Here is a 72,089-nt window from a genome sequence, read left to right on the forward strand (position 1 = left end):
TTTCAACCTACCCTAAGTGTCTTGAACATTTGAGGTTAAAAAGTATATAAATTGCACTTTTTTTTCCAGTTTACATGCAGCTTGAAAGGGCTCTAAATGATCAAATCCGAGAAAGAAGGGTTAAGACATAATTTCTTTATGACTGAAGAAAGAAAGACATTGAAATCTTGAATGACAAGGTGTTAATTATCTGCAAATCTTTGTTCTAGAAGTGAACTTCTTTAAGTTTCAGCATATGTGGAACATGCGAATAGTTTGTGCAGACCTCATCCTTTGATCAATTTAGCCTATTTAAAGGGATAGTTCACCAAATGAAAATTACCCCATGATGTACTTACCCTCAAGCCAAGAGCGACTTTCTTCTTCCAGGCAAATAAAATTAGATTTACATTAAAAATGTCCTGTCTCTTCCAATCTTTATAAAGGCCATTGTGGTCAAGATTTTGAAGCAAAATAAAGTGCATCCATCCATCATAAAAATCGCTCCAGAGGCTTAATAAAGGCCTTCTGTAGTGAGTCTAAGCATTTGTGTAAGAAAATATCCTTATTTAAAACTTTATGAACTGTAACGCCACTCTCTTGTGAATGTGTGTACGACAGTTAGCGGAAGAGAGAGATTACAGTTTATAAAGTTTTAAATATGGAAATATTTCTTACCCAAACTCATCGATTCACTTCAGAAGGCCCTCATTAACCCCCTAGAGCTGTGTGGAGTACTTTTTATGATGGATGGATGCTCCTAGACCACCATTCACTGCCATTATAAAGCTCGGAGGAGCCAGGACATTGAAAGAAGAAAGTCATATACAGTGGGGCAAAAACTTATTTGATCCCCTGCTGATCAGTCTATAATTTTAATGGTAGGTTTATTTTAACAGCGAGAGACAGAATAACAACAGAAAAATCCATAAAAACCCATTTAAAAAAAAAAAAAAATATATATATATATATATATATATAAATTGATTAGCATTTTAATGAGTGAAATAAGTATTTGATCCCCTATCGATCATCAAGATTTCTGGCTCCCAGGTGTCTTTTATACAGGTACTGAGCTTGTTACCTGACATTTGTCCACAGAAGCAATTAATCAATCAGATTCTAAACTCTTCACCATAGCCAAGAACGAAGAGCTGTCCAAGGATGTCAAGAACAAGATTGTAGACCTACACAAGGCTGGAATGAGCTACAAGACCATCACCGAACAGCTTGGCAAGAAGGTGTCAACAGTTGGTGCGATTATTTGCAAATGAAAGAAACACAAAATAACTGTCGATCTCCCTCAGTCTGGGGCTCCATGCAAAATCTCACCTAGTGGAGTTTCAATGATCATGAGACTGGTGAGGAATCAGCCCAGAACTACACGGGAGGATCTTGTCAATGATCTCAAGGCAGCTGGGACCATAATCACCAAGAAAACATTTGGTAACACACTATGCCGTGAAGGACTGAAATCCTGCAGCGCCCTGCAAGGTTCCTCTGCTCAAGAAAGCACATGTACAGGCCCGTCTGAAATTCGCCAGTGAACATCTGAATAATTCAAAGGAGCACTGGGTGAAGGTGCTGTGGTCAGATGAGACCAAAATCAAGCTCTTTGACATCAACTCAACTCATCATGTTCTTCGGAGGAGAAGGAATGCTGCCTGTGACCCCAAGAACACCATCCCCACCGTCAAACAAGGAGGTGGAAACATTATGCTTTGGGGCTGTTTTTCTGCTAAGGGGACAGGACAACTGCACTGCATCAAAGGGACGATGGACGGGGCCATGTACCATCAAATCTTGGGTGAGAACCTTCTTCACTCATTGAAAATGGGTCATGGATGGGTATTCCAGCATGACAATGAGCCAAAACACTCGGCCAAGGCAACAAAGGACAAGAAGCAGCACAGTAAAGGAGAAGTCCACTTCCAGAACAACAATTTACAAATAATTTACTCACCCCCTTGTCATCCAAGATGTTCATGTCTTTCTTTCTTCAGTCATAAAGAAATCATGTTTTTTGAGGAAAACATTTCAACATTTTACTCCATATAATGGACTGATATGGTGCCCCAGTTTTGAACTTCCAAAATGCAGTTTAAATGTGGCTTCAAACGATTCCAAATGTGGTTGTAAATGAACCCAGCCGAGGAAGAAGGGTCTTATCTAGCGTAACAATAGGTTATTTTAATTAAAAAACTATACAATTTTTTTTTTTTTTTTTTTACTTTTTAATGCCAAATGCTCATCTTGTCTTACTCTGCCTGGACTGTTTTTGTTCCAGTTCATGACAGTTAGGGTATGTCGAAAAAACTCCCATCTCATGTTCTCCCTCAACTTCAAAATCATCCTATATCACTGTTTTACCTTTTTTGTTAAGGGTGTTTGATCTTCTTTGCATGTTCACTTTGCAAAACCTGGGTCGGTACTTCTGCAGCAATGTAGGATGATTTTGAAATGATTTTTGAAGTTGAGGGAAAAAATACGATTGGAGTTTTTCGACATACCCTAACTGTCTTGAGCCAGAATACCAGTTCAGGGAGAGTAAGACAAGACGAGCGTTTGAGATTAAAAGTATTTAAACTGTATTTTTTAAATGAAAATAACCAATCGTTTCGCTAGATAAGACCCTTCTTCCTCAGCTGGGATCGTTCACAACCGCATCTGGGATCGTTTGAAGCCGCATTTAAACTGCATTTTGGAAGTTCAAAATCGGGGCACCATATCAGTCCATTATATGGAGAAAAAAGCAGAAATGTTTTCCTCAAAAAAACATGATTTCTTTACAACTGAAGAAAGAAAGACATGAACATCTTGGATGACAAGGGGGTGAGTACATTATATGTGAATCTTTGTTTTGGAAGTGGACTTCTCCTTTAAGGTCCTGATGGGGCTTAGCCATTCTCCCGACCTTAATCTCATAGAAAATCTGTGGAGGGAGCTGAAGGTTCGTGTTGCCAAATGTCAGCCTCAAAACCTTAATGACTTGGAGAGGATCTGCAAAGAGGAGTGGGACAAAATCCCTCATGAGATGTGTGCAAATCTGGTGGCCAACTACAAGAAACGTCTGATCTCTGTGATTGCCAACAAGGGTTTTGCCACCAAGTACTAAGTCATGTTTTGCGAAGGGGTCAAATACTTATTTTGCTCATTAAAATGCAAATAAACTTTTTTGATTTATTTATTTTTTTTTTGTTATTCTGTCTCTCACTGTTTTACACATTTCTTTGTCAGTGGGCAAACATACAGAATCAGCAGGGGATCAAATTATTTTTCCCCACTGTACACGTAGGATGGCTTGAGGGTGAGTAAACCATGGGGCAATATACATTTTTGGGTGAACTATCCTTTTAAAAGTATACCAAAAAAAGAACATCATTAATCAACCAAAATATTGTCACACTAGCCAACAGTGTTGGATGTCTATGGGTACAATGTGTTAATAAATGGATCACACCTCTTGAAAAATAAGAAAGTGAGATTTGGCTATAATAGACAAGATCACCGGTCGATTCTGATGGCTCCTTTATTTTCAAAAAAAAAAAAAAGCTCGGTTTCTCTATTTACAAGTTGTGCAAAAACATTTAAAGGTTTCAAGGACTTTACATTGTAAGTTCATTTCAAGGCACATACATGGGACAACAACAACAGTTTAGTAGTGGAAACAAACAAAAGAAATTAAAAGTACGTAGCAATCAAAAGTTACTTTGGTTCCCAATGGATTCTACTTGCAGAGCAAACAAATCACTGTGTCTTTAACATGAGAAAAGTAGAATCACTCCCCATCTGAAATATGAAGAAAAAACCCCCAGAATGCTAAAACACATGAAACTTTGTGGTTGTCGTTAAACCTGTCATAGTTGCCAGGTTGCCATTAGAATGAACTGCCGCTCAGTGACCGATTCATTCGAACATCAGCTAGATTTTATTTTGGAAAAACCACAATGTCAACCAATGTGCTGAAGTCTGTATTAAATAAGTTTTAATAGTGAATATATATACCAAATTGCACAGGTGAGAAAACCTTTCAAGAAGTAAAGAAAAATATATTCTTTCAAAAAAGAATGAAAGGGACACACAAAGATCAAAAAGACGAATTCAGCCACGTTTGTGGTAGTGCTTTGTTCAGACTGACCTCACAGTCATTTAGAGTAATTATTCCAAACCAAATCAATGTGCTTTTTCAAGAAACGGATTGACTGTTGGGTAGGATTACGGACGCAAGGCATTGCTCACACTCCCTTTTGCGTAATACATCCATTTGACTACAGGGCCACTACTGTGATTTTCAGCTCATCCATAGAAAATAAAGAACAATGTACGCCACACGAGCGAGGCAATGAGTCACTCTGAATCATAACACGCCATTCTTGTCTGGAGGATAGACCTTGGCTTGTTAGCAATGTCATCTATTGATGTCTGTCAGGATGCTGTTTGCAATTGCCCTTCAAAATGTGTGCTTTCCATTCAGTCCTGCCTTCAAAACGTGTGACTCTCACTGTAATCCACAGATCTCTGTATAAACGATGTCAAATCCTTCACGTGAACCACTGCTGGGTTACAGTAAGGCAATAGATAAAACCGTTTAGTATGAAACATTTCTGGTTTTGGTAACGACCCAGCAAAAGCTAGCTCTGAGGACTTTGGCGGAGGGAGGGATGTACTGGATAGTGGCACAAATAAGTTCCTCCGCTTAGTCTGCCATTACTTTGCTCTCTGTCAAAATATGTCGGCGAAAGGCTCGGGACAGATTTATTTCACTAACGGGTTAACCTCGCAGCGATTCATTTGGGTCTGTGCCACCGCAACCGCCTCCTCTCGGGGAACCTGAGCCTGACAACTGCACCGGACTTGTGAGGAGGAAGTCTGTTAAAAAGAGTTACGGGTGGCCACAGGATTTGAAATGAATTGTTAATGGTGTACACATCAGTTAAAAGCCTTCAGATGAGAAATGGAGCCCGAGGATGTTCCACATTTCAAGGAAGGGACGGGAGATGCTAAGGAGAAATACTTTCATGACTACAGAAGTGCAGTAGCCCTTTTTTTTCCTTTTAGAGAGCATTTATTTTGTTTGTGCCATTGTGAGACAAACAGTGTGGGTTGTTGGTAGTTAACCTGTGCAAGCACCAACTGTTATTCACAGAAATCAAACACGCGTTTGATTTCGAGTAATGACAAAAGCAATTTGGATGTAAACAAGTATCCAGCGATCTGGTCTGAACCTCAACGCAAAGTCGGAGAGCAATAAAGAGTTAACTCTGACATTTAGGACCACCACCCTGTCTACAAACCCCCGTCCCATTCCAGAATCCTCCTGCCAAGTGAAAATAACCTCTGCATTTTTTTCCCCTTTCTTGGACCAAGGATTATGCAGTGGGGGTTTGAACTCGGCCCACAAAACAAAATCTTGTCAAAGCAAGTAAAGTCTATGAGTAACAGCGCATGATAAATACTTCTCCACAGCAAGCCTGAATTCCAAACTCGGCTCTCTGTCCTGGAAAACTGGTGTGCGCCATTAAAAAATAGTCCTAATTGCACTCATGCAGGGATCTGAAACTCTTTCAAAGACAGAGTCTGGCATGTGCCAGTTCTTCCCCGTGAAAAGAGGGCTTTTGTTTAAACGTCCATTCATCATCCCACCTGATGTGATGCATGATTAAAAAGGGTTTCGGTCAGTGAAGGAAAAGCTAGACAATGATCTGGACGTCGCTGTAGAGTGTTCCTGATGTGAGAGCACAGAAATAGATCGAGAGCTGGAGCTCTATGTATTACCCTGGCCTAAATTTGTAAATCCCAGAACATGTTCAGAAAGGGCAATACAAGTACATAAAAGGCAAATAAAGACTTAAAGTTGAAGTTATTTCATTGTTTTCTTATGTTTTACAATTATAATTAAAGAAACATGAAGGAGATTGCAGAGCTCCCTCAGGATATTAAAAGTTTACCACAGGGGTTTGGCTATTATATTACCTCATTTAATGTTTGGGCTGCTAATTACTTGAAAATAAGGCTCAGGCACAAAAGCGATTCCCATAAAAGTCAGAATTTTAACATGCTAGAATGTCTGTGGTGTATTTGAGCTTCCTATCCTCTTTATGTACTGAGACAAGCTGCCCCCTGGTGGCCAAAATGATACACAAATATGCCCTGAAAAATGCTTGCACAGGAACCCGTTCTAACCATCTCCCTACCGCATTCACCGACGTAGGCTTCTCTGCAGAGTGTTGAAGAGTGGTCCCTTTTCCCATCAAATGTGATTTCCACAAAAGCTCATTTCCTGAATGAGTGCTCATGCTCTCTGCTGCATTAAGAAAGTGCACTTCAATTCCAAAAAAAAAAAAAAAACTCAGCTCCTTTTTTTTCCCACTCCAGCTTAATCAGCGGTGTTTTGGTTTCCTGACCACTGTGTTATCTTAACTACTGTTGTGTGAAGGGGTAGCTGTATTTCAGCACAAAGGGCATATTTTGGTTGTGTGGTTAGCAACGTTTTCGAGATCTTAAAGTGGTTGAGAGGCAAAACCTGCAGACTGCACTTGCAGCAGGTAGCCAACGTGCTTCGATTATACAAAACATCTGCAGCGTCCTTGAGCGAAACCACTTTGAGCCTCACATATTACAAAACCATTTCATTTTTACTAAGAATAGAAAATATAGCAGAATTCCACATACTTGTCCACAGTATAAATTACCATGTTGACTGCACCTGGAAATATATATATGTATATATGTATACGTGTATTGTACAGTATATTGAACTACATTTTCTTTGAACAAATGGTTGTAGTATCCGTCGAAAAGCATCATGTGTGGCAGAAGTCCACACTGGGAACATTACTGCTCTTGCAGTAGGCTATGCTATTGTTACTAAGGTGACAGTCTCTGAGGCCAATCCCTCCATTAGGTGTGTAGATGGGCTGAATTCTGAAGTCCCCCTTTAAAAGCTGCTCATTGTTTAGTGACACTATCTGAAAGCTCGTTTCAGTCATTTCCAGGATGGAGTTATCCTTTTTGGTGCCGGCCTCGCAGTAGTCGTCTTTTCTCCTGCCGCGATTGTATTTCCATTTGGATGACGACGATCTGCTTTTCTTGTGCATGTGCCAGCAAAACAAGCTGAGAAGTGTCACTAAGACCACCAACACTGCCCCACCTATCACTCCAGCCAATAGGAGTGTGGAGGTGTTGTCTTGCTGGGCAGCTTGCTCAGATTCAGAGTACGTGGATGTGGCTTTGGTCTTAGCCTCGGAACAGATAGTATCCTCGCCCGGTCTGTACGTGTTAAGAGTATCCAGAACATACACGCAGATGCGGTAGATAGACCTGGGTTCCAAATTTGACAGGCTAAGCCTTCGTTGGTATCCCGGGACTGTTCTTTCTCGAGTGATGTCGCTCATCAAACTCTGCCCCATCTTGACCCAAGTCACCTTGTAAGCCGTCACAGTGAAGTAAGACTCCCAGCTCACGTCGATGCAGGTGGAATTCAAGACATGAAAGGAGATTTTTAGGGGGTCTTCGTAAGGAGGTAGGGGACCGGGAGGGAAGTGTGGAACTGGGGGTGTGGGATTGGCAGAGGCAGGGTAAAAAGCGGTGGGTGGAATGGTGGTGATGTGGGTGGTTCTGGAGGTGGTCGTGGTGATGGTGGTGGTTCTGCGGGGTGGTAGTGTGGATGGATATGTATGAGTTGGCCAGGGATGCAGCACGGTGCCTGCTGGGCAGTCTATGGCATCTAAGGTAAGTTCTCGAATTACCATGCCACGCACTCTTTCTGGACTCTGGCACGTGAAGCCGCGGACATTTATCGCAGATGGCAGAGACCTGAGCCATGCGATGACCCACTTAATGTTGCAATCACAACGCCAGAGGTTGTTTCTCGCATTAAGGTTCCTCAGGTTTCTCAAGCCGTCAAAGACACCCGGTGGAAGAAACTGAAGCTGGTTGCTGGAGATATCCAACTTCTCCAGTTTACTAAGCCCAGCGAAGGCTGTCACTTCAATAGTGTCCATCTGGTTTTCCTGCAGGTTGAGCTTGGTCAGGGATGCGGCAGGGAGCAACGGTGGCGGAGTGGTGAGGGAGTTTCGAGCCAGGGACAGTTCTTTCAAGTTGACCAGATCCTGGAAGGTTCCAGGAGCGATGCCCTCATCCTCAAGCAAGTTCCCGTCCAGCAAAAGTCGCTGCAGGGTGGTGACATTCTGGAAGGCATCCTCGTCGATGTCGGCGATGCGATTCTCGTCCATACGCAGCTCCTTGAGATCTGCCGGTAATCCGATAGGAATGCTGCTCAGGTGGTTTTTGGTAAGGAACAGAAGCTTGAGGCTGACAGCCTCCCTGAAAGCCCCCTCTTCTACCCCTACGGTTGAGATGGAGTTGTCGTCCAGGTGGAGTTCCTCCAGCATGGGTAGCTGGGCAAGCGCTGCCCTGGAGATAGTCTGGATGTTGTTTTCCTGGAGGTGCAGCACTCGAACATTCCTGGGAAGGTTGAGGGGAAATTCATCCAGCTGATTTCCATATAGGTAAACAGTTTCTACAGAGGCAACATTGTGTAGCTCCAACGGAAAGCCGGCATTGTTGATCTGATTGTTGTGGAGGAAGAGGGTCTTATATCCCTCTTGCACCCCCAGAGGCACAGACGTCAGGCTCCTCTCATTACAGTAAACAAATGTTCTATCGCAGCGGCACTCCTTGGGACAGGAGGAGACGGGGCTGAACTGCACATGCAAGCTTAACAGCACTGTCAACCAAAAGCGAAGAAATGAAGTCCAATCGTTATTCCAAAATCCGGCCTGAAACTCCATAATGAAAAAGAAGGGGAGGGGAAGGAAATGGCAAGACAAAATCAGTGGTTGGAGGGAGTAAAAAGGAAACGTAACAAATCCAGGAAAATTAAGTCCTCTAAAAGATTATTCTAATGTGCAGTTCTCAGATAAACCAGGAATTTGAGTAATCCCTTGATAATTTCTAGTCCTTGTCTGGAGAGGTGGTCTCATTAGAGGGCATGGGTTCTCTCACTTAAGCCATCCATGCTGAGGAATCAGATCATTGCAGAACTGCTCTTGCTCACTGTAGGGCCCAAGCAGGGTGTGACTGAGAGAGTGCTGAAGCACTGAGCCACACCGTCCACCTCCCAGCCTGCTGTCAAGTGCTGACGGGCCTCAGCCCAAGCGCTTTCCGGAAGATGTGACATTTGGGTCCAGAGACCTGTTTCAAAAAAAGGAGAAATTAGAATACAAAAAGTAAAGGTTTACAACAACAAACTTTATACATTTATGTTTTTTTTCCCCTCCACTTCATAAACACACACACACACAAATATAAATAAAACATATATAATTATAATTTAGAAAACAAATCGAAAAATACTAAATCTCAAGTGCATTACTGAAATATAAAACAGCATATATGGAATTTATTGCACATTTCAGTAATAAATGAACAAATGAATTACCCCTCCAAAAAATAATTAATTAATTAATTAAAATAATATAAATAAATTTATGAAAGGAGACAAGTAAAAACTTAAGCAAGGAGTAAGTTTTGTTTTTATGAAAAATCTTTCAAAATAAATGCTGCTTAAGCATATTTTCTGTTACAATATGGCGTATAACGTCTTCACTATGCATCACAGAATATCAGCGTCCCCTTTGAGTGTAGCTCAGGGGGAAAAAAAAAAACAATCAAATGAGTTGAGGGAGTGGGGGTGTCTTACACAGCTCATAGTGACGAATGCTGCCTGTCAAATTAAATAGGATTGGGGTATAATTTAGCCCCTCTACCTGCAATAAATGATCAATACAGTCTTATTCCAGACATTTTTTTTTTCCTCAGCAAAGAGGTTTTGTGCTAGCTCAAGGTCTTAGAATCATACTCAGAACTCATACTGAATCTACTGTTCAGACTTGGATTCTATTGTAATTCAAGTAAAGATTAAAAAATAAGTAAGCTAAACATGCACAATTTGTAATTTAAATAAACCACATAATTGTGCAGCTGCTGCCCTTTAATCAACGCTGGAGGTTTTTTTTTTTTTTTTTTTTTTTTTTTTTTATTACCTGGGGGACAGAAAACAGGCTTTTGTATGACATTTACATTTTGTAAAACATTATATGTTGTATTTGACAATTCCAAAAACAGTATTTATGCCCAGATGTAATTTAAAACTTTTCAGTTGGTCCTGTTTCTATTTTTTGCTATCATTGTCACTGTAAAATAACATACATCTTGGCATCTTGAGCCTTCAGCAAACACCTCTGCACTGGATTTTTGCTTTTGTGGCCTACCATCTGCTTTGTTAATAGAGTTAAGACAATCAATGCCTGGCAAGAGAACGCTTGTGTTTACTAAGAGGCAAGCTATCACAGATGTGATTTAAATAAGGAAAAAATACATTAGCAGAAAACAGGGCTAATATAAAGCCATTTAGATCTGACAAAACCAAATCTAAAATTGCATTAAGATGCATTATAATGAGAGTAAAGAGGTTTACAGCAAACTGCACTCTTATAAATAAAGTATAAATAAATGTACATGGAGAACCATTTTTGGTTGCCCAAAGAAACTTCTAGTGAACAGTTCTTAAAATAACCTTTTTTTTTTTTTTTTTTTTTTTTTTTTTCCCCTTAATGCATTTTAATAAACGAAAGAATGTTTTATTTTATTTTATTTATTTATTATTATTATTTATTATTATTATTATTATTTTTACTAAAGAACAGATTCAAAGTTTCCATGGATGTTAGAGGTTCTTCATGGGACCATCAGTGCCAATGAAGAACCTTTATTTTAATCTACACTGTAAAAGATGTAGTAGTATATAAATAGTAAAAATGCTATAGCAGAAACGCTAAATACTGTAAAGTATTATTTTAAAAGTAGAAATACAAATTCAAGATAATATGTGTACTTTTACAGTAAAATTTTGTTAAAATCTTGTTTTAAAGTGAAGTTACAACATAGTTACTGGTGAAAAACAGTATAAGAGACATTCAGAATTTATCATATTCAGAATTCAGAATGTATTATATTTATTATATCTTACTATTCGAATCACTTGTGTGCAATAGGGTTTGCTATATTATTATTATTATTATTATTATTATTATTATTATTATTATTTTATTTTATTTTATTTTTATTTTTTTTTTTTGTAATATTTAAATGGTGTGTGTGTGTGGGTCAGACTGTAATCTGTGTATACATTGTATGTTTAGGCTACTGTTAATAAAAAGGCCAGTTTTGCTGAACGTTGGTTTAATCGTGGTCTTCCATTTTACCACTTTTTATTTTGAATGTGTTTATCGATACTAACTATCAGTCAGCTAAATAAATAAATAAATAAATAAATAAATAAAAAATACACGGTTAAAAATGAAAAAATATGCAGGCACCAAAACGCTATCCCTTTAATGGCTGAAACGTTGTAACCATATTTTTACGGCAAATTTCTGACAACCACAGCTAAATTTAACAGTTTTTACAGTGATTTTCTAACCAAAACGCATGCTCGCAGACAAAACAAAATGAGCAAAGACAAAACAACACTGAAAGTTTGTATCGTAGGAAACATTTCGAGGCGGATAAGGTGAACTTGAGAGAGCAGCGAAGCTGTTGATGTGAATGAATAATCACTAGATGGTACTGAGAGCCGAGCGCAAGTAAAAGAGAAACGATGCTATGACACGCATGGATGTTTGACCAGATAAACCGCTTCGGTTATCCACTATTTACCCTAAATATGATATATGAGATGTTTAAATGCTGACAAGCCTTTCTGTAACCAACGAACGCAGTAGTTTGCGGAAAAGTAAAAGCCCACAGTTGCAGCAGAATAGTTTCGGACAAAATGCCTAGAAACTGTGTAACTTGCAAGTAGCCATTCGTGTCCAAACGAACACTTAAAACTTAAAATGTGGATATGGATTTTGTTATATAGACGGGCAAGTGAAGCTCATCCAGCAGAATAAATCTATCAAAACCAGCCTACCTTATAAAACATGATTTTTATCCGTATAATTAAAGCACATTGAACACTTCTCCCCTTCTTGTTCTTCATGCGCTCGGTGGAATAGACGGGACGCACAGATCCAACGCCATTCCAGTAACATGCTGTTCTACCGAATCGGTTCCGAGCTCCTCTCCGCCCGCGGCTCCTCCGGACAGCATACTGACTCCCGTTTGGAGAGCTCAATGTCCGCGCTCACTACTTTTTGCCCAAGCGACTCCCTCTGTTCCTCTTTCCACGACTGAGCCCTCGTTTAAACCTTTAATTTACATCAAATTCACATTTGCAAAATCCAATTTTTCCAGGAGTCGGTAAACTCCGCGAAAAAAGCCCAAAATACATCCACGTCACCGCGTATCATATCATCATACTTCGTGCAAGCGTAACGCAAGAGTTCGGCGATTTATCTCCGCGAGATGTTTACAGAGGAAAACTGCGCTGGTAATGATCTGTTCACTGCACACCTCCGTCCTCTCTCTCTCTCTCTCCCTCTCTTTCTCTCTCTCTCCCTCCCTCCCTCTCACTCTCTCTCTCTCACTCTCGAGTTCGGTCGGTCCTCCCACACTGTCCTGAGTAAAGAGATCACAGGCTGGGGTGGAATGACACTTACATTTTAACTTTCCCATCTCTGTTTAAAGAGACGAGCTTGCTTTTCGTGCTGATATGTTTAGTTGTGTACCATTTATCTTCAGTGTTATTAAGTGAAATTATGGCACAACACTATTCGCCAATAAATAGCCTAGTCCTAGTCATATAGTTCACCAAAAAATCAAATTTGTGCCTAGCCGACTCTGTTTATCTCTGTATTTATTTAGCTTTATTCCAAACTTGCTTTATTTAGGGTGGAGCCAAACCGAATCTGTAAATATTTAACGAGATAGCATTATTTTACGAATTTGTGTGTGATTTCTAGATAGATAAATAGATAGATGGATTTTTTTTTTCAATTGCTAATTTATTTCTCACAACTGCTAGTTATAAACTTGTATATCTCACTTTTTTACATCTTGCAATTCTTACTTTTTTCCCCTCAGAATTTGTCTCATGATTAATAACTCGCAATTGCAATATATAAACTCCAAGTCTGAGAAAAAAAAAAATAAATAAATAATAATAATAATAATAATAATAATAATAATAATAATAATAATAATAATAATAATAATAATAATAATAATATTAATATACATACACATACATTTTCTGTAAGGGTTAGGTTTAGGGGTAGGGTTAAGGTTAGGGTAAGGGGATAGAAAATACAGTGTGGTCAGTATAAAAACCATTGCACCTATGGAGAGTCCCCACAAGGATAATAAACCAGACTGTGTGTGTGTGCGTGTGTGTGTGTGTGTGATAAGTCTTCAATAGTGGGACATAAGCAGATACTGTACGAATTAGCCACCAATTTGCCAAAAAAAAACTAAAAAAAAAAATAATAAAAAAAAAATAATAATAATAGTTACAATTTTTTTTTTACGAGAATGTGTAGAACAAAGAAAAATAAAAAAAATAAATAAAAATAAACAGAGAACATAATAAAAAGAGAACATACACTGTAAAAAACAATTTGTTGAGTCAAATTCAAATAATTTGTAACCTGCCTGCCTTAAAATTTTAAGTTCAGTCAACTCAAAAAAAGTTTATTCAACTTGAAATGTTAAATTATACTAAGTGACAACTTAGGTATTTGAGTTGAATCAACTTAAAATTTTAAGGCAGCTGGGTTACTTATCCATCTGTTAAGTTTAGCAAACACAAATATCTAAGTTGTTACCTAGTACAACTTAACATTTCAAGTTGAGTAAACTTATTTGAGTTGACTGAACATTTTAAGGCAGCAGGGTAACAAATTATTTTAAGCTGACTCAACAAATGTTTTTTTTTTTTTTTTTATATTTTTTTTTTACAGTGTAGAACATGTGTAGAAGGGCCAGTTGCATAATGTTATGATCAGTCTCGAAGAAAAAAAAAATGAATGACTAACTTTTAAGATTAGTCTAATCGTTTAAATAGCCAAAATTTAAGTCATTTAAGTCAAAATTTTGATAATTTATTGCTGAAAATGTTAACATTATACCAACAGTAGTTTGAGCATTCATGAAAAAAGCAGCAATGTCAGATACACGAAAGAATTGACTTTCGAAATAATTCAAAAGCTCTTTATCCCACACAAGCATCTAGATTAATTCATTTTACCCTGCCATTACTTTCCTATAATGAATTCAGCTTTTATATACAGTCTCTGTTTCACATTAAGTTATTAACATTTTATCCAGATGTATTCCATTGTCTCGAGGTGGCTGAGGCAAACTTAAGGGAATCTCGCTTTTTCTCTCTGCCTGTGTTTGAAAACCAAAGACAGCTGTCTTGCTACCCAGTTAGTCATTGACTTGACAGGCAGCGTGTTTGTATGAAAGCACCTTCTAAGGTAACTGCTTTCAGACAGTCTTCCAATAACGTCATGTCTAATAATGTGCAACAAATTCAAGTCGGCTTAAGAGATTTCCAAGCAAATATTCAGAGACCGCAATGCTTATTTCTCAGTTGAAATAAAGGAAAACACATTTATTAATTGATTTACAGCACTCGTTTCAACCGCCACTTTTTACCACAGATCTTAGTAAGCAACAACCAATCAATATTAAGAGGAATGTGTATTGTATGCTGTGTACTTATGAGCCTTGTTGTCTTCCTACGTCTATATACTGCCAGTGACGGCAGCGTTTTTCGGACACAGCTTCTCTCTCCCTCTCTCCAAAGCTCAAGGAAGCGTAACGTTCATTAACTATTCACTCACTGGCATGAAAGACGCACAGAATGTGCCGATACTGCACTCTGTCAGACTATACATTTTAATTAGGGCCAGATTACTGTAAACGCGACATGATATTTAAACAGAAGCCGACTAATGGTGAAGGGACAGCTTGACGTCGGCCTATATCCAGTGGGAGGGAAAGCTCCACACACTTATTAGGACCCGGGTGATTTGGCAATCAATTTGCAATCGTTAGATTAAATGACAAGGAAGGGAAGGGAATTATAATCGTTGAACATTGAGAAATGAGAGTGTCTCCCTCCTTATTGAAAACAAATTGATCCTAGTATCCGAGTTCCATCGTATCGCGTTGCGAAGAGCCCTTTTAGTGACTTTCCAGATGTCTTTTTTATTTATTTTTATCTTCTAAATGTCAGTGATTGACTGCTTCGTCCTTCTCAGTCCACAAAATTTCATTTCAACATAAATCTGTCTTCCATACAGACAATGAATTATATACTCAACCCAAAAATATGCAGAAGTAAAATGATAGGCTACCATATTTTACATGGAATCGCTATCCTGGTGTGTCTCAATTGGCTGTCTGCTTTGATAGTAAGTAATCTGCCCAGGCAGTCAGACGCTAAAAAGTCCCATATACAAAAAAAAAAAAAAAAAAAAAAAAAAAAAAACATACAGATTATCTGTGTTCACAATATCCAGCTCTCTGGTTCTCTGTGTTGTAAATCAGTATGAGACACAGCACTTCGTATACTCACACAGCAGAAGGCTTTCTAAAGAATTTAGTCATGCTTTCAGTTTCGTAATACGACAGTGGCAGAGGCACAATTTACAGCTCCTTTTATGCAAGTGTAGGAATTTCTTTTATTTTCTTATTGCTTTTAATGAACCACATGGCCCTTCAGCAGCCAGCTACTCAAATAAACAAATGCAGATCTATTGCGCATAGGACTTTTACTAGTCTGAAGCGTTCAAAGGGCTGCTACGAAAACTCATGTGCGATTTATATTCCCCGTCACACTGTGAAAATTGCACAGATCCTTTTTCGTAAGACCACCTACCTCATACTATAATTTGGCAACATTTGGACTGATCTTAGGCTTTTTCTACCTCTACTGCAGTTTGTCAATATCCAGGACGTTTAAATGCTACATTTTTAAAAGCTGAGACCACACTAAGACAGTGGTACTCACGTGAACGTGCATCGAAGACTGACGCAGAGTTTGAAGATTGATTGTTGAATAAAGTCATTGTTTTTGTTTTTCTTGAGCACAAAAAGTATTCTCGTAGCTTTGTAACATCACGGTTGAATCACTGATGTCACAAGGACAATTTTAACAATGTCCTTACTACCTTTCTGGTCCTTGAACATTTTAGTTGCGTTGCTGTCTATGCAGAGTCAAAAAGCTCAAAAATATATTAATTTGTGTTCCAAAGATGAACAAAGGTCTTAGAACGATATGAGGGTGAGTAATTACTAACAGAATTTTCCTTTTTGGGTGAACTGTCCCTTTAAGACCCTTTAAAGGAGAACTCCACTTCCAGAACAATTTACAAATAATGTACTCACCCCCTTGTCATCCACAATGTTCACGTCGTAAAGAAATTATGTTTTTTTAAAGAAACATTTCAGCATTTAAGTTTCAGTCATGAATAACTGTTTTGGTTACAAATTTGTTGAGCAAATATTTCAAAGACTCATTGAGGCCAAAAATATCACCAGATATCATTAGTCGAAACCTGCCAGACATGGTCAGTGACCAAATTTGAAAGATTTTTTTTTTTTATTCAAAAGAATCAACTCACTGAGGTAAATCAAAAGCCCTACTAATTACATAGTCATGATTGTTATATAGAAATTATAAATGGATAGTTTTCCAATTGAAGCCTTGCCCATGCTTTATTTAAATACAGAATTTAAATGTCCCCAGTGTCCCCAGAATTTAAATGTACGAATACGCACAAAAATGAACTATAAAATACATTTTATTATTAAGCAAAGTGTCCTGCACATTAATCTAACTGCACATTTAAAATATTTTTTTTAAAAACTACCTAAAGCACTGAACATATAGCATTTGTACATGAAATACAATGTTTAAATTCCTTCAGAAATCATTTTTATTTTGCATTTTTGTGTACTTTCATATCCCATCTGTGATTAAAATAAATTTATTTCAGAATAATGTAATATTTTAGATAAAATAATTATTTTAGTTGTGTCCTGTTAGTCAGTCCTGTTACCCTAACACATCCTACTGGGAAAATTGGAAACTGGGAATATTCCACAAAATGCATTTTTAATATAATATTGCAACATCTGAATCGTCTGAAGTCAATGACCTAAAGCATGTGATCTCACTTTCTTTTCTGTATATTTGATTTGATTTGATATTGTAATCGTGGATGGGAGCATCAATATAAATATACTGTCCTGTTACCCAATTTATTTCTTAGATGTGACTTGTTTAATAAATAAATAAATAAATAAATAAATAAATAAATAAATAAATAAATAAATAAATAAATAAATAAATACAAATATTTGGTATGCTCATAATATTAGTATGTACTCCATGTACCTATATGATATGTATTTGCTATTTTTTTCCTGAAATCTCAATCCTGTTACTTTCAGTCCTGTTACTCATATACTCATATATCCTATACTCATATATAGTAACTGAGTAATAAACAGGAATGAATGATTTTATAAAGGAGAAGTCCACTTCCAGAACAACAATTTACAAATAATTTATTCACCCCCTTGTCATCCAAGATGTTCATGTCTTTCTGTCTTCAGCCATAAAGAAATTATGGTTTTTGAGGAAAACATTTCAGGATTTCTCTTCATATAATGGTCTTCAATTGTGCCCCCGATTTTGAACTTCCAAAATGTAGTTTAAATGCAGGTTCAAAGGGCTCTAAACGATCCCAGCTGAGGAAGAAGGATCTTATCTAGCGAAACGATCTGTCATTTTTTTTGAAAAAAAAAAAATAAAAATTGTATACATTTTAAGCACAAAAGCTTGGGTAGCACAGGCTCTCGGATGCACAGTTCTTGAACGAATCTTTAATGTGACTCGCGAAGAACGAGTCGTCTTGGGGAGTGATTCATTCAGTCGCGCATACGCAACATCCTATTAGGTTCTGTACTGGAATTAGTTCACCTAGTTTGAGTCTTCAGGTTTTTCGAGTCGTTCGTTCATCTCATGGGGCTGTCACATGATGAATGAACATCTTGAACCCAAAGACTCAAGAGATGAACTAATCAATTCTTTTTTCCGGCGCACACAGCATTGGTTGAGCTTATGGGGCTGTCACATGATGAACAAATGACTCAAACTCATTATGTTTGTAGTGCAATCAACGTTTGTGTAAGCAGTAGATGTGTTAGGGAAGTAACACGGAATATTTTAATTATATTTTGCTAAAATGAACGAAATGAATGAAATCACTCGAAAAAAGATTTGTTTATTTTGCTGAACAAGACTCAAAGGTCGGTAAAATGATCCGAACTTCCCATCACTACTACGAATCATGTCTAAGTTCATCGTCTGTGTACTCCGGCTAAAAAAGGTAGAGTATGTCGAAAAACTTATGAAATTTTATTTTCTCGTACAACTTTAGAATCGTCCGACATCGTTGTACCTTTTTGTTTGTAAACAGCGTTTGACTTACTTGCACTTTCTTAGTCTTTGCGCATTCGCTTTGTAAACACTGGGTCTGTAGTTCTGCGTACGTTCGGCCTGACCTTTCGACATGATTCAATAGTACGTGAAGGAGCATCCCAGAACCTGTGCTACATGAGCTTTTGTGCTTTATATGTATACACAATTTTATTGTCCAAAAAAAAAATGACCTTCTTCCTCGGCTGGGATCATTTGAAGTCCTGTGAAGCTGCATTTAAACTACATTTTGGAAGTTCAAAATCAGGGGCACAATTGAAGTCCATTATACGAAGAAAAATCCTGAAATGCTTTCCTCAAAAAACGTAATTTCTTTACGACTGAAGACAGAAAGACATGAACATCTTGGATGACAAGGGGGTGAGTAAATTATTTGTGAATTGTTGTTTTGGAAGTGGACTTTTCCTATAATGTAAATATCAGGCTACATCCATATAAATCTAGATAAATTTTAAAAAAAGTGTTTTTTCAACATTTTGGCATTCTATCCACACTGAAACAATGTTTTTGCCCAGAGAAAACGTATGGATGTTCCTGCATTGTTGTTTTATATTACATTCCTACAATTATGACAGAAAACGTACCTGCAATTTCTGTCCTGTGGCAGTTATGTATTAGATCAGGGGTGCTCAACCCTGGTCCTGGAGATCGACTTTCATGCAGTGTTCAGCTCCAGCCCTGACCAAACACAGCTGAACCAGCTAATTAGGATCTCAAGGAGCACTTGATAATTACAGACAGGTGTGTTTGATTAGGGTTGGAACTAAACTCTGCAGGAAAGTCGATCCCCAGGAACAGGGTTGGGCACCCCTGTATTAGATCCAAACATGGAATGGCATTTGAGTCTGACCTGTACTGTAAGAAAACATTATCCACAGAAAAGCTATGGATATCAATTTAATATCAATTTTAAGGGTGGCCAAGCCTTGCCCCGCCTCGTAAATATATATTTTTTTTAACACCGTAAAACTGCAAAAATGTATCGCTTGCGTTAACATGCTAATATTGACCAATTTGACAGCACTAGTTAATATTATGTTTTATATTTATTTTGTGAAAAAGATTTCTGTTTTTAGACACATTAAGTCTGTTCCTCAACAGTAACATAATTTCCACAGTAACCAGCAGTTTTGCTATTAATATTTAATACAGTAGCTGAGAGCAAACGCTAACACCCTGTGGCTGATAGCATCTCTATTTCTAAACGTATTATCCTACAGTCTTACGTAAATATTTTTGACTCATATCACATCAGATAAAAATGTTTTACTGCAGATAGATCTGACTGGAAATAGGTTTCAGGTCACATTTATTCTGCTGGTTGAGCACTCAGTGGGTGTCTGGGAGGCAAAGCTTAAAATCTGGATCAAAGCCCTTGCTCACTGACCCCTCTGGACCCGATCCACAATCGGAGCACTACAGAGAGCGAAAAATGCCCACTTGTGCTCCAGACCAGCATGCATTGCATTTTTACAGTATGTGCAGTTTGGTAGATTTGCATGTTTATGTGTTGGTAACGATTTCTGGTGGCTCTCTGTCCTAATGACTAATATAAGTCTAGTCAGAATCAATATGATGTCAAAAAATCAAAATGACTTTTGTGAAATGACACGCATGATGGTTTTAGTGTTAGCCCTGTGCTTGAACAAATCTTTGAGATTTGTAAGCAGCTTTGCATAAGGATTTGCATAAGGATTTCCTTTGCACTTACAAACACCTTTACAAGATGGTCAAAGAGCAAGTGTTCAATGAGCCCCGAGCTTCTTTCACAAGAGGACAGTCAAAGTATGCGATGTTTCAGTCGGCCGAGCGAGACGGCTTCGGCAAGCTGTAAAAACAGGGTCTCGCAACAAGCGAGGCCTTGTTTTTTCCTGCCGACTTGGCGGAGAAAGACAGTGAGACAGAGGTCAGAGAGGCAGCCGGAGGATGGGTCTTATCCAGCGCCCTAATCCTGCCGGGAGCTCGGCCGTTTGAAGTCACATCTGCTGCAAATTTCCCTCCGCCGAGCTCAGGCAGGAGGAAGTCTTAAGTCTGAGGGGGGTGGGTTTCCCCTGGTGGTGCTGAGACGCCTCAATCCATATCCTGGGTCACCTGCACTAGACCTGTATTCACACGGCTCAGTGTTTTATTGTTCTTAGAGGAAGTGCTGAGCTAGAATCAGATGGTCGACAGTGCTGCATTGTGGGAATGATTACTCTGTGTGGTAATATTTTACATTGCAGTGATCATCAGTTATATGTTACATGTACATATAACTTTGATTAAAACAGGTTACAGCTATTTTGCTGTCTTTGTTAAATGAATGTTGCATACTTTTTCCTCCATCATTTTTTTTTCTACTTTTCAAAAAGTTATAGTAATATACGTAAAAATCAAAGTAAATAAATAAATAAATATTTTAATATTTCTTACAAATTTGTATTAAATTGTATTGTATATTATTACATTTTTAATTTATTATTCATTTTCAAATTCAAATCATAAAATTTGCTGCCACTCTTTTCCGCCAAATCAATAATTCTACCCAAATAAATATGCTAGCTATGAAATTATTTTATTTTATTTTATTTTATTTTTTAAATGTGAATTTGATGAATTTGAATTTAAAAAAAAAATGGAATGAATAAATGAATGAATGAATGAATGAATGGATGAATGAATGAATAAGGTGTGAAAATACAAGACCAAATAACTGTTATGCTTCATGTAAATAAGGAACTAGTGGTTTGTATTTATTATTTATGTATTTGTATTTTTAACAGCTACTGTTATTTAAATGAATATGAAATAACGCTGGGGTCAAAAGAGGAGAAACAGTTAATCTGGAAAATTATACAAAGCAAAATAGTCATAAATATTTCAATATTTCTTACAAATGTGTATTAAATAATATTATATATTATTATATTTTTAATTGATTATTAAATTTTTTATATAGGTTTTTCTCAATTAGCAGTAGCATTTCCACCAAATCATTAAATAATACCCAAATAAATATGCTAGCCATGAAGTTAGTTTTAACTTAAATAAGTTTTTTTTTTTTTTTTTTTATATGTTGTTATTTTATTTTATTTTATTTTATTTTATTATTATTATTTTTTTTTTAATGTAAATTTGATGTCTCAGGAAAAAAAAATGAATGAAATGAATGAATGAATGAATGCATGAATGAATGAATGAATAAGGTGTGAAAATACAAGGCCAAATAAGTGATATTTCTCATGTAAATAAGCAATCTGTGGTTTGTATTTAATATTTATGTATTTGTATTTTTCACAGCTACTGTAATTTAAATAAATATGAAATAAGACGGGGGTCAAAAGAGGAACCTTTTTTTTCTTTCATTGTTTTATAGATTAAAAAAACAGTTTATAATCATAATAATAATGATAATAACAACAAATGCACAACTGTTTTGAATAGAAACCCGGCAAAACATAACCCACAACTGACCATAAATGATGTTTATGAAAAACGAGCCCAGATAGCTTATAATAAGCAGACATCGCATGGCAACATAGAACAGTATTTACTGTATATAAACTGCTGAACTGCTGGGGGAAAAAAAAACAAAAAAATGAAAGTAATGAGTGAAAATGTAAAAAGTATGTTTTAAGAGAATGCGTGCTCACATGACACTAAAATGCTGTGATTTCAAGAAACACTTTTTTTTTTTTTTTTGATTGACGTTATAAATAAAGTATGATTGGAAATATATTAATCTGAATATCTGTTTATGATTTCATTGACAGGATTGATTTGTTCCTTGGTTAGCGCTCACATTCCTGACCTCTTTTGTATACGCTGACCTTACTTACTATGAGGTCTCAGGTGCAGTGACTTGAGGGTATTTACGTGCCTGAGCCATTATTCATGATTGGCCCGGGCCAATATCCAATATCCCGAGGGTAATTCTTCACTCATAAATGTATCTGCTTGTGTCTTAAGAAATGTCCCCTGGAGAGATATTTTGAGGTTTAATGAATGCAAAATCAAGTCTTGTGAGCAGTTAATGAGCATTGAGAAAATGAAAGTTTGCATACAAGCCAATGGCCAAATCGGTTTTGTTGCAAATGAGGCACATGCACACGCACTCATGGTCAATCTTGTTGTCAAAACAGCTCTCCAGTGCTCAGCCTACCATGATGGAGAGAAAATGAAAGAGAGAGTTTATTCACAGCCGAGCCTTTGTCAGCATATTCCCTTCAGATCACCGAAAAGACAACAGTAACTCGCAGTGTGTCAAAGCGCAACGGCGCTTGTGCGTAAACTGGTGTATAGTTTGGTGTGCAGATGGAAATGTATTTATATACTGCAGGGCATCATGAACAATCTCTGAACTTCACAGACTTTGTGCCAGCAGTCATTTGGCGAGAGCATAAGCCATTGTGACATAATCTGTTTCAGTTAGACTGACAGGCAGAGTCAGAGAAGAGTCAGCGTCTGCCACACATGTCAGCCTGAGCTTCTGTCAATCCAAAGACTGACAGCGTTTTTTTTTTTTTTGAAGATGGGATTTTTGAATTCATCAATCCAAAAAAGAAACTATAAGCAAACATATTTTTTTTATGGCAAACAGAATATTTAGAAACCTCATTGAAAAAAAGTGGTCTACACTAAGACTTTGATTGAAGTTCATCTGGTGGTAATTACTAGTTACATAAACATTATACAACAGTTCCGATCTTGACGTTTGGTTGGATGAGTGGCGTTCCAAGAGTCCTGATGCAGTCCAACAGCACTGCTTGCTTAGTACAGTAGTAATTAGCACTTTTTACTATTTATATCACTCCTCATTTGCATGTCTGTATGGCTTTCTCTTTCTGTGGGTTACATCAATGCCACCAGTAGGTGGCGGTAAGTAAGTCAGTAGCTATGTTTCCATCACCGTGTTTTTATGCACATTTTAAAGTGCGCATCAGAAAAATTCTGCACATTTTAAAGTGTGCATCAGTAACGAGAAAAAAGTCTAGTTCGCAATAATTCGCAAAAACTTTTTTACACTCGTTTGAAGTGATTTTTGATTTATGCGAAAGGGTTAATGAATAATGGGAGATAGAACCACATTTACCGAATAAATTCCTCCATGCGCATCAAAAAAAGTAATGTGTTTTGTGTTATGGGACAGGATAACTTGACAAACCAGTGGACTGATCTTGTTGCATAGCATTTGAAATGTTATCTTCATTCTTAACCCTTAAATGCATACCTTGGTTCTTTAGCAACCCGGGACGTTATTTACTACCCTCTAACTCCTTCATTTTTTTAAGTTTGACATCAGCTTTCTTTGTATTCCTGTCTATTCATTCTAAACAATAAAACAAGAGAAAACAAAAACAAAAAAACAAAAAACAAAAAAAAACAATATATGTCTGTTTTCCCATTAATTTTTTGTAAAAAGTGTATAGCAGGGGTCAACAAACTTGTTCCTGGAGGGCCGGTGTCCTGCAGAGTTTACCTCCAACTTTCCTCAACACACCTGCCTGGAAGTTTCAAGTATACCTAGTAAGACCTTGATTAGCTGGTTCAGGTGTGTTTGATTAGGGCTGGAGCTAAACTCTGCAGGGATACCGGCCCTCCAGGATAGTATGTGTAAAGTATATTTTTTTGTGCGCAAAAATATGTAAATATCCGATGACCCAATACATGCAATTCACTTTTATTCCTTTGAGATGACACTGCTTGATATACAATAATGACATGATGTTTCACTCATAATTACAGCAGGCATAAAACAAAAAAATATCATCAGCAAAACTGAATTGGTTTGAATGGCTTTATTGCAGAGCAATTACTGCATGCAATAAAATATAAATGTTTTATGGTGGATGTGGTGAATAAGCTAGCAATCAAAAGTAATTGAAAACAATAGTTTTGCGAATATGGTTGAGATCGGAAATATGAGCCAGATGCTAAATGTGCTGTGGAAGTGCGCTTTGATGATAACGCCGATGGTAAAATCATCTGCTCAAATTGAACCCTTCTAAGTTTCTTAAGTATTTTATTCTTCTGTAATTGTTCTTAAAATATCAAGAGTGTTTTTTTGCTATTGCAAAAGTTATAGATCCATCCGTGCTAGATATATAGGTCCGGGTCACTAAAGACCCAAATATGTATTAATGATTGGCAAAACAGTCATGCATTTAAGGGTTAAATGCCCAAGCAAAGTCTGTTGTCAAAGTATAGCTGTATAATTGCCTCCCAGAACTGTCTTACACGGCTATGTTCCCAAACAGCAGGCATCCACCTCTGAAAGCAATGACTGCATGTATTGTGTTTCATCAGTTTGCTCTAAAGTGCAAGTAATTTATTACTGTGAGATCGGGTTTAATAAACTAAGTGTGCATCTGATGGACACTTTACTATCCCATGAGGCCACAGAAGGGAATTTATAAATGACACTGAACCAAGGCAACTGACACTGGTACAGCAAATCCCATGACAATGTCAACATGACATGAGGGGATGCAACAAAGTGCCTATTATCATGAGTGAGGCATTAGATCATTCACTGAACCAATTCATTCAGAGCCACTGAATCTTTTAGGAACAAAACTAGCAAATCGTATTGTAATGTTATGGTGTTGCTAGAGGAGGAGTACAGTGAGAAATGCTTAGTTCCCACAGTGACGTTCAGTGGTAGTAAAGCTCTTATATAGGGATGTATGAGTGCTGAAGGTGTGAGGGAGCTGTGCTTTATCAATGCCATCATAAATTCACACATCACTGTGTGATGTAATACAAAAACCTGAAACTGAAGATGCTACCCTCTCCTCATGCCCTGTGTTGTTGGCCATTTTTTCAACATAACAACGATGATATTAATTCTTCCGACATAAAATTCCTTGAGTGGAAATGTGTTTCACCCAATCTTAACACTCTTGAGCAGCTGTGGGGGATTCTGTAGAGATGAGCTAAGCAACACTCAACATTTAAGACCAGGGCATTTAAGGAGGTCATCCTCCAGGAGTTGAACAGGACAGATGTGACAATTTGTACACTGTGTCATGAATATACTGCTCTGACCCAATTTACTTAAAGGGGTCATCGGATGCTAAGTTCACAGATTGAGCAATTGAAGTGTTGTGTTGCTGGATCTAATAATGAACGTAGTGGTCGTCATTTACTCCCGACATCTGAGCCGCTGAAGAAGCAGTAGATTACGTTTGTTTGTGAATGGAATGCGCCTCACAATCTACATATATCCGCGCAAATCATTCGTGATCCAGCTTCACTTACAGCTGAAGTGAGTATAAGGGTTTTTTTTTATTAATCTTTGTGATCACCTTTCCTAATAATGTGCTAGTTAGCAAGTTTAGCGGCTAAACGCGGCTAAATGCGGCTAAAGTAAACAGGCTCGTCACTTCACAGAGAGAAGAGAGGGGTGGGGCAAGCAGAGCTCATTAAAATTTAAAGCAGCCTCGACCAGAATGAGATGATTTTTGCAGAGCTCATTTTGGCAAGGTAAAAAGGGTGTTGTTTTACACAACCATTGAGAATTTTTAACCAAAGTATATTATAGACTTTTCATTAAGACCAAGAAGAATCATATCAACTTGTGGAAAATGGGCATCCGATGACCCCTTCTGTCCTCCAGAACTTCTTCAAGTTCTGGAGGACATACTAAGTACTAGAATATTATACATTTGCTGAATTAAATCTAGGGTGTTCTCATTTCTGCAATCCCTTATTTAAACAAAATTGGCTAATTTACTTATTTTACAGAAAATATTGACATATATACTTTTGTTTTTATTAAGTATATGTTTAACACATTTCAGTTTTGCAATCTTTCCATGAATTATATTAGTGATCATTAAGAAAATACATCTTTTATATTTATCCAGAGAGGGTGTACTCATTTATTTCTGTGCACTGTGTGTGTATATGTACTGTACGTGTGTAACCAGCTCATTACTTCCCATCAGATTTAAATAAGGCAAACAGTTTAGCTGACTTAAGTGTGTTTATTTCTCATAGTTTGGTAATGGCTTTCAAAAATGCAGTAAAGATTAAATAAGTGTTTTAAAGCCCTTAAGAACAGGTTAGATGACTAACTGCCACTTGGCCCTTCTGATAACCATCCACACTAAAATTCTCTTTGGCAGGATAATAATTCTGTTAATCTCAGATTACATCTTTTAAAAGCTCAATTTCACACCTGAAAGCCATGTCTGATTTGGGTTTATTGCTTCAGACACTCCCATCATCTAAGTTAGTGATTTATGCCCTGAATCTAATACTAGCGCAGAGTTATGTTCCACTTTTACGGTAATTGCTTCGTGTTTACCCTGCCATTGTTTACAATGAGTGAAATTGTCTCAACAAGGGTGTGAACGTGAGACTGTTTATACAGCTCGATCCGGTCTGACCGTACGAGTCTCTTTTTGTCGCCTCTTCAGCTTTGTTGTTTACATTTTACAAATTGCCCAAGTGCTTCCACTGCCTTGAGACAAATGAGATTGGATCGAGATTAAGACGTTCTGGTTTTTGGAGGTGGCTGTTTTGCTGCGCGTCCTCATGAAAAGGTTTGTTTACGATCCGCCGCTATCACCGCCCTCATCTGCAAAATGTAAGAAAGATCCTCAAATAACATTTTTTCCCTCATATGGCTTTGCTCAGGCAAAAAGCCCCTTCATCCCAATCTGTACCTCCATCTGCTCCCTGCGGTTTAGCAGAAAACAGTTTGCTTCTCTCCTGTTCCACGCACAGAGAACCGACTTTTAAAGAGGGGTCTCGGATATCTCCCAGCGAGACTCACTAGGAATGCTGGGATATGTTAATACTGGTGTTAAAAACACACTCGGTGTGATGGGGAAGTGTGTTATGTTATGATCCTCACTGAGCCGAGGGGGCCGCAGCGAGTGATGATGTAAAGTTTATTGATTTACGGCATCGATCGCCCCCTCCTGCGGCACGGCACCTCAGAGGGATGTTGGTCCTCTGACAAACTCTTTCTTTCCTCGTCTTTTCCATTTTTTTTTGTAGCTCCGGTGCCCACCGCCCCGTTCAGAACAACTGAGGCATGACACTGCAAATGACATATTGCTAATCGTCCTACACTCCAGCGAATCCGGAATGACCTCTGTTCTTTCTTACGACTGCACAAATGGGACGTTGTGCGCTAACTAGCTACTGCAGCTACCTCTCGAAATAAGAAAGGAAAGGAACAAGGAAAAATTAAAGGGAACCAAGGTCAGTGTGTGTCTGGGCCCTTTGTATAATTCATGCCTTGCGTCCTCCGTTTAACTCATTTTTTTCTCTCCCTTCAGACGGTGGCACCTCAGATAAATTGTGCCGTTCCAGAGAGCTGGACTGCAGCGTACATGTCCTCATGTCACCGCGACTCAAGATGAAGAGATCGCAACCCCGCGTTCATTATTCAGGGAAGATGGAGCGAGCCAGGTAGCAACACCTGAATGAAACCTGAGGGTCAGGCTGAACGCCGAGGTAGACTTTATTATATAGCGCTGCTGGAAAACTGAATGAAACCATTAGATCTTCACATGTACACACAACTAGGGTTGGAGTGGCCTGAAAAGTATTTGCACACTTCACCCACACATGCACTTGATTTAAGTGCATTAAAATAAATGCATTAATAATAAAAATCGGAGAGCAAACGATAGCTTTTCATTAACTTTTCTTAATGACGTAACCAGCTGGTCCCAAGGTGATTTTTATTAGATGTACACTATACCGTTCAAAAGTATGGAGTCAGTAAGGCTGATTAAAAAAATAAATAAATAAAAAATAATTTATTTCAAATAAATTTTGCTCTTTTGAACTTAAAAACATAAAAAATATTACACAAAAATGTTAAGCAGCACAATTGTTTTCAACAGTGATAATAAGCAGAAATGTTTCTTGATCATCAAGTCAAGTGATTTCTGAAGGATCATGTGACACTGGGGTAATGATGCTGAAAATTCAGCTTTGCATCAAAGAAATAAATGACATTTTAAAATATATTAAAATAAAAAAGGTTAATTTGAAATTAAATAATATATATTTAGTGTATATATTTAGAATATATAGTGTATATATTTATTAATATATAGTGTATATATTTGATAAGAGAGAGAGAGAGAGAGAGAGAGAGAGAGAGAGAGAAATCCTACTTCAATCTGAAAGTAATTATGCTGAAAAAAAGGAATAAAGTACATTTTAAAATATATTGAAATAGAAAAAGTTATTTTAAACTGCAAATATATTTCTGAATTTTACTGTTTTTAATATATTTGATCAAATAAATGCAAAAAAAAAAAAAAAAAATCTCAAAATGGTATTATGATGCTGAAAATTTAGCTTTTCATCAAATAAATGTTAAGTTTTAAAATATATTAAAATAGAAAAGGTTCTAATAATATTTGACAGTTTTACTGTTTTTAATATATTTGATTAAAAAAAAAAAAAAAAATTAAAGAACATTTAAACTTAAACCTTGAACTTCTGAGCGCTACTGTGTATTACATATTTTATCATTTGCTCTATCCTGTGTGTGTGTGATTGTTGAAATCACTTGCTGTTTTTCACCAAGGCCACATGGTTTGGTAATTTGTTATTTATTGCGATGGCATTCATACATTTTTTAGGTGTCTAAATACTTTTTCGGGGCCGCTTTACGCAGTGAATGACATAAGGCTCTATGAAATGTGCTAAAAATGTTATCCGGTTAAATCAGGTTCATATTAAATCAACTTATTAGGCAGAAAAAAAAAATACGAGGCTTATGAAATATTCATTATTTACACAGTGGAACAAATAATCTTAATGTAACCTGATTTTTCAAATGAAACCAGTTTCCTCTTCTTTTAAAGATTTTCCCTACTGCACCATAATTACGTATCACTGAATTATGATATAACAAAACTTGACAGCTCTCTGCCTTGATGTTTCACATTTGAACGCTACGTATCATTTTGGCAATCAGACCTTTGCGAGACATTTCTTGGCACGGCCAAACCATATGAATGATTTGCATTTATATTTATTCTCCCGCTAGATGCTTTCTTACAGAACTGACATATCTCATGTGTTATGTTATTCTTTGGTCATACTTCAGCGAGTAGTTGAGGTCACGATTCCGGCGCTAGACTAGAACGACATGCGTGTCATTGCCTACAGAGCAGCACTCGATATATTTTATGCCTTTCAAACTTTATGTAATTACCAGAGGCATTGGCTTACATTGTGGAATGCTACCAATCTTCACAATGGAGTTGGGTTTCCATATCTGTTTCGAGATCTGAAACATTTACGCCTTTGGCAAAGGCCCTGATTTCTTTGTTTCAAGCATGCGTAGATGTATTGGTCTTGATATTTTCCGTCTTGCGGTTTGCCCAAAGGGACGCTGTTATCATGTAGCCTTCTTGAACTTCTGAAATGTTAAATGTGTCGGTTTGTCACGTCAGATTTCCTCTACATGCTATGGGAATACCATAATACATTACACCATTTCTTGTGTATTTTTACATGCCAATGATAATGGAGGTTAATTTAAAGAAAATGCTATAAACAATGACCTTAGACTTGCTTAAAGTTCAATCAGTCGTCACCAGATTTCCTTCTCTCGTAGTTAGTACCAAAACATAGCGTGAGGTGAAAAATGCGAATGAATTTGAAATGTTGAATAAAGCTGAAAGAGACTGGATGAAAGCGATATGCGCGCCGTTTGAATGCTGAATGCGTACTTTAAACATTCAGGCTTATCATCGCCTTTCGTGTTACTTGATCCTCTTCAGCATTTCTTTATATGTGAATGAGTTTGTCTACTGAAACATATGAAGCACAACAAGAGTTGAATTTAATAAAGGGAACTGTCAGATGTGACACACGTCTAACGACAAACTCTGCTTTTTCAAATCGGCTGAAAACATTCTCCACCGGGAGGCCGTTGAGAAGAGAGATCGTTTGATTAATTAGGTGGTTTGTTGAGAGAGATTTAAATGTTGCTGTGCTGTCAAAATTCCCTGTCATTCTCAGTTTTAACCACAGTAAAAACAGATACTTGGAGTGAAACACACTCACACAGTATCAGCTTTGTTGTTCAGGTCGCTTGAGTTTTTTTTCTCCAGTGTTGTTCAGGTGCGGCCAATATTTTGTTCAGTAGATGCACAGTCCAAAAAACAGAAAACAAAGACAGTGTTGTTGCTGTGAGAAAACCTGACAACAAAAACAAACTGAATGTAAGGAATGGCAAAAATCCTCTTGCTTATTTAAACCATCTAACAAGTTCAGCTTTTAATTCCCACGGTCCATTCATTCATTCATTCATTTTTGTATTTTATTTTTTCTGAGAGTATCACATTACCTCAATGACTGTCTTTTTTATTAATTTATATATAATAAAGTGTAAGCCTTTTTTTTTTTATTATAGAATATCAAGCTAGCTAGTAATCTAGCTATCATTTTTATTTGTTTATTTTATATAAAATCCAAACATAATTCATGCATTCAATTATTCACTAGTTTATTTAATCATTTATCAATCGGTGAAATAAAAATAGTTTGCACTCATGTTTTGTGAGACTATTATGTTTCCACAAGAACAGTCATTATATTTTTATGAGGAAACTGAATATTTGATTTATTCATTAATCCATTAATCCATTGATTGATTCATTCATTCATTCATTCATTTATTCATTCATCCATTCAATCAATCCATCCATCCATCCATCCATTCTTTCAATCAATCAATCAATCAATCAATCAATCAATCAATCAATCAATCAATCAATCAATCGATTAATCAATCAATCATTCATTCATTTCAGTGTGAAAGAAGTTTGTGCACATATTTATTTATTTATTTATTTATTTATTTATTTGTATCAGCATAATTATAATAGTTTGCACACAAAGTCCATCATTTATTTATTTGTTTGTTTGTTTGTTTGTTTATTTCAGTGTAATTGCAATACTTTGCATACAAAGTCCATCATTGATTGATTGATTGATTTATTCATTTATCAGTGTAATTATAATAGTTTGCACACAAAGTCCATCATTTATTTATTTATTTGTGTAATTAGAATACTTTGCATACAAAGTCCATCATTTATTTATTTACTTGTTTGTTTGTTTGTGTAATTAGAATACTTTGCATACAAAGTGTATCACTGATTTATTTATTTATTCATTCATTCATTCATTCATTCATTCATTCATTCATTTTTTAGTGTAATTATAATAGTTTGCAGTCCATTATTCATTCATTTATTCATTAATCCATTGATTCATTGATTGATTCATTGATTGATTCATTCATTCATTCATTGATTCATTCATTTAATTAATTAATTAATTCATTCATTCATTCATTCATTCATTCATTTCAGTGTAAAATAAGTTTGCACACATATTTATTTATTTCAGTGTAATAGAACAATTTGCACACATATTATTTTATTTATTTATTTGTATCAGCATAATTATAATAGTTTGCACACAAAGTCCATTATTTATTTATTTATTTATTTGTTTGTTTGTTTATTTGTTGTATATGTTTATTCATTCATTCATTCATGTATTTGTTTATTCATTCATTCATAATATTTATTTATGAACATTCATTGTGTTTTTTATAGGCAAACTAAACTTCAAACAGTTCAAAAAAGGGAGGACAAATACTGATTTATGGTCATCTGCTCATCTCTTTAGCAAAGGTTGTAGACCACTGATTCTAAATTATTGCTGCATGAATCTATGTTTATTACATTACATCAATTAATCGATTCATTCATTCATTTATATCTTAGTAAAATGAGAATAGTTTGCACACCTGGAGTGTAGCTGGACAGCAGTGCGTAATATTAGGCCACCAAGACTGGAGCAGTAATGTGTGAGTAAGCGCTCTCGGTGTGAGAACATGCCTCGAGACTGCCTGCGCTGGCTTCAGGCCAGTTGAACCGATAGGTTAACAAGAAGAACTTGTTCTTATCAATGGGGCCCTTTATTCGTTCTGTACACAGACACACAAACTCTCACACTTACAGCCCTGCAGGCATAACAGCACGGCTGACACCAGCGCAGCTCTTCGCGGCTCTAATCACGCCGCTTTAAGTGACACGGGCAGAAAGTCATTGTTATTATTCCTCCGGCGTGGAACACGAGAACCGTCCGGTCGAGCCCAGCTCTGCCCCGATCGCCAGGGCGACAGGAGGAAGGTGGGAGGAAGCCGTCACTCTCCTCAGCTGGGCTTATCTTGGCTGGCGGCTAGCCGCAGCTTTCGGCTAGAGAAAACAATCTTAACAGGCTAATCTCTTATGCTAAATCCTGGTGAAAATAAAAGCCTTTTTGACAGCGTTTAATTACAAACAGGGCAGTTTCAGGTAACTCCACCTTCGCCTCACACACACACACACACAGAGACTCGTCCACTTCCCAGCAATTATGTCCTTTTGGTCTTGTCAGTGCAGCCGTTTTTTGTGCACAGCGTAGCTCAGCATTTCCACTCATGCAGCAGAAAGGCCAATTGCACCATTATTCACTGGCCAGCACTCTGTGACCTTAGCAGAGGTGACCCGCCTTGACTGGGATGCAGACTGATGGGCCAAGCAGGACTTGGTTCAGCAGTCGGGTGATAATTGCTTTAATAGCACAATGCCAGTGAGAGCGCCACATTACAGCCTGATCCATTACTCATTATAAGGTGACCAGACTTCTGAAATGAAAACCAGGGACAATTTTTTTTTTTCTCCAGTGGTCAATATTGCAATTTAAATTTTTCACTGACAAGCTGATCTTCTCCGATAATGATTACATACCAACACACTTGGATGGAAAATTAAAAATGTATAGTTAATAAAGTTAATATAGTTTTTGCTTTTTAACATTTTCATTCATTCATTCATTCATTCATTCAAAAGATGACTATACACATACTACACGATACCATTCAAAAGTTTAGGTTCAGGTTAAGTTTAGGTTCAAATATAAGATTTAATTTATATCTATCTATCTATCTATCTATCTATCTATCTATCTATCTATCTATCTATCTATCTATCTATCTATCTATCTATCTATATATATATATATATATATATATATATATATATATATATATATATATATATATATATATATATATATTATAACGATATGTGCAAACTATTCTAAATACACTAAAATAAATAAATAAATAACATATTATATAATAAGTAAAATATTGAGTTTGCTCACAAAACAAAACAAATAAACAAAGACAAACCATGATTTTACTATTGATAAATAAATAAACTACTACTACTACTACTACTACTACTAATTTAATGGATTAATTACCCCCCCCCTTTTTTTTCAATGTGTTTGGAGTCGTGCAAAATAAAATAAAATAAATTAATATATAATTATTTAAATATCCTATAACAAATAAAGTATTCTATAACAAATAAAATATCCTATAACAAATAAAGTATTCTATAACAAATAAAATATCCTATAATAAATAAAATATTCTAAAATAAATAAAATATTCAGTTTGCTCATAAAAATATAATGACGGTTCTTGTCGAAAAGTAATAGTCTCACAAAAAAAAAAAAAAAAAAAAAAAAAAAATCACTATTGATAAATAAATGAAATAATTATAATAATAATAATAAAATGAATCCATTCTATTTTCTATTTTCAAACACAGAAAATAAGGGGAAAAATAATTATTTCCAATGTGTTTGGAGCTTAGTTTGCCTGTGAAAAACCATGGGAAACAATGGGAATGTGGATAAATAAATAAATAAATGAATAAATAAATAGTCTTTTATTAATTTATTTGATCAAAATACAGTAAAAACAGTAATATTGTAAAATATTATAATATTATAGCAATTTAAATTAACCTGTTTTCTAAGCAAAGTTTAATTTTTAACATCATTACGCTGGTCTCCCATGTCACAAGATCCTTCAGAAAGTTGTTTATCATTATGATTATGATTATGATTATGATTATTATTATTATTATTATTATTATTATTATTATTATTATTATTATTATTATTATTATTATTATTATTTATTATTATTTTGCTAAATATTTATTTATTTATTTATTTATTTATTTATTTGAAACCACAATACTCTTTTAAAGGGCTCTTTTATAAATACAAAATCAAACAATCAATCAGTCAATTAATGAATCTTGCTGACCCCAATCTTTTAAATGGTATACTGCTCTCTTACTTTATCAAGGTCTGAAGACCCCGATTTACATTTCCAAATTCGTACTGCATTGATCTAATGCTATACAACAAAAAGAAACTGAAACTGGAAAAAAACTACAAAAAAACTATAAGACCTATGTATAGGATAGTTTTCGCTATGTATAGGATGTTCAGTCTTTGCTCTGCATCAGTGTTCATCACTTCTTGACAGACACACGACAGCCTCAAAGAGCCTCCGACATGTCAGTAAGCCAGTGAGCTGCCTTTTTTTTTAACCTATTATTTTATGGGCTCTTTTAAACACAGTACAAACTGATATTTCTGCAGACAGCTCCATCCAAGCATAGGACAGTACCCTAAAAAAGTAACTGCCCCTTAAAAAAAACGGAATATTGAAAAGCTGATGCACGGATTTGAAAGAGAGGCTTAATTCCTGATAACAATGCACTAAATAGCAGCAGTTTGACCTTCTTAAGTTTCTTCAATTGTTCTGACAAAACAAAGTAACTGAATTACAAGATCAGTTCTTGACTTTAGCCTCAATTAACCTGAGACGCGTTTGATTGTGAGTCCTATTGTCTGTCAGTCACTCAAACACCAACTTTCCATCTCACAAGCCTTTGAAACCTGCTTAAACATTTGATAAAGATTTGAAACATTGTTTCTGTTGTGTTGCTAAGGCCCGGACACAATGCAAAGGCACGGATAAACCTGAAATGAATTAAAGCACGTTTATACATATGTGGGTGACTTGGCAGCGGTAACATCCACAATCTTAGAGGTTGCGTGGCATATTTCTTCTGAATAAGCCGAGATCCTTTCATTTCAAAAAACGTGTGACGGGGAATCGTAAATCACATGATATACTTCACAGTGCTGGAATGGCAGAGCAAGATTTCACTAATTCCTTCCCTGAGGGGAAAATGCGGTATCTTCTGCGGTGGGTTTCACTGAAAGATGAACATATTAGTTGTAGTAATAGAACATAAGACATGGTTTTCTTGGAACGCTCATTAGCAGAAAACATGAAATATGTTTGTTATGAGTAATCACATTTTACACAACCATACACATAACATTCACTGCAAAAGTGTCTTCTTGTTTAATAAAAGAACACACTTTAGGCTACAGTAGTCATTTTTTCATCTTTTTTTGGCTTTGGTCTTTTTTTTTTTTAAAGCCAGACGTTGTGTTCTTTTGTTGTAGTTTTTCTTTTCTTTTTCCTTGGTTATTCTGATTAAAGACGGGAGCGCAGAGACGAGGGGTATAAAAGGCTAGTTCACTACGTGCACAAAAACATTAGTACTTCTACTGGTGTTCCTTACAAACATTAGCGCGGCGATATTCCCTCAGAGCAGCTCAGCTTTGGCCCGTCCCTCTAAAAGTTTTCCTTTTACTATTTCACATCCTCCCCCACAAGCCTGTAAAGGCATCTTTTTATTTCCTTTAGCTTTTGGATATTTTTCAGCCAAGAAGCTCAATATACACAAGCCCCCTGTGTGTGTGTGTGTGTGTGAGAGAGTGTGTGTGTGTAGGTGTTCCTCTGCCTCAGGTCATTTAGATGGAGGCTTTTTACGGTTTCCACTGTACAGTTAACTGTAGACGTTTTGACATTTCTTAAGTCTTAAACCCTCCACACTTTTGCGGTGGAGTTCTCGGCGAATGGATGCACAACTGCACACACACTTACACGTGTGTACACTGGGCTCCGAGATTGTGTTTATAGTACATTTCTTGCTAGATAAATAACTAAAAAGAAAATCAAATAAAACAACTTCGCTATGTGTGTGTGTGTGTCTGTGTCTATGTCTGTGTTATTGTGGTGTTTTTATATACTATTATGGTATTTATTAATATGTTTATTTAGCCTTTTTGTATACTTTTAATTTTTAGTTTAAATTTAGTCTGTTTGCTTTTCACATTTTTAGTTTTTTGTAGTTTTATTCAGCTTTACTTTAATTTCATTTTTAGTTTTAGTCATTTTAGTACTTTGACTTTTTTCAAGTAAATGTTTTTCAAGGCAACATTTCTAATTTTCATTCATTATGGCAGCTTTATTTCAGTTTATTAAAACCAATGTTGTAGTTTTATTTTGTAACTGTAACAACACCAGTATATACATCAATAAATTAATATACAAATATTTGTATACAACATTTTTAATATATATAATAATAATTGGAATGTATATCAAGCATGTTAATTAATTAATGAAATTACATTGAATGTTACAGTTTAATACATTTCAAGACAACATTTCTATTTTCATTCATTATTTCAGCTTTTTCAGTTAGCAAAAATAATTTTAATAGACACTGACATGTTTTTTTTTAATACATTTAATATTTACTAGTGAAAAGAGAAATCATATTTTTAAATAAGATTAATATTTAATATTGAAAAGATAATGCATATTGTGTTTTTAATAAAATTAATATTTAATATTTAAAATATATTATATCATATGTAATATGCATATTTATTTGTTTTAATAAAAGCAATATTTAATATTAAAAGGATAATAATGAATACTGCATTTTTAATAATACTAAGATTTAATTTGATATGATAATGATAATAATGCATCATGTGTTTTTTCAATAAAATGAATATTTAATATTGAAAAAATAATAATGTGCATGTGTACACACACACACACACACACACACATATATATATATATATATATTTATTTATTTATTTATTTATTTATTTACATAGTTATATACATATTACTGTATATGTATATATATATATATATATATATATATATATATATATATATATATATATATATATATATACACACATACATAATTTATATTTTATATACATTAATATTTAATATTGAAATGATAATGCATATTGCAGTGTGTATCAAAAAATGTAATCAAAAAATTATGTTGATTAAATCACAATTATATGCATTATATTCACAATTATGTACATTCAACTTAATTACATTAAATTACAATTATATACATTGCTAAGGCAACTTTTCTCATATTTGCTCATTTTTATATATGAATATTAAGTAACACTTAACAGTAAGTTTCGTTAGTTAACATTAGTTAACATGAACTAAGAATGAACAGTACTTCTATAGAAATGATTAATCTTAGTTAATTTTGGCTTTTACTAGTGCATTATTAAAATCACAAGTTGTGTTTAACATTATTTAATGTACTGAACTAACAATGAACGACTGTATTTTTATTAACATTAACAAAGATGAATAAATAGTATAATAAATATATTGTTCATTCATAATAATTAATACATTAATGTTAACAAATGACAGCTTATTGTAGTGTTACAGAATATATATATATATATATATATATATATATATATATATATATATATATATTATAAAGTATGTTTTTAATATATAAAATATACATTATAATATGCATTATTATGTCATGCCTGCCAGTTCACAAATTACAATTATATATACATTGTACATGTACATTCAAATTGATTAAATTACAATTATTTACAAGGCAACATTTATCATTTTAATTCATTATTTTGCTTAACGAAAATAATTCTGAATACTGTTACTTTTGGTTAACTTTAACTACACTGATATGATCATAATAAATGCATCTATTTATATCTTTACAATTAATGTTTAACATAAAATAATGCTTGTTGTGTATATCATGTCTGTCAGATGTCAGATCTCCATTTTAATTACATTGATTAAACCATGATTGTATGCATTATTTTCACACACATTAAATAGAAGGAGTGAAAGAATAAGAGTGACAGATGTTTCTTTTTATGAAAAGACGCTTGCACATTTATATACAGATATTACTGTATATAATTTGTGGATACATGCATTTATGTCTAAAATAGCATACATAATGTGCACTGTGGCAATGTTTGCTTCATTTCAAGGAAACTGTCAAGCACCTTGCTTTTCTGACTCTAAAATGCAAATTTCGGGCTTAATTTGCAGTTAAACTTGGTCTTTGTCTGCCATGGTTGCTATGTTACTAGAAATAATTTCCACACAGGCTCTTGATAAGCAGAAGCATAGATTCACATCTTGTATTTGGGAAGATCTGGAATGCCGGTGCTTGTAGTGAATTTGAAGGACACATGTCCAGTTACATTGATCTGTGTCAAATCCGCACATGGCAGATCACTCGGTTTGTTTACAGACTTGCGTAGGCTGGGAGCTTTGCAAGTTTATCTTTTTTCTGTTTCTGTTAGCCAATTTTCTCCCTGATGTTTGAACAACATCGAAGGCTTTTTGAAATCACAACATATGGAATATGAAAAAGCATCAGAGGGAGTGTTTCTGAGTACTTTTCACTTTCACAGTTAGGGGAGCTCAAAAGAAAAACATATACTTTTAATATCACTTTAAAGGACTTGTTCATGAGAGCTGTGATTTGGGATTTTGTTTGGCAGCAGGCTTTGGTTTTAGTTTTCTAAGTTAGCGTTTTGTATGTCTGTGTGAAAGGAGAAAGCTTGACCCTCACAGTCATAATTTGTGTGTTATCGGCAGTTGGTCTAGAGGTCCGGAGCAAAAACAGTCAGAATCCATCATGTCACAATGACCCTGGCTTTTCTAACCAGTCACATTAATTGAAATCCACCGCTTACAGGGAAAATGAGAGAAAAAAAAAAAAACAGACTAGATCTGTGACTTTTGCTTGTAGCAAAACAAGCAGCACTAGCGGATTTTTCAATATCAAAAACCAAAAGCGTCTCAAGGTTGTTTGAATGCAAGCCAAAGTAAAGTTTGCAGCATAGCTGCCAATTTTGGAAATTTATTTTAAAAAGTCTTAGCTCTGAAGAGTTAAACACAGTTGCTTATTATTTAAAATGCATTTTAAATTAGCTTTCGCTTAAACAACACTTTTTGAATGCAAGCCCAGCGGGAATGCATTTCAGAAAACTACATGTAACTCTCTTATCCAAGCACTTCCACATGCAGGGCAGTCTGTTTGACAGAACAATGTCATCCTAGGTCGCTTGCAACAGTGCTACTCTTTGAAGATAGTTGTTGTAGTATGGTGTCTGTAAGTCTATATACCCTAGAGACAATGGACTGGCTCTATGCCATTGTCATCTTGATATGTTTGGGTAAAAAAAAAGGGAGAGAGAGAAAAAAAAAAGTGGTAACAGCTTTTTAAGATTGACTGTGACACTGAATACAAGATCGAACTGTTGCCACGCTGACTGAAACCGACCGACGTAGTGCGGGGCCAACAAAAACCGACTCTCTGCTCATGGAATCGTTCATTTTGCCACAATAGATTGCAATAGGAAACAATTGCAAGGCAATGTGCTGAGGGTCTGAAATTGAAGCCCGCACCTCGAAAGGAGCTCCTGCCATCCCGAAGAGGATCCCAGCCAAAGCTATACGATCCTACCACGGCACAGCTGAACAAATGCAGCCACAACGCTTCTTCCCAGCAGGCCACACTCTCAAGCAAACAAACCCAGGATAAAAAGAAAGACCACACCATGAAGGATAGTGATCTTGGCACGTAAACATCCAAATTTGCTTAATAACGTAGCCCAAAGGTCTCAAACTGTGGAGCAATTCACCCTGCAGGTGGTACATGACATGATTTTGGAACTTCAGAATACTAAAAATAAAAATGTGATGTGTGGCATTTAGGCGTTCGATTTTCTGAAGGCGAAAAGCTGCAAGCTTAAAGAGTGGCCTGGTTTTGAGAACTATATTGATAATACAAGCATTTTTAGACTATTTAAGAAAGACTGCACTAACCTAAATTCCAAAATATATTTAGATTTTTATTTAGGTTTTTAAAGGTGTAATATACATGGAATAACACTGTAATTATACGTTAAGTACTTTCGTGCTGCATTTGGGTTATTATGCTGAAAATAATTTGCTGAATTTCCTTTGAAACTGTCTTCACTCAGAAATTGCTAGTACTTTTCAGCAGTAATTAAAAAAAAAAAAAAAAAAAAAAAAAACACATAGCATTGGATTGAACTGTATGATGAACTATGAATAATAATAATAATAGTAGTAGTAGTAGTAGTAGTAGTAGTATAATCCAAGTAGCACATTGAATTTAACAAGAAATTTTATTGTAGTAAAACTAAAATTGTATTCTCTTGTAAAACATACACCAGTAATCTTTATTGAAGTTATTGAAGAATTTGCAATATATATATATATATATATATATATATATATATATTAATATTAAAAGTATAACTTAGTTTAAATGTGTGATACACGTAATAACACTGTAATTATACATGTATTACATTTTAATTGCTTTTAAATGTTACTTTTGTGGTGCATTTTGGTTTATCACACTAAAAAAGCTGTGGGATTTCCTTTGAAACAGTCTTCACTCAAAGATTGTAAAACATACTTAAATAATCTGTGTTTTATGTACAAATTAGATTTTTCTTTACAGCGTAGATGCTGTTCTCATCTAATAAGTCCTTCCATAGATCTTCAGATTCTCATTAGATTGTCCTTGCGCAGAGATGTCAGTTTGTTTAATGCTGAAAAACCGTTGTTGTGGTAATCGTTCTGATTTGATCCGGCGCGGTGCTTGGCATGACAGGTTTGAGGACCACTGACTAAGGCAATTTACCATTAGACGTTCCCTTTACTGACACGTGTGAGTCTAACAACAACAGAACAGGATCAAACCAGCACTTTTGAATGTCAGCACAGTGTGAATGTTTCTGCAAAGCTGTGTTAACTGCTTGAGCTTAAACCTGAATTTGTTTTCAATTAGCGTCCCAGTGCCGTAGAGTAGGTTCTGACAGCGGGCCAGTCACTTGGTTCTGTTCAAACTGCAGGTGGCATCAGTGATGTGCATTAGAGCCCCACGGCCCTTGTCATGCTGAGCTGAACCCAGACATAACTGGATAAAGCCAGAAAAAGGACCGTCTGCACCACAAGTGGAAACCTAGACCAAATCTAATACAACTCAACCCAAGAGCGCACGACGTGGACGCAAACGTCCGGAAGGTAATTCAATCTCAATGTGTTTTTCTCCACCAGCACCATAAGGAGTATGTTCTGGTTCTGTCGATCGCAAACCGTACCTCCAAACCTAGTCAGGAGCCAATTCTGGCCAACATGTGGTTGCGGAGAGCTGCGCGCATGTGTTTTATTAGGTGATAGACAAATAAAGTGTATCAGAAACAATGTGTGGGAAGACAGACCCCGGCCCTAAGCTGCTGTCATCTTGACTCGTGTTTCACAAGGGTTTCAGTGTCAATCTACTCCAAAAAAACCCTTAATATCCTCCATATGCCCATCCGAGAACAACATCTTGTCTTTTCCCTCAGCCTTGATCAAAACAATATTCCCTCAATATGCTAGCTCTTCTCTTGTCTTTGCTTATTGCTCTTGGATTTGACTAACAACAAAAATATATGAATAGCCCTCCTTTGACACGGCATATCCTTTGATGAGGTTGTTATTCCGACAGCTGCCTACTCTTTTCCAGAAGAAACGTGCGGTGTGTCGTTACACCTCAAACCCTGCTGTGCAGCAGTTGTTGAAAGGGAAAAACTCGGAGGAAGAAAGAGCTACAAAAAATGGAACAAAAGAAGTGCCTAATTAGAGAGCGAAAGAAAAGAAATGCGCCCAGCGAGCATGAGGTGGGAAGGATGTCCCGTCTTCACCTCGTCCTGAAGGTTCTTCAGAATCTGCAAACCCATAGGAAGGGCAGTGCGTTGTCTCTGGGAAGAATTCGGCCTGCTTTCACCAGTACTCCCGCTGGTCAGCATGAGCAGAGGCTGCCAAGAACAGCAGTGGCCCACATCCCCACCCTCCATTCGGGGCAGTTTGCCAGTTCCCTCTACCCCAGTGCTCCATAGGGCATAGTGAGGGGATCAGCTTGCCCGTTGACCTCACCACCTCCAGGTCATCGGTGGAGTGTGGTTTTGTAATTCGGCCTGTTAAAACGAAACCCAGGGTGCACAGGTGAGGGCCGCAGACGTGGAACTTCATTTGGAACGTATCCCGAACGTCATAATATACACATCAGATCTAACAGACATTGTTTTATACATAGTGGCTCCTTGGAGTTGTTTCAACCGGAAAAGAGATATAAAGAATGCAATAAGAGATATAAATAAGTAAGGGAAAGAAAAGAGTGATTGTTCGAGGCTAAGACGTCTGTGCATGGGGCTGAAACTTCTAGGGGCTGAAACTTCTTGGGCCAGAATGATCCTATCTTTTACCCAGCTATAGAACATGTTTCTTGATGGCCACTGACTAGTATGAAACACATTCCCTGTCTAGAGGTCTCTCTCATACACACAAAAATCATCTACCTCTTATTCCTCACCAATTCTTTAGGCAGAATGCTGAGGAATTGTCACTGACAGCAAACAATCAGCCGCCATATAATATTGAGACGGTCTGAAACTGATGCTCCATCTATTTTCTCTCATTCTCAGCTCTCTTGCTGACTTTCACTATGCGGGCATATGCTTCTTCACTCTTTGTTATTCATACGGATGTGTTACTGTGGAGAGACTCACCGATCTTGTTTGTAACAAATTTGTATTATTGTGTTTTTGTTGTTTTTATTGTTAGGGATGGCATTTTAAAACAGTTTAGTGTAATTAACTGTTAAGTTAATAGAAGAAAAATAGCATAATAACTAGGGATGCAACAACGCCCTCTGAGTTGGTTGAAAATCAATGACGGTTGAGATGCTAAACGAAATGCGATACATTTGGCTGTGGGTTTATATGAAAAAGCCTCTGAGAATAACTGATTGTCTTCAGAAAAGTTTAGACGGTATTTTCTTTTCATCTTCTTTTCATTTGCACACATCTTTCATCTCTATATAAAGCATATTGAAATAGTGTATATACAGTGGCATGCAGATTCTGTGGAAATGTGAATATTTTTTTTACAAAATAAGAGAGATCATACAAATTGCATGCTTTATTTATTTATTTTTTTAGTACTGTCCTGAGTAAGATATGTTACATAGAAGTTCTTAATACTGTGTGTGGTTACCCGAATGATCTACAACTTTTTTGTTTGTTTGTTTGTTTTGTGTTGGTTGTTAAACTGAGCACTGTTCTTCATAAAAATCCTCCATGTCCTGTAGATTTTTTGGTTTTCCAGCATCTTTTGCATATTTGAACCCTTTCCAGTAGTGACTGTATGATTTTCAGATCCATATTTTCACATTGAGGACAATTGAGGGACTCAAACACAACTATTAAAAAAGATTTGAACATTCACTGATGCTCCAGAAGGAAACATGATGCATTAAGAGCCGAGGGTGAAAACTTTTTTTTTTTTTTTTTTTTCAGTTTAATTTGTGGATTAAGGTAAATTGTACTTAATTTGTCTTCCAGGAAACATGCAAGTATATTCTGCTGCTTCCGAAGGGCAGTACTAAATGGAAAAAAATAAATTATAATTCAACAAGAAAAATTTGGACATCTTCACCCTGTTCAAAAGTTTTCACCCCCCAGCTCTTAATGCATTGTGTTTCCTTCAGGAGCATCAGTGAATGTTTGAACCTTTCTTTAATAGTTGTGTTTGAGTCCCTCTGTGGTCCTCAGTGTGAAAATATGCATCTCAAAAAGATAATACATTAAAACAATATGGTAAGACATACCAATTTGCAATATCAAGCAGGAAAACAAGTTCTTTTGTACAGCTAAAAATAGCTGAATGCAGATGAGACCGGAAGCCAGACCCATAAAGTTTTACGAATGGGAAAATTAAGGTGGATATTGCTGCTGTTCCATAAATGCCACCTACTGTGTCAGAAAGTGGAATTGCTTTCTCATTCAGCCCACCTGATATTTTTGTTTCGTTCAGACATGTTTTATTATGTATACACTGTAAAAAAAAAAAAAAAAAAAAAAAAAAAATATATATATATATATATATATATATATATTAAACCATAATTTTAAAGGTAAAAGGCTGTAAAAATGCTACATTTAAAAACATATTAATTGGTTAACTGTAAGTTCCTCTACTATATACGGTGAAAAACTGTACTGGACATTACATGTGATTTCACGGCAATATACTGTTTTTGGAAGTTTTTGGAACTCCCAGAATCCCCTGTGTTACATTTAATTTAATTTAATTTAATTTAATTTAATTTAATTTAATTTAATTTAATTTTTTATTTTATTTTATTTTATTTTATTATTATTTTATTTTTTTTATGATCAGTTGTGAACATTAGGGTTGTATATTACATCTAATGTTGTTCAATTAATGTTTATCACATTATTTCAGTTTCATGTGTGTTACCATGATGGTTTTTAATGTGCACTGTGCACATAATATTAATATTTAAAAGCTGCTTGTGATGAGCTTTGGTTCATCATGTTCAACATGCTTTTGGTGGTTATCTGTGTATTCTAAAGGTACAAAACAGATTTCAGTACTTCCATAGGTTGGTATATTAACATTTTATTAGTCAATGAAATTACGATATTTAAATTTAAGTTGAATCCATAAAACCTAAAATGTTGTTACCATGTTTTTTTTTGCAGTAAAAACAGCTGCCATTTTTATTTATTTATTTATTTATTTATTTATTTATTTATTTATTTTTTTTTTTTGCTTTGTTTTGTTCCAATTTCTTAAAATTGGAAAAGAAAATCTAAGCTAGGTTTTTGTTTTATTTTTTATTTTTATTTTTATTTTTTTATTGACGAGATTTATTTATATAGTCATTCATTCGTTTACTTATTTATTTGGGATTTGTTTTTAAAATGTACATTTACTTTTTGTTATTTGACAAAATATTTCAGTTTCACAAAGAAATGTGTAGCATATCCTCTGAGAAACAACAAAATTACACTTCCTCATTTATAATGTGTCTTGGATCTCATTTTGTTAAAAAAAAAAAAAAAAAAAAAGTGAGAAAATTGTGTCATGAAACCAGTATCACCAACACTGTGAATCATATTGCATCATGAACTGAGTAAATCTCTAATAATAACATAAATGATTATTCCCTCTGACCTGTACATAAATTATACACAGAATTTTACCTGAATTTTACAAGCAGTTCAAATACTGATATATCCAGTAAATTATTTCATTGAATTGTATTTTGATTATTTTGTATTATATCAGTTGACCCATAACAAATAACAACAACAACAATAATAATCATAATAATAAAAATAATAATAATAATAGAAGGGCTATCAATTTAACAAATTAATGTATGACAATTCATTTATAAAAAAATAATAATGTAGTATGTTGTTTTACTTCTTATTTCCAACAATTAAAGCTTGAAATATTAACTTTATTGCGAGTCTGCAGTCAGTGCAGTCACAGTTATTATAAACTGTCTCAACAAACCACACTTACTCAAAGCAAATATTGATGCATGTTATAAATTGTCTTTAATTAGTCAGCATGTCACTGAGTCAGTTGTTTTAAATTATTATATAATATGAACCTTAAAGGTCAGAATGACTTTTTTTGCTAAAAAAAAGCCATGTAGTTTTCAACAACATATAGAAAACAACTTTTGAGTTGTTTCCTTTTAAAGAAACAGTTACATGATATATTCATTTTGTCATTTACAAAATGCCGCTTTTTTATTTTGATCGGAGTATCAAGGTAAGACACATTCTCTGCAGTTTAACTGAAACTAATGACAGTTTGTATTTATCTCCTCCTTGTGGTGTTACTGTAATCATTCAGAATATACAAATTTTCCCCATATTTATCACAATCCCTGCTATTTTCAAAAGCAAAGGAAAACACAGCTCCATTCTCCGCTACACAATACATCCAAAATGCTCTGCATTGTAAAACACGGCTCATTTTTGTGATAGTTCAGCATTAAGAGAAATAACAAACCAAGCGCCGCATGACCTGTCAGTTGTAATGATTGATGGTGGTTGAGGAACAAGCATAGCTGACTTAATTAAATGAATGCCCTACCCCACGCTTTAGCTTAATTACATTAGCCCTCTCTCCGCCGTGTTTGTTTTTTCTTTTCTTGCGGGAGGGATCGCGGTCATCTTGAGATCTTAAGCGTGCGTTTGAACGGGGGGACTCTAAAGAAGTACGAGACTATTTCTGGTTCAACTTCAGAACAGTCGAGCGCTTGTGCTGGCATTTTGCGACGAGACATCGGCCTCTGCACTCTTGCATATTTGAGCCGTGCCTTCGGGCCAGGTCCTGCTTCACAAAACATCTGATTCATGAACTGTGTTCTCCACTCTCGGCACTGATATGACCGCACCGTTACTGTACTTCATTCCTGAACAATCCTGAAATGTCACATTAAACGCTGCAGTGCTCAAGCTGACCTGTTTAAACAAAGCATTTATATAGTAAAGCTTTTGGATATGCCTGAATTAAATAATTCATGTAGAGTGGGCCAAAAAGTATCTTGACACTAAAGCTGCAGTTAAAATATATTAAACGTTCGTCCATAGATATCAAATAAAATATTGATGAAGAAAATTAATTAAATTTTTATTACAAACACAGCTTTTTTAACAAAAAAAAGGGTGATGCTAGGTTTTAAATGATTAAACAGCAGGTATACAGTACGGTTTAAAATAAACATAAAGTATTGTGGCAGTTTCTGGTTGTAAAACGTTAGTGGAACATGTAGTTAATGTGATAAACGACACCTGCGGTGCTGTACACCTGAGTGAACTTGAGGAGAAATGCTAAACCAGTTCATTAAAAGTCAATGGGAAAATGGTGAGGAAATAAAGGCAGTTCTGAGAGAAACTCAAGCATCATTTGTGTGCAGATGACACTGGTCTGATGTATATATGTGTGTGTATATATATATATATATATATATATATATATATATATACACATATATATATAGATATATATATATATAGATATATATATATAGATATATATATTCAGTTTTCAATTCTGAAAACTTAGATCAGTAGTCAAATGTAACTTTTCTCCAAGTTTTCAATAAATAAATAAAATATTAAATTATTAATAATATTCTATAAATTGTATATAATATATATATATATATATATATATATATATATATATATATATATATATATATATATATATATATATATATATATATATATATATATATATATATATATATTTATTTATTTATTTATTTATTTATTTATTTATTTATTTATTTTTTTTATAAAATATATATATATATATATATATATATATATATATATATATAATTCAGTATCCGAATGTTGTATTTAAAAATGTACAATCCTGACAATTTAGATCAGTAGTCAAATTTAGCTTTTCTTTAGTTATGTTTGATTACTGATTCAACTTTTGAACAAAATAACATTTATAATTAGTGTTAAATCTCATTTTGTAAAATAATAATAATAATAATAATAATAATAATAATAATAATTAAAAATTAAATTAAATTAAATTAAATTAGAAAATTGTATCATGAAACCAGTATTATGAACCATATCACATTTTGAGTTGAGTGAATTTACTTCCCTAATAATAAAATAATTTCTTTTTGTAAGACAAATTCTGTGGTTTGGATTTAAAACAAGATCTTGGAATAATATTTGTATTAATATCTGAGAGCATAATTTTAGCTATTTTGAAACTGTATTACAAATTATTCCCCACACATACATGCTCAACCAGGTTCACACACTCTTACCTTATATGTGACCTTGGACCACAAAACCAGTCATGTGTCAATTTTTTAATTTGATATATCTAACGCATCTAAAAGCTGAATAAATAAGCTTTCAATTGATGTATGGTTTGTTAAGATAGGAGAATATTTGTCTGAGATACAACTATTTGAAAATCTGGAATCTTGAAAATCTAAATATTGAGAAAATTGCTTTAAATATTGTCCAAATAAAGTTCTTCGCATATTACTAATCAAAATTTAAGGTTTGATATATTTACGGTAAGAAACTTACAAAATATCTTCACGGAACATGATCTTTACTTAATACCCTAATAATTTTTGGCATAAAAGAAAAATCTATCATTTTTACCCATACAATGCATTTTTAATTATTGCTACAAATATACCCATGCTACTTAAAGCTGTTTTTGTGTTCCAGGGTCACATATGTGCAAACAAGTGTTGACTGACAGAAAGCCATACAGTTTATATAGTGAAAAATTAAGTTAGGTCTAAGAGAACATTTGCGCGGATGACACTGGTTTGCAACTACAGTAAATATTTGTATGTTTTTAAGTGTGGTTTAATTTCCCGATAGTGTCCAAATACTTTTGAGACCACAGTTCAGTCCTGAAAACATGAATTAGCAGTCCACAATTATTAAAGAAAGAAAGTTTTCCCCTTATTATGCATGAAAGTCAAAATCCATGATTGGTGAAAAGCAGGACAAAAAAGAAGGTCAAACTCTGTGAAAACTGTGATATGGATTTACAGCATGAGCTCAGAAGAATGCACATATTATTAGCTGAAAGCATAATCAGAGAGCCCAAAATATACATACACATGTTCAAAGAGTGAGAACGCTTGGTGAATAACGGGTGTAACTTAGACATTTGCATTTATGGCTTTTGGCAGACTTGCATTCAAGGTACACTCCACCAGCTGAGCTGGTAGGAACACAGTCGTAATGTCAGAATATAACGTTCGAGCGATGATCCCTGCAGTCTTGATTATCATATCAAGCATTAAAACTTGTTTCTAACAATTCTATTTTTGTTATAGTTGAAATAACATATGACTCATCATACAAACTCAGCGGCGATAGAGAGAAGCAACATTAGTTCGTTTTTAACTCACACTCTTGTCATTTTGTGATTTTTCTTCACTAAATAACTTGTTGATGAATTGTGCGGTGTTCATAAAATTACACCAGTTGTGCGGTTAAACACTCCCAAGTGTAATTATGAGCAAAACCAATGGTTTTGTTTCATTCAAATTAGCATGTATCCAAATTAGTGAAATCTTTCTGCTATATCAGATTTTCTGAAACTATATCATGGATTCATAGGCTACTTGAGCAGGTTCACACATCACACACTTATGTGCAAACAAGTGTTGACTGGTAGAAGGTGATACAGTATACAACAGTCAATGTTCTGGAAAAAAAGACATGAAGATGGCTACATAATTTATAGAAGTATATCCAATTATACCGCATTGAATTAAAGTTTAAAAGCCTGTCTGCTCTCGCAGCGCCAGATATACAAAGTCCTGTCATAACCGTTTCCACGCTGACTTTTCATTCGCATGACACATTTTGTAATTGCCACAATTAGTTCTGATAATACTGTTCAACCAGCGAAACTCTGTTTCTTTTTTCAGTTCACACTCAGATGTACTTTAAATGAAAGCCACTTACTTTTACACCGGGGGCTCTCGGTCGCAGTAGGTCAGAAGGGCAACGGGAGCCTTCTGGAATTACGTATGTTTTCGATCGCGACTCCAACAGGGGAGAACGAAACTCCTGAACTCAAAAGAAGAAGCTCCTGCTGAGACGTACGGCATCGGTCCCGAGACTGAAAATGAGGCTCATAAGCGCACCTTTGTTTCCTTGTGTTTTGGCTGCGTGTAACTTAACCCCTCGGGAGCCGGCGCTAGCGCTGTCTAACCTGTCTTTTGTTTCTACATTCCATCTCTCGCACTCTTGCTTTTCTTTTTTCGCAGTTATTTTGTAAGTCCACGCCTGTCGATGAGCTCACTGCACCAGGCTCATGTTTCAGCCTCGTACAGGAATTCGGAGGGCAGGCGGATTCTGTGAGCCTGAGAGACGGCTTGGGGAGAAGGAGCAGGTCGTGGGGTCGTGTCCCGGAGAACAAAGCGGGAGTTATGAGGGCGAGGGGTCAGGCATGCCGCAGGATGTCAGCGCTCAGGGAGGATGAATCAGCAGACGGACACCCACAATTCCCTTGGGTGACAGCGCTCTGAGGAATATGTCAAAAACTGGACTGGGATTAGATCATATACCGTGGTGTTCTAGCGCGACTTATATAAAACGACTGCGTCATCTGATATCTGGTGTGTGTGATGCCTATATCGGTCTGTGTGTTGCTGAGTAAAGAGCAAAATATAACTCACGGTAGCCAAGGCCTTTCAACCCTTATGAGCTTTGGTGATATTTGATTTATGTTTGCGAGCTGGAATCCAATAAGCTGCTAACTGAGCACAACATGCTTCGGTTCCTGGTGCTTTATGATCTAATGGCATGAGGGGTCATAACCGAGTCTGCTCTTTAGAGAACAAAAGCATTTCACACATCAAGAGATCTTCCTGTATCTGCTGGACGCACAGTCGTAGAGAGGACAGCCTATGTGGACAATGTGATTGTAGATTGTGTTGAGTTGTTTTTTTATGGGCTGACCAGCAGGAGATGAAATTATGTTGACATCACACAAGAAGCAAAAAGAGTTATTAGAAAGTGATATCTATACTGAATAAATACATGGAGGTTCTTTATGAATGATCAACCAAATCAGCTTCAACTTTGATAAAGTTGCTAATAAACACTTTTTGGTATATATACAGCAACATTTATAAAGACCAAAAAATGTAAAATAAAATAATTAAATTAAATTAAATAAATAGATGTTTAGGTAATGTATTCTGGCTATTTTTTTTTTTTTTTTTTTTTTTTTTTTTTTTTTTAGATTACTATTAGATTACTTTGTATCTAACTTGTTATAAACTTACCTTTAAACATATCATATTGATATAAAAAAGCAAAGAGAAAGAAAATTAAACATTACAAAAATGGTCGTAATGTATGAACTGAAATGATAAAAATCTAATAATTAAATAAATCATTAAAAAGTAAAATAAGTTATTTAAACCCTTCAAGTCTAAAAATAAAAATGTTTAATTTGTTTACCTGCATGGCAAACCTGCACAAAAAAAAAAAAAAACTGGGAATCTCTTTGTATGACATATACATGCCCATTTTATTTTGTGAATATAGTCAAAGTTTATTGGTGGGACAATGGGATTTTTAGAAAGGAAAATTTTAAAAAGAAAGAAAAAAAAAAAAAAAAAAAAAAAAAGAATTGTGACCCTGGACCACAAAACCAGTCATAAGTTTTGATATATTTACAGGGAATATATTTGTAGGAAATTTACAAAATGTCTTTGTGGAACATGATCTTTACTTAATATCCTAATGATTTTTGGCATAAAAGAAAAATCATTAATTTTGGCCCATACACTGTACTTTTGGCTGTTGCTACAAATATACTCTACTTAAGACTGGTTTTGCGGTTTAGGGTCACAATTATGGAGAATCAATAAATTATGAATGATTTACTGCCATTGCTAAAATTCTTATCTTGAGACAAATGTCTTCTTAATGATTTTCAGTTTCATTTAAGATAATTAAAACAGCAGTTTTTAAATAACAAAAGAATATGTAAAAGTATGGTATTTGAGGTAAAAAGCACCCCTGCTGTTGGGGCTAAAAGGTACAGTAATTAACATGATGACATTGTTAGATTCAGATGGTAACTTTCATATATTATTAATCATATATAATAAAATTTGTTGTTACTACTGTAAATCTATATGAAATTACTATGGGATCTCCTTCAATGCTTTCAGAATCTTTATATTTTAAAATGATTTTGTTTCTGTATTTTAAAATATATTTTTATATTAACATATTTTAATGGCAGTATATTTATTGAACAAAAAAAATATTTCTTTTATTTATCAAAATAAGCAGAAAATAGTATGAACTGCGCTAAAGTGGTTGTTTTGAGCAAGTGTTAACTTAGACATTAATAATAATAATAATAATAATAATAATAATAATAATAATAGTAATAATAAACATTATTTTAGCTAAAGCATTTGTATCAATACTGTGTGTCTTTTACCCCATGAGAGCCTTTTTTTCCTGTGTGTGGGGTAAAAGGCCCCCCTTGCCACCTCATACATTTATACGATTTTCAAACAAAACTAACAACTTGTGTTTCTGATTTTCACATAAAATCTGTATGATTGCCAAAAAATATTTTGTGGCATTTCAAGGAATTTTGTACTTGCTCACTTACTTTTAATGAAAAATTTCCATCCCCATCCCAGCATAAAAAAGTAGTAATACTATTTGAGATTGATCAGACTTAAAGGAACAGTTCCCCCCAAAAATAGAATTTTGTCATATTTTATTTTTATTTACTAAGGGTTGACCAACATGTGTTTTTTTTTTTTACAGCTGATGCCATACCGATTATTACAGGTCAAGTAGACCAATAACTGATATTTTGAACCTATATATATATATATATATATATATATATATATATATATGTGTGTGTATGTTTGGTGTAAAAATTAAAATGACTGTCAAAATTAAGAACAAAGACTCTGACAAAAGCTTTCTTTAAATGCTTTTATTTTAGCGGCAAATCGGTTTTGAAAATGACCGATACTAATAACCATGAAAATGCTTAATATCGGTGCCGATAATTGGTCAGCGCATGTTATGTACCTTCAATATTTTACAAATAGTGAATAGACTGCAATGGAAGTTGTTATTCACAGAAAATTGTGACATCAACCATGTGGCTCTCTTCTTGGCCTGTTCATGAGAGAAACAGTGATGTCAGTTCATGAATGAATCACTCTTGATTTGGATATTTACAATGACCCAGTTTACAAAACACATCAAATGAATGCCTTTTATAATAATATGGTGCATTTGTATACTATTTAAAGCTTCAAAGCCCACTACCCATACATTTTACTTTCATGGAGGAAAAAAGGTTACATTGACAATTTCTCCCTACATGTTCCGCAAAACAAAATAAGTCATACGGGTTTGGAACAACATGAGGGTAGGTAAATGATAACAGTTTTTTTTTGTTTTTGACAATGTGCTTTTTTTAAATATACAAGTTACTACTTTCAAAATAGTATGCTACAGTGTAGTTTAAAAGCATTTTGTGAGATTTTTTTTTTCTTTATGCAGAGGCATAGTGCATGCTGTGCTGGCAGTGCCAAGTACCTTTATATAACTGATGATGCTATATTTGACCTTATACTGTATTTGTCACCGTGGCTGTGCCTTGTGCAAATTCAGGGTATGTGCGATGGCTTTTTGAAATACAAATCGGCCATCTCATTCCTGTGTCACTTGGATCTTGTTAGAGCAGAGGCAGCAATGATACCAATATTTGTGATTTTTTTGTCATTTGTATCAAATCATTAGTCTTAAAGGGATCATCAGATGCCCATTTTCCACAAATTGATACGACTCTTTAGGGTCTTAATGAAAAGCCTATAATATACCTTGGTTAAAAATTCTCAATGGTAGTGTAAAAACAATACCCTTTTTACCTTGCCAAAATCAGCTCAGCAAAAACCATCCTGTTCTGGTCAAGGTTGCTTTAAATGTTAATGAGCTCTGCTCGCCCCGCCCCTCTCTTCTCTCTGTGGAGTGACGAGCCTGTTTATTTTAGCCACGTTTAGCCGCTAAACTTGCTAACTAGCACTTTATTAGAAAAGGCGATCGCAAAGATTCATAAAAAACCTTTATACTTACTTCTGCTGTAAGTGAAGCTGGATCACGAATGATTCACGTGAACATAGATGGATATATGTAGATCGGGAGGTGCATTCCCTTCACAAACAAACATAATCCACTGCATCCTCAGTGGCTCAGATGTCAGAAGTAAATGATGACCACTATTTTTAAACCAGCAACACAACACCTCAATCAGAGATATGCTTGTCTAACTTACATCCCTGCTCCGGCATCGAAACAATGGAGGTCGGACTGTTACAGCTGATCTGAGGTAAGACGTTCATGTCAATCAACTATCGTGGGAGCGGCCTCTGTTGGTGTGACGTCACACTGACAGGCATCTGAGAATGGCTCGATTTGAAAAAGGGGATGGATTTTTATCATTATAGGGTAGATTTGTACATACACTGCCAACACACATTAATGTTCAAACAACATGTAAAAGTGAACTTAGCATCCGATGACCCCTTTAAACACCAATCCCGATGGAATTTGTCATTAGTGTCACTTTAAGAACAGGAATTTGCCACTTCTGTGTGTTTGCTTATAACAGTAATTGCGTCAAAAATAATAGAAGCAAATGATTTTAACCAGGTCCACTTAAATCTCATTATGTATGAAAAAGTGGTCTGAGTGGATTGTTTTTGCCTGTTTTCTCTCATGCCTTCACCTGTCTAGCAGGAAGAGTGGCCTCTTTCAGTGACAGGAAATATCTGAGTGAGCACTTGAGGCCAAGATATCAGGAATCTCGATATCCACCCCCTCCCTCGTGGCGGTTTCACAAGTGCAATAGGCTAATCTCTCACACGGCTAACGCTCTCATCTGAGGGAGTGCTCTTTCCCCCAGCCAGGAATGTGGAATGAGTCACCGGCTGAAGTGAACAAGGCTTCTATGACGGCTCGCACACAGACACACGGGCCGGTTCCCATGGGAACCCCATCGCGGTGAACAACTTGCTTTGCTTTGTTACATTTCCTGTAGCATCCTCACATGTCAATTATATTTTAAGAATTCACGCCGATGTAATCAGTGGTTTGTTTTAGGAAAAACAGATCTGAACTGCTCAATCCATTATTACTCGTGAGACAGCAATACCTCTTTCAGCTCCCTCATCATCTGTTGAATAAATTCAATGCAGCCTACTTGGCTGATTGTTTTTTCCTCATCCAAGATATCTGACCGCACTGATTGGACTCTCGTGAAGTTGGAACAGACATCAATTGTTTCCATGGCAGGAGGCAGTAAACAGGCTGGGAGGTCCGTCTCTGAAGAAAATAAACTGCTTTTAATTATACAGCTGCGTTCATCCGGCATCAGCTTAATCCTGAGGATAAAACGCGATTTATAACTTTCCAGGATTTATTTACAAATCTACCTACGATCGAGTAATGCATTTTTAGATCCGTAAATAAAAAGACATTATTATGTCCTGATAATGTTGCGAGTTGTCTGTAGTCAGAGTTTGTAGTTTATACACAAAGCCTGAATTGTTACAGCGTCGCATTTCTCATTAGCTTAGTTTGCTTTTGCGAAGAAATGTTAATAATAGTATGAGCAAACTTGTGCGCTGTTTATGTTCTAGGTTTAGTTTGTTGTGGCATTTCCGGACATATCATGGCTTTCTTGCTATTATTCACTATCATTACTATTTAGTTTGAGTGTGAGTCAAGGCTGAAACGCACCTGTTTCACAGAAGAGTCATGAAAAGGGAGGGATTTTAAGGGAGAGACATGGTTTGAGTTAACATTGATGTACTGATCCAGAGATTTGGTCTCCAAAGATTCATCAGGTGTAGTCATGGTTATGGTAGGGATATTGTATGTGCATGTGGATATTGGCTCTTTAGTCCGACTGAATTGAGTTCTCTCTAGAAGTGATCTTTTCCAGTTCCTTCCAGTGTTCTTTGTATGTTTTAGTATAGGCTTGGGAGCAATTGCTGTGTTCATACTAAAATGAATAATTCCAAGAATATACTGCACTTTTCAAGTAAAACACTCAAAACAAACTAGCTGGGTTTTATTGTTTGTTGTTTGTGTTTTTTTGCTGGTATTTTTTTGGGGTGGGGGGTGGTGTACTCAAAACAAACTAGATGGGTTCTGTTGTTTGTTTTCGGCGTTTTTTGTTTGTTTGTTTGTTTGTTTTCTTTTGCTGCTTTGTTTTTGTTTGTTTGTTGTTTGTTTGGTTTGTGTTCTTTTGCTTTGTTTTTTATTTGTTTGTTTTTCCTTTCTCTTTTCTGATTGCTGTTTTGTTTTGTTATGTTCTGTTTTTTGTTTGTTGGTTTTGTGTTCTTTTTACTCAAAATAACTAGCTGGGTTTTGTTGTTTTTGTTAGTTTTTGTCATCTTTTTTCATTTTTTTGTGTTTTCTGTTTTCTTTTTTCTTTTTTTTTTTTTTTTTGGGTGGTAATTAAACAATCAAGCTGGGTTTTGTTGTAGGATTTGTTTGTTTTGTTTGTTTGGATTTTTTTCTTTTTTTTTTTTTTGCCTTTTTGCTGTTTTCTGTTTGTTTTTTTGTTTTGCTTTGTTTTTTTTTTTTTTTTTTTTTTTTTTTTTTGGCGGCCGGGGGAGGGGGGTGTGGGGGATTAATTACTCAAACTAGCAAGCTGGGTTTTGTTTATTTTTGGGTGGTACATTCTCAAAACAAATTTGCTGTTCTTTTTTTTTTTCTTTTTTTTTTTTTATCTGTGTTTTGTTTGTTTTTTGTTTTGTCTGTTTGTTTGTTTGTTATGTGTTTTTTGCTTTGTTTTTAGTAATAATGCTCCCTCCCCCTTCCAAAGAAAACAAAAAAAAATAAATAAACAAACAAGCTGAGCTTTTTTTCTGTTTTCTGTTAACTTTTTGTTTTGTTTTTGTTTATTTGTTTTGTGTTATTTTGCTTTTTTCGGGGGAGGGGCGAGTTAAATGCTCAAAACAAACAAGCTTTTTTTTGTTGTTTGCCTTGTTTTTGTTTCCTTTTTTATTTTTTCATCTTTTGTTTTGTTTTTGTTTGTTTCTTTGCTTTCTTCTGTTAGCTTTTTTATTTTGTTTTTGTTTGTTGTGTGTTCTTATGCTATGTTGTTTTTTTTTGGGGGGTATATACTCAGAACCAGCTTGCTGGGTTTTATTGTTTGTTTTATTTTTGTCATCTTTTGTTCTGTCTTTGTTTGCTTTTTTGTTTGTTTGCTGTTTTCTATTTACTTTTGTTATGATTTAGTTTGTTTTGTTTTACATTTTTGCTGTTGTGTTTGTTTCTTTGTTTGTTTTGTGTTGTTTCTTCATTGGGGGGGGGGGTGATTTTGTTTTCTGTTGCTTTGTGGTATTATTTTGTTTTGGGGAAGAGGATAATTAAAATATAAAAATAAGGGAGATTTCACAAATAGCTCAAGCAAACTTATTATTATTATTATTAATGTTTTATTGCACTACTGTGATAGAGATTAGTAGTTCTGTAAAAAAAAAAAAAAAAAAAAGTCTGTGGCTACCTTCAACTGTTTGGTTGACATTCTTTCAAAATACCTAAAATCATACAGATTTGAAACAACCTGAGGTTGAGTAAATGATAATGAATTTTCATTTTTGGGTGAACTGTCCCTTTAGGTGATACTTATGAAATAATAATAATAATAATACCATGAACTACCAAAATGAACAAGAGAGAAAAACTCCCGTGACCGTGTACATACAGTGGTGCACTGCTGATGGCAAACACCTCTGAATAAATCGCCTTACTCCACACATGAAAGAAAATATCCGCACAGCCGTTTTTCTTAATCACTTTACTCTGAAAACATAAGCTGGTCTGCGGTCGAAACAGCGAATGAAAGCAGCAGTTTCTGGAGCAAACTACCGCTTCTCCTTCTGCTGTTTTGTTTCCTAAATGAAAAACATATTTAGAGAAACCTCAGTGACTCTCTTGCTGTGAGCCCGTGGCCCTGTCTTATATGTTCCAAGCCTGTGCATCGAATGGCTGGGTAATTACATCATTTGGAAGTGGCGTGAAAGCACTTTACAAGACGATGTAACTGAAATGCTTTATTGCTTTCAGAACGGCCAATTAAAAGACAACACCTGGACCACAGAGGGGCAGTAAAATGGCCGCTTCCTTCAAACAAGGGAAAGCCGCATGATCACGTGTTGAAAGAAACTATGGGAGTGTGTTTTCCCTTCCAGGTTCTTTTTTATTCGTCTTTTTTCTCTGGACGCGGCCGACAATAGAGCCTCACATTTGTGCACTTGGACCGTAAGTCACCCGACTCACTTGGACGTAACAGAATTAATAAAACCCATTTCCTACAGAGGACATATGGCTCGGGTGCAACATAAACTTGTTCAGGGCACACTGCTGAAAAGGAAAACAACTCTTCTTATACCTTTTCTGTCCACACCCCAACCTTTCACTCTGTTGTTCTGCCATTGCTTTGCTGTACAGTTTTCTCGTGTAACAGGAATTACGTTCATCAGATTAAACAGGGGCCTGAATTCATTCACTGAGCCATAAACTACCCAGATGGGGTTTGAAGTAAGGCGTGGTGATATGACGAGAAACACGGACACGCTGACTTTTGTTCGCACACACACGTCCTTCCCTCAGCACGGCTTCGTTTGAGAAATGTACTCAGCGTGTGGAAGTCAGGGATCATCGTGCTAATAAGACAGAGTCAAAGCAGCTACTGTATTAATAAAATCCTGCTGCTACGGATTCAGACTTTTAAAAAGTCTCTCGTCACCCACAGCGCTGAATTAAGAGAGGGACGAAAATGACAAGCATAAATCCTGCTGATAGTTAACCGAATTTTAACGTTTTTTTGGGGGGATGTGATACTTGAGTCTTCTTTCAAAGAACGAAACTCAGAAGGTCAGTGAGTCAGTAAGCAGTGATTATAAATGGTCAGCATTAAATTTAAATGTATGTTTTGTTTTGCTTTGCCTTGCTTTGTTTTTTTTGTTTTTTTTGTTTTTTTTTGTTTTTTTTGTTTAGTTTTTTTTGTTTGTTTGTTTGTTTTTATTATTTTTTAATCAGACAATGATTTTCATTTAAAGCTACATCTAATCGGCACAGTTTAAACCCTTATAATAATAATAATAATAATAATAATAATAATAGCAACATTTATTTATTTATTTATTTATTTATTAATTTATTATATTTTTTTAATCAGACAATGATTTTCATTTAAAGTAATAATAATAATAGCAAAATTAATTAATTAATTAATTAATCTATCTATCTATCTATCTATCTATCTATCTATCTATCTATCTATCTATCTATCTATCTATCTATCTATCTATCTATCTGACAATTATTTTCAACCTTGGTAGTAGTAGTAATAATAATGATAATAATAATAACAATAATAATAATAATAATAATAATAATAATAATAATAATAATAATAATAATAATAATAATAATAATGTGTAATAAAAATATAATGTGTGATATTATAAAGGTGAAGTTGTTTCTAAAATTAATTCACATTTATATAGCTACTGTACTAAAACCAAAAAGGTATTTAAAGTACAGATTAAAATTTGATGAAAAGATCAAAATTATTAAAATAGATCTGATTAAAATTGGTTATTGTTAAATAATTCAAAATAATTACTAATCAATAATTGATGATTGTATTTGATGATTTTGATCAGTGTTTTGAAAATGAAAGAACAAACGAATGAATAAATAAATAAATACCCCCCCCATTATTATTATTATTATTATTATTAGTTCATTATTTAAATACTATATTAATTGTTCTTTTTACTCTTTTCATATTAGGATTATATCTTTAAAATATTTTGCAGTGGTGATATATTTTTGTCAACAAGCCTTTATTTCCCATTGCGTTTGAACCCTTGAGCTTTCATTCTCAAGGCAAACTGAAAAAAGACCTTGAAGCTTGAAACACTTGAACCAGGTTTGAAAAAACATCCTGAAAGGAACCAAGTTCATTGTCAGCTTTGGTTTCATCGAGCATTGCTCTCTGATCTTCTTTCAGAGTTCAATTAAATCTACAGTCACTCCAAAACCTCTTCATGCCAGAATATGCCACAAATCATCTTTATTTGATTTAAAACTCTCCCTATTGGGTATTGATTCAATCCTTCCGTCTCCATAAATAAGCCCCAGTGCCTGTATGGAGAGGCCAGCAGGTCTGCGCTCCACCTGTGGATGCCAAGGCTGCATCGGATCTAAATGGCATCCATTTGAGTCACTGAAATATTTATAGATGCTCCCGGCCCCGGGAGAGTGGATTGTGTGTCCAAAACTGGTATAGTAACACTGCAGCTTTGTCTCTATGGGCACAGACGGGCGATACAGTGAATTAATAACGCCATTGACCTTTCCATGCCTCCAATCTATTTAGAGAATCGGATATTTGTTAATGTAATAAAAACTGTGGAAATATGAAGAGGAAAAAGAGAAGCCATTTACAAAATGTGATGACAAGCATGTTCCTTGTCTTTTGAGTCATGAAAAAGATTTCAAAAATTAAGGAAACCTTGTATTAAAGGCAACATTCCATAACCCAACATTTCATTGAATGACATGCAATAGTTCTGTCTATCTATCTATCTATCTATCTATCTATCGATCTATCGATCTGTCGATCTATCTATCGATTTATCGATCTATCGATCTATCTATCTATCTATTATCTGATTAGTTGACCAACATTCCTATCTACTATTTATTTAACATTCTCATCTACCATTTATTAGTAGTAGTAGTAGTAGTAGTAGTAGTAGTAGTAGTAGTATATGTTGACCAACATTCTCAGGTACGTACGTACTTATTTATTTATTTATTTATTTATTTATTTATTTTATTATTATTATTATTATTATTATTTTATTATTATTATTATTATTATTATTATTATTATTATTAGTATTAGTATTATTATTATTTTGATGATGATGATGATGATGATGATGTTGATGCTTTCTGATCTAGCATGTATGTATTTATTTATTTATTTGACCACATTCTCACATTCTCATCTATCATCTATGTCTTCTTCTTATTCTTGTTTGTTTGTTTGTTTTGTTTTTCTGTCTGATTAGTAATTTATTAATTAATTAATTTATTATTATTATTATTATTATTATTATTATTATTATTATTAAAAAAAAAAAAAATAAAATAAAGGTAATTAATTTTGTTACAATTATTTTAAAAGAATGTCTGTTTATACCATATGTGCATTTTGATTAAAATAAACAAAAACACAAAATGCAAAATGTGATTGGAAAAAAAAAAAAAAAAAAAAACTTCCAAGATCACCTTTATAAGCAGGAACAAAAAAAAAAAAAAAAAATACCATATAAAAATACCACAGCATGTTGGTATTGATTTTCTCACAAAATATTTTATTTTATTTTATTTTATTTTATTTTATTTTATTTTATTTATTTTATTTATGTGTCTGCATCACCACACTTAAAACAGCACATTGCACATAATCTTTACTTTCATTCAGTTCTTTTTTTTATTATACTGTATGAATTTATTTTTATTTTTTTTATTTTTAATGCTGCAAAGTACCAGATGACTTGACCTGCTGGTCAAGTGACTTCATTTCTTATCATTGTTCTCTAGTATCTTTTTTCATCTTGCTTAGTGTATGTATGCAAAGAAAAAAAAAAAAAAAAGAAAAGTCCCTTTTTCTGTCAGTGTCTCTGCCTGTTGGAATCTGTTTCCTCCAGGTTACCTGATCTGGTTCAGGTGTGTAAGCTGATCTACTTTCCCACCCTTTATCTTCCTCTTCAAGTGAGCCCTGCAGATACTCCACATTCTTCCAGACTAACTTCTACACAGACCCGTGTACTCTTACAAACATTCTGGATATGTATTGAGTTAGGCTAGAAACTTTATCTAAAGTCCAACACATTTGTGTCTTCTAGACACAAAAAACATCCTACGTTCCTGCACTTGCATGTTTCGCCTCCAAGTAATACCTTACAAATACTTGTGGTGTCTCTCAGGTCTCTGTCTGTGGAGCAGTGATGACTCACAATGCTTTAAAATGATCGCTTAATCACAATCCGCCCTCATTCCTATCTACCTGTGGCTTTAGCAGGTATTACATAAGTCTACCTATATCATCTGAACTTCCTGTCTGTCTTCAGCTCTGTGTCTCAGCGTAATGGCTTTCAGGCCTCCCGCTGCTGCCACTAGATGCTGGCAAACTTTATTGCAGTGGAATGGATCCGAGGTTCCTTTTTTGTGTTTCTTTGAACAAAAGGGTCGTTCACAAATGGCTCCGCCGAACCCCTGCGTGTTTATTAACTCTGGAGCAGACTGGGTTTTCCACTACCTGAAACTTCCAGAGTTAATTCTGTGTAAACACACCGCAATTATAGAGACTCCTGATACACCATTGACACACTTCATGCCCTAGTTTAGAAAGGAAATCTCAAAGAAGGATTGTGCAAGCTAATAGGTTATTTGCATGTGTTGTTTTAGCACTAGAATCATTCAGGAATTAGGTAAATCAGGTAAAACTACAAACACAACCAAAAAACTCAATGGAGTGCAACAGTCAGAAACATTTCCCGTGGGGAAATCGATTTTTATTACTTATAAACCTTTAAAGACAGCTCTGCTTGGAGACCTGAAGTTATTAAACTATACTATATCTAACGAGTTAAAGCCCTTATTAGAAAGCATGTCTCATGTTTAACACAAATTGGATTATGTACTTTCACACAGCAGCTCTCTCCGTGTCCTCTGCTCTCCTTTAACAAATCAATGTATACTGATATAAACAGTATTGTCTCATACCATATAGTTACAAAATCGATATAAATATATCGTACAAACTCTACCGCCCAGTCCTATTTACATCATTTACCTCAAACCATATTATAGTTTACATATAATAATAACTTCTTAAGACCTCTTGTTTTTGTTGTTGTGATGCAGATATTAAAAGCTACGTAGATAGCTCATAACCAAAATTGTTCAGACCTCATTTAGGAGATTCTAAAAATGAACTATCAAGTGTGTATTCCTCCCATTATTTTTGCATTTGGCAAGGTCCCATTGTCTGATATGCTCTAAATGCAGTGTTTTTATTGAGCGGACTCTTCTACCTCCTTCTCTGACTCTTGGAGAGACAGCCAGCTGTTGAAGTCATCAGGACGTCCCTCCAGTAACTGCACTGCTTGGTTTCTTCATGCCATGTGTAGTGGGTGACTGGACATCCTGCTGGCTGCGTACTGTCACCTAGTCTCAGCCTCAGACGTTACACCCACGGACTGTTGGCTGAACGTCTGATACATATGGCACACAAAATTGCAAACACTTCTTCAGGAATTTCAAAGTCGTCATTGGATTGGTAGAATTGTACAGGATTTCCGGGAGACTTGTGTGTTGCGTTCTTTAACGTTCTGCCTAGAAACAAAGATGCTGTGACGCCGAACCCCCTCATGAAACAAAGAAAGCCGCTGTGTTTACAACTGTGATGATAAGCCATGGCCAAAAATATCAGCACCCTTGCAATTCTGTCAGAAAATGCAGCACTTCTCTCAGAAAATTGTTCCAGTTGCAAATGTTTTGGCATTCACGTGCTTGTTGTTTTAGTTTGCACTGCAACAACACAAAAAACAGAGAAGAAAAGTCAAACTTGATAAAATTTCACACACTCAAAAATGAACTGGATTGCTTTGCAAGCATGTGATGCTCCTGTAATTTGTATTTAGACACACCTGTGGCAAGTAACAAAAGTTGACTCCACCATTGTGCTGTGCGTCACACTGAGCATGGAGAAAAGAAAGAAGTGTAAAGAGTTGTCTGTGGATTTGAGAGAAAAGATTGTGGAAAAACATGGACAATCTCAAGGCTACAAGTCCATCTCCAGAGATCTTAATGTTCCTGTGTCCACTGTGCGCAATATCATCAAGGTTTACAGCCCATGGCACTGTAGCTAACCTCCCTGGACGTGGATGGAAGAGCAAAATTAAAGAAAAATTACAACGAAGAATTGTTCAAATGGTGGATAAAGAACCCCAATTAACTTCCAAACAAATTCAAGCTGATCTGCAGACAAAGGGTACAACAGTGTCAGCTCGCACTATCCGTCGTCATCTGATTAAAAGGGACGCTATGGTAGGAGACCCAGGAGGACACAAAGGCATAAAAAAGCAAGATTGGAGTTTGTCAAAACTTATGTGACAAAACCACAATCCTTCTGGGAGAACGTACTGTGAACAGATGAGACAAAAGTAGAGCTTTTTGGTAAAGGACATCATGGCACCGTTTATAGAAAAAGAAATGAGGCCTTTAAAGAAAAGAACACAGTCCCTACAGTCAAACATGGTGGAGGTTCAAAGATGTTATGGGGTTGCTTTGCTGCTTCTGGCACTGGATGCCTTGACTGTGTGAACGGTATCATGAAATCTGATGATTACCAAAGAATTTTGGGGCGCAACTTAGTGACCAGTGTCAGAAAGCTGTGTCTCCAAAAGAGGTCATGGGTCTTCCAGTAGGACAATGACCCAAAACACACTTCAAAAAGAAAAATGGTTACAAACAAAGTGCTGGAGAGTTCTGAAATGGCCAGCAATGAGTCCAGATCTGAATCCCACAGAACACCTGTGGAGAGATCTCGAAACAGCAGTTGGGAGAAGGCATCCTTCAAATCTGAATGACCTGGAACAGTTTGCAAAAGAAGAGTGGTCCAAAATTCCAGTAGAGAGGTGTAATAAACTCATTCATGGTTACAAGAAGTGATTTGATTTCAGTTTTTTTTTTTTTTTTTTTCAAATATTAAGTTGTGCCAATAATTTTGTCCAGTGCATTTTTTGGGTTCTTTGTGGAATTGTATCAGATTTGACTTTTCTTCTCTGTTCTTTTTTTTTTTGTGTGTTGTTCCAATGCAAACAAAAATAAATAAACGTGAGTACCAACTCACATTTTGCAACTGCAACAATTTTCTGAGAGAAAGGTTGCATTTTCTGACAGAATTGGAAGGATGCCAATATTTTTGGCCATGACTGTATATAAGGATCAGCTAAACGCAGGATTTTCAAAGGTATGTGAAATATTTAAAGTTTATGCCATAGAATCTTTCAAATATTTCCTAGCGCTTTACACACCGGTCTGTTATTGTGGGGACATTTCCATGCCCCAAAACATGATGTGGCACAAAACAAAACATAATTGGTTGCTTTACCTGTCAGTCATATTGTCATATTGTCTCATATTGGGCAGGTCTTGGCCATTCAAAGCGGCCAAGGTTCCCAGACTTTCTGCCATCAGTCTGAAGGTCTGGCTATGCGAGACTAAGTGTCACACAATGGGGTTGTTATTTTATTTTATTTTTACGTAAACCCAGCCCATTTAATTGTAGATTGATTGCAAGCACATCACACACACAGAGAGCCATATACTATTAAATTAGATACCACACAATATCATGGCATCTAAATAAAATGGCTTTTTAGCAGCAGACTTCTCTAAAACACCAATAATTGCAGTATGTGTCGAGCACCCGGCTACATTATAATTTTGATTCTGCGATGAGACGTATAATTTATCTGTCTGAAATACCAAATTCACTTCTAATGTTCAGGTAATTCTCCATTGCGCTGTCAGAACAAATCTCTGTATGAGCCCTTAACTTGTCTGATGACCGGACGTTTCAAACATATTTTTCACATGGAATCAAGCACGTTACCTTAAGTGGTGTCTGGCACTTCGTTTCATGACTGGCCCAGATCTGCAGAGCATGTTATCTTCATTTTATGAAAGTATGGACCAATGCCAGTTTATTATTACTGCAAGACTGTCATTTCCAGAATTGCACAAATACATCTGCCAACTGGAGGACTGATCACTAGCCGATTATATGAGTGTATAGTTCTCCTTATGTGCATGCTGTACACAGTAAAAACTTTTTTGAAGTTTTTCAGGGATTATTAGAGGATGTTCTACAGGAAAATGTGATTTTAGTGTTTCTTGTTCAACAGTTCCATGTTTAATTTAATACCATTCACATGCCATTTTTTGGCATGTGTTGGTAACATTTGCTAGCAATTTTTGAGAGAAAATAGTTTTTTTTTATGTTACTGTTTTTGTTGGGTTGGGTTTGTTGAGTTGGGTTTATCACTCTAGTGCTTCTTATGTGGAAGTCAAATATGATAATGTTTGTGAATTAACTGACTGATTGACATTTATTACCTCTTGGCACTTTTTGAATATAGACATGAAAATTACATTTCCAACTTAAACTGTCATAAATCTTGAATGCTTTGAATGTGTCTCTTTTTAAAGAAGACACTTTGCAGATTCTTGCCAATTTGGGGGATGAAAAAAAAAGTGCAAATACCCTGCCTTGTTGGAAGAGGCCGTTTACACTAACTCCACCCACCAATGTGTGATTGGGCTAGTCAACATTACAAAGGACGACTATAAAATAGCAGCTCCAGTCGTGTAGATGGTAAAGCTTGTGCCATAGTCTTTTTGGCGCGTTCAACCCAAGTTCAAATCTGCCTTTTGCTGAACTTTTTTTTCTCCCTTTTCAAATCACATATCCCAGTGGAAAGACATTTATTTTAAATAAAAATGAAGTAATCAATGAAAAAGTTTAAAATTAAGTATTGGGTAGGGTTAGGGTAGGTGTAAGAAGGCTTTGATTGTCCCATTAAGGTTGCATCCATTTAATACTTTGAATTAAAATTATAATTTACACTCAATATATTATTACTGCATACTCTTTCATAATGTACTGAAATACAATAACTTGCACTTAGCAAATAGCTGCTAGAAAGATAGATAGATAGATAGATAGATAGATAGATAGATAGATAGATAAAATAAATAAATAAACTAAAAAATGCTGTATTTAATGAAAAATGTATTTTACAAAACATGTTTTACTCTAAAGCTGCTAGAACATTAAAGCTACACATTGAAACAAGTTGTGCTCCAAATTTGACACTGATATCTCAAAAAATGAGTTTTCAGTAAGATTTTGTTTGTTCATTCATTCATTCATTCAGTTAGTTATTTAGTTAGTATGTTCACATAATATGTGCCAAAACCTTTACCTTTACCAAATGTTGTGCCATTCTGACAGAGTTAAGCAAAAATATTGTAGATTTGTTAAAAAATGACCAAGGAACACCAGAGGGTTAAAGGTTTCAATGTCCAAAAGGATGTAAAAGTACAAATAAATAAATAAATAAATAAATAAATACATACATACGTACTATATAAATGCTGTATTCAGTGAAAAATATGTGTCTATATACGTTTGATATAAATAACATTTTACTCTCAAACTGATAGAAAATTAAAACCATACATCTAAAAAAAGTTGTGCTCCAAATTTAAAGTTTATATCTCAAAAAAATTAGCTTTCAGTAAGATTTTGTTTGAGCGCAGTACCAAACATTTCCACTAGATTAAATCAGTTTTCCATTTGTTTTAAATGCGTTCATTTTTGACTGAGAGGAGTACAAGTATGACTATAATTTTCTGGACCATTTAGCCTTTTCACATAGTATGTGCCAAACCCTTTACCTTTTACCAAGTTTTGTAACATTCTGATAAAATTAAGGGTTAAAAGTTTTAAGGTCCAAAAGAATAAATAAATAAATAGCCCATACTCATAATACTCACAAAGTAATGCAATACAATCTTTTTTTTTTTTTTTTTTTTTTTTTTTTTGGATGATGATGATGATGATGATGATGATGAATGGAGCGAAACTAAGTGCTTTTTCCTTTTTTTTGTGCATATAAAGCCCACAGTGACGTTCATGCTGTGAAGGATGAGTATCATGTAGCTTGTTTAATTATCTCAATCAGGTCCATTTAGCTTCATCAGAGCAAGCATACATTATTTTTCACGGCACTCTCGTCTGCAGTCATTATCGGCCTGTTGGACACGGACGGTTTGTTCCGTCTTTCTTATTTCTGTTTCTCCCTGGCAGATCCTCATTACTGGGATATGACATGGCGCGCATTGACGTCTTCGGAGGGTTTCCGAGAACTTGCTTCTTGTAAGTCCACGAAGAGAATAAGGAGCGCTGATTATACACTCCACGGGGGATGATGTAATGATAGGCCATCAAACTGGGACAACGGGATCGTGATTAGTCTTCCGATTAAGGCAATTTAAATTTTAATAAAGTAACGTCTCTCTTGACAGGTGACCGTTTGCGAAGAGGCCACGCTGGGGCGATGCGTGGTTTAATGACCACGGTCATTAGGTTTGCGGGAGTTATTTTTGTAAAGCAAAACAGGAAAATAAGCAAGAAGGAAAGGAAACTATTTCGCTTTCACTTCAGTAACTGACCCTATCTCTTTTCCGTCCTTCTTGTTGCAGATAAGGTGTATCATATTCCCCCTGTGGATTTGTAAGTTCGTGTGTGTCTTTTTGCCCCCGCACACCTTTTATGAATGACTCGGTTTTCTTTGAAGGCAGTTAAACACTCGATCCCCCGTTTTGGGGGCTGGAAAGACATATAATATGTTTTAGTTTTAAAGGTCACAGGTTGAGGACTTATCTCAATGGAAGTCTGTGCCACGCTGAAGCTCTGACAGCTGATTGGTCAATTGAAAGGCCGTTTCAACTGTTTTGAAGAGTGCCTTTTGTCTCCAGATAACAGGGAATATTTAAAGGCAGCTGAGATATTCTGCTTCAGGCGCTTTTACCTCGCAAACGGTGCAGCATATTTGAGTAATTGGCCAATCTTTTGAAACAAAAAGCTGTCTGTGAGAACTTGTATGTGTTTTATGGGGATATTATCTATGTCAGGCTGCTAGTGTTTTTTTAAATGGCTGTTTGGAATTGAGATGTTGTGGATTTTGCATGTGAATGTGAATGTGGTTTGCACCATTGTGTTGGGTTTAACCACAGCATTTCCTTATAGTAACATACTGTGTATAGCAACACAAATGACTTAATATGGGACAAATAGTTTCTCTCTGGATGGGCTTAAAGCTGTCAGAGCTGTCAAGATGTCTTTACTTTCCACAAAGTGCCATTGTGCTGACATAGAATACTTGAAAACATGACCCTGAGGAAACAGTATGTGGCGTTTTCGTGGATTAATCTGTTAATGATGATAATGTATTGTTTATATAGTGCTTTCACAAACACAAGGACGCTTCACAGTGCCTAGCAGAAAGATAAACAGGCATAACCAAACATACATAGAAAAACATACAAGAGCAAGACAGCGAGGACAATCAAAACCACACGCAAAGTACTGTAATCACAGTTGTGTGGATATTCAGAAATGCCGCCTTATTGCGAGTTATATATTGTTAAGAAAAACTATAAACAAGACACAGTTTGTATTCAGAAATGCACATTTTAGATAATATGGCTAGTTGTTTTGTCAATTTTTACTCTTGAACAACTTGTCTAGCCACATTAAAAGATGGAAGGGCTGTTTATTGTAGTATTATATCTGTTTATGAATGCAACATTTTGCAAATTATGAAAAAACAAAAAAATAAAAATAATAACTATTTATAAGGGAAACTTAGACTAGCATTCAAGTCAATATGAGCTGACATTTGATTTAAATCAATGTGCAACCCAGCTAGGTTAAATGCACAAACCTTGCAGGGTTAGTTTAATGACCAATACTTTGCCAGTTTGGGTTATTTTTATCTGAGATAACAGGCAGACATTAATTAATTAATTAATTAATTAATTTATCAAGTAAATGCACGTATGACTGTTTTTTTTTTGTTTGTTTTTTTTCAGGACTATTTAGTTAGTAAGTCAGTAAGTACACGTATGATTGCTATTTCAGGACCATTTATCCTTTTCAAATCATGTCCAGTTAGTTATTTAGTTAGTTAGTTAGTCTGTTCACACAGTAAAATGACTAAAGTGCACCAAAGGGTAAAAAAATAAATAAATAAAATAATTAATTAATTAAATTAAATCATTCTGATTAAGTAACAAAGACTTTATATTTTGTGCAAAAATATATAAAGATCACTAAAGGGTTAGTTAGTTAGTTAGTTAGTTAGTTAGTTAGTTAGTTAGTTAGTTAGTTAGTGTATGTCTGTTTTTCCAGGACTATTTAGTTTGTTAGTTAGTACAAATATTATTTATTTATTTAGTTAGTTAGTTAGTTAGTTAGTTCACATAATATATGCCAAAACCTTTACCAAGTTTTGTATCATTCTAATAAAGTAAAACAAAAACTATATATTTTGTGCAAAAATGAATAAAGACCACCAAATTGTTAGTTAGTTAGTTAGTTAGTTAGTGTATGTCTGTTTTTCCAGGACTATTTAGTTAGTTAGTTAGTTAGTTAGTTAGTTAGTACAAATATTATTTATTTATTTAGTTAGTTAGTTAGTTCACATAATATGTGCCAAAACCTTTACCAAGTTTTGTATAATTCTGATAATGTAAAACAAAAACTATATATTTTGTGCAAAAATGAATAAAAACCACCAAATTGTTAGTTAGTTAGTTAGGTAGGTAGGTAGGTAGGTAGTTAGTGTATGTATGTTTTCCAGGACTATTTAGTTAGTTAGTTAGTTAGTCAGTTCACATAATATGTGTCAAAACCTTTACCAAGTTTTGTATCTGATAAAGTAAAACAAAAACGTAACATATTAATATTTGGGCAAAAATGAATAAAGACCACCAAGGGGTAATAAAATAAAATAAAATAAATAATTGTCAAATTGATGATGTATGTATATATGTATGTATGTATGTATGTATGTATGCATGCATATATGTCTGTCATACACATTTATTCCACTTCCAGAGGGTGAATATTGCCCATTCATGGGAAAATTAATTTCTGACCCTGCATACAATACAGTATAAACTTAACAAATATAGCCTATAAGCAAGATTACTTTGCTTTTTAGATACAGTATGAAAATAAACAAGAATCCAGAATTTCTAGACCATTCTAGCCATTCCACTGGTTTCTAAATAAAGTTAGCCAGCAAAGCACTGTTACATTTAAAATCGCATATCTGCACAGGTTTCTGCCATCTCTCTTAGCAAAACATGACCCTATCTGTCAGTGCAGGAAGCGCTTTATGCACTTCATGTCATAAAAACTCCACAAGCTTGTTCAGATATGGCTGTCATAAATGACCTAACCTTGAAGTAAGCAAACACTATGCTGAGCGGAAACATTTCGCCCTAGGAGAGATCTGGATTTTGAGTAATCTGCTATGGACCAGTCACTTCACTCCTCTCAAAGAACAACAACATAAGCCTTAGCTTCTATCTATATTGATGTATTATTTAAGAGCACGGTGAGGTATAGCTCCGACAGAGCACAAAGACGCTCTTTGTTGGCGGGGGAAGACATTCACAGACGGCTGGGGAGCTTTAGACAAAGTGCACCGAGCCAGCTGGCCAACATGGGCAAAATTATTTTTGCAGTTTGGTATTTGAGAGCTTAACCTTGTCTACGTCAAAACAGGGCGCAAATGTTCAGTGCTGGAAAATAACTCGTCGAGACACGGCCACGGGGTTTGATTTGGGTTCGACTAAATTTATGTGAAATCGAAGTTCTGACGAACAGGGAATGGATTAATGTTCATTCAGAGCAGATCCCTTCATGGCCTTCATCGGTTTTTAGACAGTTTTAGACAGTCTGACAGTTTTTGATGCATTTGATAACTAAGTGAAGATTGAGAAAGTTTGGAACCTTGCTTGAAGGAGACTGACAGACTCACAAAAACAACTAAAAAACATCTTCACCCTGAAATGAAAACTCACTCTCCACTTGTTTCAAACCTGTATGAGTTTTTTTCTTCTGTTGAACACAAAAGAAGATATTTTGAGGAATGTTGGTAATCAAACAGTTGACGGTAGCCATTAAGTTAGTTTTTTTTTTTTTTCATGCTATGCACTGTTAAAAAAAAAAAAAAAAAAAAAAAAAATTTTTGTTGAGTCAACTTAAAATAGTTTGTAACCTGGCTGCCTTAAAATTTTAAGTTCAGTCAACTCAAAAAAAGTCTTCAACTTGAAATGTTAAATTATACTAAGTGACAGCTTAGATATTTGAGTTGAATCAACTTAAAAT

At 35.1% G+C, this 72,089-nt stretch overlaps 1 protein-coding gene across 2 annotated transcripts; it reads right to left on the minus strand.

The window, feature by feature from the left end:
• Nucleotides 1-2,944: 2,944 nt before the first annotated feature.
• flrt2 (fibronectin leucine rich transmembrane protein 2) lies at nt 2,945-50,736 on the minus strand. 2 transcript variants are annotated; one of them, XM_051139229.1, is made up of 2 exons: nt 49,922-50,736; nt 2,945-9,174 (listed from the first exon to the last, which is right to left on the minus strand). In XM_051139229.1, the coding sequence occupies exon 2, from the start codon at nt 8,769-8,771 to the stop codon at nt 6,783-6,785; it is 1,989 nt and encodes a 662-aa protein (XP_050995186.1). In that variant the 5' UTR covers nt 8,772-9,174; nt 49,922-50,736; the 3' UTR covers nt 2,945-6,782. The 2 variants fall into 2 exon arrangements, with proteins under 2 accessions (XP_050995186.1, XP_050995187.1); XM_051139230.1 differs by lacking the exon at nt 49,922-50,736 and adding an exon at nt 11,957-12,428.
• Between the last annotated feature and the right edge of the window lie 21,353 nt (nt 50,737-72,089).

Source organism: Labeo rohita, chromosome 20 (genome assembly GCF_022985175.1).
Source record: "Labeo rohita strain BAU-BD-2019 chromosome 20, IGBB_LRoh.1.0, whole genome shotgun sequence".
NCBI classification, from domain to species: Eukaryota; Metazoa; Chordata; class Actinopteri; order Cypriniformes; family Cyprinidae; genus Labeo; species Labeo rohita.

Coding starts and splice junctions, on each gene's coding strand:
- flrt2 (XM_051139229.1), bottom strand. CDS start 8,771: ATGGAGTTTCAGGCCGGATTTTGGAATAACGATTGGACTTCATTTCTT.